The sequence below is a fragment of the Chamaea fasciata genome, unplaced genomic scaffold (genome assembly GCF_029207755.1).
Source record: "Chamaea fasciata isolate MVZ Bird 193981 ecotype frontalis unplaced genomic scaffold, bChaFas1.0.hap1 SCAF_298, whole genome shotgun sequence".
Lineage (NCBI taxonomy): Eukaryota > Metazoa > Chordata > Aves > Passeriformes > Sylviidae > Chamaea > Chamaea fasciata.
This window is the reverse complement of record NW_027094383.1, coordinates 885-71,629: the sequence shown is the minus strand read 5'-3', so window position 1 is coordinate 71,629 and position 70,745 is coordinate 885. Positions and strand designations below refer to the sequence as shown.

General features: G+C 52.3%; 4 long non-coding RNA genes across 8 annotated transcripts; all 4 read right to left on the bottom strand.

Annotated features, from left to right (window-relative positions):
• Positions 1-29,671: 29,671 nt before the first annotated feature.
• LOC136305164 (uncharacterized) lies at positions 29,672-32,922 on the bottom strand. Its single transcript, XR_010725089.1, has 7 exons — positions 32,623-32,922; positions 32,503-32,544; positions 32,243-32,412; positions 32,080-32,158; positions 30,915-32,002; positions 30,077-30,299; positions 29,672-29,915 (listed from the first exon to the last, which is right to left on the bottom strand). It is a non-coding gene; the product is annotated as an uncharacterized lncRNA (long non-coding RNA).
• A 69-nt stretch (positions 32,923-32,991) lies between these two features.
• LOC136305168 (uncharacterized) lies at positions 32,992-37,454 on the bottom strand. 4 transcript variants are annotated; one of them, XR_010725097.1, is made up of 6 exons: positions 37,175-37,454; positions 36,755-36,925; positions 35,182-36,401; positions 35,028-35,082; positions 34,895-34,937; positions 32,992-34,696 (listed from the first exon to the last, which is right to left on the bottom strand). It is a non-coding gene; the product is annotated as an uncharacterized lncRNA (long non-coding RNA). The 4 variants fall into 4 exon arrangements; XR_010725096.1 differs by lacking the exon at positions 37,175-37,454 and having other exon boundaries at positions 36,755-37,134; XR_010725095.1 differs by lacking the exons at positions 36,755-36,925; positions 37,175-37,454 and adding an exon at positions 36,482-36,614.
• Positions 37,455-45,165: 7,711 nt separating this feature from the next.
• Positions 45,166-46,833, bottom strand: LOC136305169 (uncharacterized). Its single transcript, XR_010725100.1, has 3 exons — positions 46,514-46,833; positions 45,632-45,699; positions 45,166-45,355 (listed from the first exon to the last, which is right to left on the bottom strand). It is a non-coding gene; the product is annotated as an uncharacterized lncRNA (long non-coding RNA).
• A 5,700-nt stretch (positions 46,834-52,533) lies between these two features.
• Positions 52,534-57,543, bottom strand: LOC136305165 (uncharacterized). 2 transcript variants are annotated; one of them, XR_010725090.1, is made up of 6 exons: positions 56,891-57,543; positions 55,602-55,706; positions 55,200-55,305; positions 54,521-54,669; positions 53,799-53,909; positions 52,534-53,173 (listed from the first exon to the last, which is right to left on the bottom strand). It is a non-coding gene; the product is annotated as an uncharacterized lncRNA (long non-coding RNA). The 2 variants fall into 2 exon arrangements; XR_010725092.1 differs by lacking the exons at positions 52,534-53,173; positions 53,799-53,909 and adding an exon at positions 54,125-54,223.
• Positions 57,544-70,745: the final 13,202 nt, after the last annotated feature.

Here is a 70,745-nt window from a genome sequence, read left to right as displayed (position 1 = left end):
AACCTGACATTAGGAACTTAGGGGGTGAGTTTAGCTTCCCACAGAAGAGACCCACCGTTCCTGCACAGAGCTCTGTGCCCGGGAGTGGGCTTCTGCCACTTAGAATTCTGAACAGTGTACTTACTCCCACAACCAAGCTGCCATGAAGCTGAAACCCTAGCTGCCCTTAGACTGCCAAACATCCCCTGCAAACTGACATCAGGAACTTGGAGGGGTGACTTTAGGTTTCCACAGAAAAGACCCCCCTTTCCTGCACAGAACTCTCGGCCACGGAGTGGGCTGCTAACTGATAAAAATAAGTTCAGCACAGGACTTCTGCCAGATCCAAGCATCCAGAAGCTGGAACCCTTACTGTCCTTGGAGTGCCAAATGTCTCCTACAGCCTGACATCAGGAACCTGCTGGGGTGAGTTTAGTTTCCCACAGAAAAGACCCACCGTTCCTGCACAGAGCTCTGTGCCCGGGAGTAGGCTTCTGCCACTTAGAATTCTGAACACTGCTGCACTTCTCCCATAGCCAAGCTCCCAGAAGCTGGAACCCTAACTGTCCTGCGAGTGCCCAATTTCTCCTACAACCTGACATTAGGAACTTCGGGGGGTGAGTTTAGCTTCCCACAGAAGAGAGCCACTGTTCCTGCACAGAGCTCTGTGCCCCGGAGTGGGCTTCTGCCACTTAGAATTCTGAACAGTGTACTTACTCCCACAACCAAGCTGCCATGAAGCTGAAACCCTAGCTGCCCTTAGACTGCCAAACATCCCCTGCAAACTGACATCAGGAACTTGGAGGTGTGAGTTTAGCTTTCCACAGAAAAGACCCACCGTTCCTGCACAGAACTCTCGGCCACGGAGTGGGCTGCTAACTGATAAAAATAAGTTCAGCACAGGACTTCTGCCAGATCCAAGCATCCAGAAGCTGGAACCCTTACTGTCCTTGGAGTGGCAAATGTCTCCTACAGCCTGACATCAGGAACCTGCTGGGGTGAGTTTAGTTTCCCACAGAAAAGACCCACAGTTCCTGCACAGAGCTCTGTGCCCGGGAGTGGGCTTCTGCCACTTAGAATTCTGAACAGTGCACATTACTCCCAGAACTAAGCTGTCAGAAGCTGGAACCCTAACTGTCCTTGGAGTGCCCAATGTCTCCGACAACCTGACATTAGGAACTTAGTCGGTGAGTATAGCTTCCCACAGAAGAGAGCCACCGTTCCTGCACAGAGCTCTGTGCCCTGGAGTGGGCTTCTGCCACTTAGAATTCTGAACACTGCTGCACTTCTCCCATAGCCAAGCTCCAAGAAGCTGGAAACCTAACTGTCCTTGGAGTGCCAAATGTCTCCTACAACCTGACATTAGGAACCTGATGCAGTGAATCCAGATTCCCACAGAAAAGGAGCAACGCTTCCTGCACAGAGCCCTCTGACCAAGAGACGGCGACTGCCTGCTAAAAATAAATTCAGCACAGGATATCTGCCAGATCCAAGCTCCCAGAAGCTGGAACCCTAACTGTCCTTGGAGTGCCCAATGTCTCCTACGACCTGACATTAGGAACTTAGGGGGGTGAGTTTAGCTTCCCACAGAAGAGAGCCACTGTTCCTGCACAGAGCTCTGTGCCCGGGAGTGGGCTTCTGCCACTTAGAATTCTGAACAGTGTACTTACTCCCACAACCAAGCTGCCATGAAGCTGAAACCCTAGCTGCCCTTAGACTGCCAAACACCCCCTGCAAACTGACATCAGGAACTTGGAGGGGTGAGTTTAGGTTTCCACAGAAAAGACCCCCCGATCCTGCACAGAGCTCTGTGCCCGGGAGTGGGCTTCTGCCACTTAGAATTCTGAACACTGCCGCACTTCTCCCATATCCAAGCTCCCAGAAGCTGGAACCCTAACTGTCCTGTGAGTGCCAAATGTCTCCTACGACCTGACATTAGGAACTTCGGGGGGTGAGTTTAGCTTCCCACGGAAGAGACCCACAGTTCCTGCACAGAGCTCTGTGCCCCGGAGTAGGCTTCTGCGACTTAGAATTCTGAACAGTGCACATTACTCCCAGAACCAAGCTGTCAGAAGCTGGAACGCTAACTGTCCTTGGAGTGCCCAATGTCTCCTACAACCTGACATTAGGAACTTAGTCGGTGAGTATAGCTTCCCACAGAAAAGACCCACCGTTCCTTCACAGAACTCTCGGCCACGGAGTGGGCTGCTACCTGATAAAAATAAGTTCAGCACAGGACTTCTGCCAGATCCAAGCATCCAGAAGCTGGAACCCTAACTGGCCTTGGAGCGCCAAATGTCTCCTACAGCCTGACATCACGAACTTAGTCGGTGAGTATAGCTTCCCACAGAAGAGAGCCACTGTTCCTGCACAGAGTTCTGTGCCCGGAAGTGGGCTTCTGCCACTTAGAATTCTGAACACTGCTGCACTTCTCCCATAGCCAAGCTCCCAGAAGCTGGAACCCTAACTGTCCTGCGAGTGCCCAATGTCTCCTACAACCTGACATTCGGAACTTCAGGGGGTGAGTTTAGCTTCCCACAGAAGAGAGCCACTGTTCCTGCACAGAGCTCTGTACCCGGGAGTGGGCTTCTGCCACTTAGAATTGTGAACAGTGTACTTACTCCCACAACCAAGCTGCCATGAAGCTGAAACCCTAGCTGCCCTTAGACTGCCAAACACCCCCTGCAAACTGACATCATGAACTTGGAGGGGTGAGTTTTGCTTCCCACAGAAAAGACGCACAGTTCCTGCACAGAACTCTCGGCCACGGAGTGGGCTGCTAACTGATAAAAATAAGTTCAGCACAGGACTTCTGCCAGATCCAAGCATCAAGAAGCTGGAACCCTAACTGTCCTTGGAGTGCCCAATGTCTCCTACAGCCTGACATTAGGAACTTAGTCGGTGAGTATAGCTTCCCACAGAAGAGAGCCACTGTTCCTGCACAGAGCTCTGTGCCCGGGACTGGGCTTCTGCCACTTAGAATTCTGAACAGTGTACTTACTGCCACAACCAAGCTGCCATGAAGCTGAAACCCTAGCTGCCCTTAGACTGCCAAACACCTCCTGCAAACCGACATCAGGAACTTGGAGGAGTGACTTTAACTTCCCACAGAAGAGATCCACCGTTCCTGCACAGAGCTCTGTGCCCCGAAGTGGGCTTCTGCCACTTAGAATTCTGAACAGTGTACTTACTCCCAGAACCAAGCTGCCATGAAGCTGAAACCCTAGCTGCCCTTAGACTGCCAAACATCCCCTGCAAACTGACATCAGGAACTTGGAGGGGTGAGTTTAGCTTCCCACAGAAGAGAGCCAATGTTCCTGCACAGAACTCTCGGCCACGGAGTGCGCTGCTAACTGATAAAAATAAGTTCAGCACAGGACTTCTGCCAGATCCAAGCATCCAGAAGCTGGAACCCTAACTGGCCTTGGAGCGCCAAATGTCTCCTACAGCCTGACATCACGAACTTAGTCGGTGAGTTTAGCTTCCCACAGAAGAGAGCCACTGTTCCTGCACAGAGCTCTGTGCCCGGGAGTGGGCTTCTGCCACTTAGAATTCTGAACAGTGTACTTACTCCCACAACCAAGCTGCCATGAAGCTGAAACCCTAGCTGCCCTTAGACTGCCAAACACCCCCTGCAAACTGACATCATGAACTTGGAGGGGTGAGTTTTGCTTCCCACAGAAAAGACCCACAGTTCCTGCACAGAACTCTCGGCCACGGAGTGGGCTGCTAACTGATAAAAATAAGTTCTGCACAGGACTTCTGCCAGATCCAAGCATCCAGAAGCTGGAACCCTTACTGGCCTTGGAGTGCCAAATGTCTCCTACAGCCTGACATCAGGAACCTGCTGGGGGGAGTTTAGTTTCCCACAGAAAAGACCCACAGTTCCTGCACAGAGCTCTGTGTCCCGGAGTGGGCTTCTGCCACTTAGAATTCTGAACAGTGCACATTACTCCCAGAACCAAGCTGTCAGAAGCTGGAACCCTAACTGTCCTTGGAGTGCCCAATGTCTCCTACAGCCTGACATTAGGAACTTAGTCGGTAAGTATAGCTTCCCACAGAAGAGAGCCACTGTTCCTGCACAGAGCTCTGTGCCCGGGACTGGGCTTCTGCCACTTAGAATTGTGAACAGTGTACTTACTCCCACAACCAAGCTGCCATGAAGCTGAAACCCTAGCTGCCCTTAGACTGCCAAACACCTCCTGCAAACCGACATCAGGAACTTGGAGGAGTGACTTTAACTTCCCGCAGAAGTGATCCACCGTTCCTGCACAGAGCTCTGTGCCCGGGAGGGGGCTTCTGCCACTTAGAATTCTGAACAGTGCACATTACTCCCAGAACCAAGCTGTAAGAAGTTGGAACGCTAACTGTCCTTGGAGTGCCCAATGTCTCCTACAACCTGACATTAGGAACTTAGTCGGTAAGTATAGCTTCCCACAGAAAAGACCCACCGTTCCTGCACAGAACTCTCGGCCACGGAGTGGGCTGCTAACTGATAAAAATAAGTTCAGCACAGGACTTCTGCCAAATCCAAGCATCCAGGAGCTGGAACCCTAACTGTCCTTGGAGTGCCCAATGTCTCCTAAAACCTGACATTAGGAACTTAGTCGGTGAGTATAGCTTCCCACAGAAGAGAGCCACTGTTCCTGCACAGAGTTCTGTGCCCGGAAGTGGGCTTCTGCCACTTAGAATTCTGAACACTGCTGCACTTCCCCCATAGCCAAGCTCCCAGAAGCTGGAACCCTAACTGTCCTGCGAGTGCCCAATGTCTCCTACAACCTGACATTAGGAACTTCAGGGGGTGAGTTTAGCTTCCCACAGAAGAGACCCACAGCTCCTGCACAGAGCTCTGTGTCCCGGAGTGGGCTTCTGCGACTTAGAATTCTGAACAGTGCACATTACTCCCAGAACCAAGCTGTCAGAAGCTGGAACCCTAACTGTCCTTGGAGTGCCCAATGTCTCCTACAACCTGACATTAGGAACGTAGTCGGTGAGTATAGCTTCCCACAGAAAAGACCCACCGTTCCTTCACAGAACTCTCGGCCACGGAGTGGGCTGCTACCTGATAAAAATAAGTTCAGCACAGGACTTCTGCCAGATCCAAGCATCCAGAAGCTGGAACCCTAACTGGCCTTGGAGCGCCAAATGTCTCCTACAGCCTGACATCACGAACTTAGTCGGTGAGTATAGCTTCCCACAGAAGAGAGCCACTGTTCCTGCACAGAGCTCTGTGCCCGGGAGTGGGCTTCTGCCACTTAGAATTCTGAACAGTGTACTTACTCCCACAACCAAGCTGCCATGAAGCTGAAACCCTAGCTGCCCTTAGACTGCCAAACACCCCCTGCAAACTGACATCAGGAATTTGGAGGGGTGAGTTTAGCTTCCCACAGAAAAGACCCACCGTTCCTGCACAGAACTCTCGGCCACGGAGTGGGCTGCGAACTGAAAAAAATAAGTTCTGCACAGGACTTCTGCCAGATCCAAGCATCCAAAAGCTGGAACCCTAACTGTCCTGCGAGTGCCCAATGTCTCCTACAACCTGACATTAGGAACTTAGTCGGTGAGTATAGCTTCCCACAGAAGACAGCCACTGTTCCTGCACAGGGCTCTGTGCCCGGGAGTGGGCTTCTGCCACTTAGAATTCTGAACAGTGTACTTACTCCCACAACCAAGCTGCCATGAAGCTGAAACCCTAGCTGCCCTTAGACTGCCAAGCACCCCCTGCAAACTGACATCAGGAACTTGGAGGGGTGAGTTTAGCTTTCCACAGAAAAGACCCACCGTTCCTGCACAGAACTCTCGGCCACGGAGTGGGCTGCTAACTGATAAAAATAAGTTCAGCACAGGACTTCTGCCAGATCCAAGCATCCAGAAGCTGGAACCCTAACTGGCCTTGGAGCGCCAAATGTCTCCTACAGCCTGACATCACGAACTTAGTCGGTGAGTATAGCTTCCCACAGAAGAGAGCCACTGTTCCTGCACAGAGCTCTGTGCCCGGGAGTGGGCTTCTGCCACTTAGAATTCTGAACAGTGTACTTACTCCCACAACCAAGCTGCCATGAAGCTGAAACCCTAGCTGCCCTTAGACTGCCAAACACCCCCTGCAAACTGACATCATGAACTTGGAGGGGTGAGTTTTGCTTCCCACAGAAAAGACCCACAGTTCCTGCACAGAACTCTCGGCCACGGAGTGGGATGCTAACTGATAAAAATAAGTTCAGCACAGGACTTCTGCCAGATCCAAGCATCCAGAAGCTGGAACCCTAACTGGCCTTGGAGCGCCAAATGTCTCCTACAGCCTGACATCAGGAACCTGCTGGGGGGAGTTTAGTTTCCCACAGAAGAGACCCACAGTTCCTGCACAGAGCTCTGTGCCCGGGAGTGGGCTTCTGCCACTTAGAATTCTGAACAGTGCACATTACTCCCAGAACCAAGCTGTCAGAAGCTGGAACCCTAACTGTCCTTGGAGTGCCCAATGTCTCCTACAACCTGACATTAGGAACTTAGGGGGTGAGTATAGCTTCCCACAGAAGAGAGCCACTGTTCCTGCACAGAGCTCTGTGCCCGGGAGTGGGCTTCTGCCACTTAGAATTCTGAACACTGCTGCACTTCTCCCATAGCCAAGCTCCCAGAAGCTGGAACCCTAACTGTCCTGCGAGTGCCCAATGTCTCCTACGACCTGACATTAGGAACTTCGGGGGGTGAGTTTAGCTTCCCACAGAAGAGAGCCACTGTTCCTGCACAGGGCTCTGTGCCCGGGAGTGGGCTTCTGCCACTTAGAATTCTGAACAGTGCACATTACTCCCAGAACCAAGCTGTAAGAAGTTGGAACGCTAACTGTCCTTGGAGTGCCCAATGTCTCCTACAACCTGACATTAGGAACTTAGTCGGTAAGTATAGCTTCCCACAGAAAAGACCCACCGTTCCTGCACAGAACTCTCGGCCACGGAGTGGGCTGCTAACTGATAAAAATAAGTTCAGCACAGGACTTCTGCCAGATCCAAGCATCCAGGAGCTGGAACCCTAACTGTCCTTGGAGTGCCCAATGTCTCCTAAAACCTGACATTAGGAACTTAGTCGGTGAGTATAGCTTCCCACAGAAGAGAGCCACTGTTCCTGCACAGAGTTCTGTGCCCGGAAGTGGGCTTCTGCCACTTAGAATTCTGAACACTGCTGCACTTCCCCCATAGCCAAGCTCCCAGAAGCTGGAACCCTAACTGTCCTGCGAGTGCCCAATGTCTCCTACAACCTGACATTAGGAACTTCAGGGGGTGAGTTTAGCTTCCCACAGAAGAGACCCACAGCTCCTGCACAGAGCTCTGTGCCCGGGAGTGGGCTTCTGCCACTTAGAATTCTGAACAGTGTACTTACTCCCACAACCAAGCTGCCATGAAGCTGAAACCCTAGCTGCCCTTAGACTGCCAAACACCCCCTGCAAACTGACATCATGAACTTGGAGGGGTGAGTTTAGCTTTCCACAGAAAAGACCCACCGTTCCTGCACAGAACTCTCGGCCACGGAGTGCGCTGCTAACTGATAAAAATAAGTTCAGCACAGGACTTCTGCCAGATCCAAGCATCCAGAAGCTGGAACCCTAACTGGCCTTGGAGCGCCAAATGTCTCCTACAGCCTGACATCACGAACTTAGTCGGTGAGTTTAGCTTCCCACAGAAGAGAGCCACTGTTCCTGCACAGAGCTCTGTGCCCGGGAGTGGGCTTCTGCCACTTAGAATTCTGAACAGTGTACTTACTCCCACAACCAAGCTGCCATGAAGCTGAAACCCTAGCTGCCCTTAGACTGCCAAACACCCCCTGCAAACTGACATCAGGAACTTGGAGGGGTGAGTTTTGCTTCCCACAGAAAAGACCCACAGTTCCTGCACAGAACTCTCGGCCATGGAGTGGGCTGCTAACTGATAAAAATAAGTTCAGCACAGGACTTCTGCCAGATCCAAGCATCCAGAAGCTGGAACCCTTACTGGCTTTGAAGTGCCAAATGTCTCCTACAGCCTGACATCAGGAACCTGCTGGGGGGAGTTTAGTTTCCCACAGAAGAGACCCACAGTTCCTGCACAGAGCTCTGTGCCAGGGAGTGGGCTTCTGCGACTTAGAATTCTGAACAGTGCACATTACTCCCAGAACCAAGCTGTCAGAAGCTGGAACCCTAACTGTCCTTGGAGTGCCCAATGTCTCCTACAACCTGACATTAGGAACTTAGTCGGTGAGTATAGCTTCCCACAGAAGAGAGCCACTGTTCCTGCACAGAGCTCTGTGCCCGGGACTGGGCTTCTGCCACTTAGAATTGTGAACAGTGTACTTACTCCCACAACCAAGCTGCCATGAAGCTGAAACCCTAGCTGCCCTTAGACTGCCAAACACCCCCTGCAAACTGACATCAGGAATTTGGAGGGGTGAGTTTAGCTTTCCACAGAAAAGACCCACCGTTCCTGCACAGAACTCTCGGCCACGGAGGGGGCTGTGAACTGAAAAAAATAAGTTCTGCACAGGACTTCTGCCAGATGCAAGCATCCAAAAGCTGGAATCCTAACTGTCCGGCGAGTGCCCAGTGTCTCCTACAACCTGACATTAGGAACTTAGTCGGTGAGTATAGCTTCCCACAGAAGAGAGCCACTGTTCCTGCACAGAGATCTGTGCCCCGGAGTGGGCTTCTGCCACTTAGAATTCTGAACAGTGTACTTACTCCCACAACCAAGCTGCCATGAAGCTGAAACCCTAGCTGCCCTTAGACTGCAAAACACCCCCTGCAAACTGACATCAGGAACTTGGAGGGGTGAGTTTAGCTTTCCACAGAAAAGACCCACAGTTCCTGCACAGAACTCTCGGCCATGGAGTGCGCTGCTAACTGATAAAAATAAGTTCAGCACAGGACTTCTGCCAGATCCAAGCATCCAGAAGCTGGAACCCTTACTGGCCTTGGAGTGCCAAATGTCTCCTACAGCCTGACATCAGGAACCTGCTGGGGTGAATTTAGTTTCCCACAGAAAAGACCCACAGTTCCTGCACAGAGCTCTGTGTCCCGGAGTGGGCTTCTGCCACTTAGAATTCTGAACAGTGCACATTACTCCCAGAACCAAGCTCCCAGAAGCTGGAACCCTAACTGTCCTTGGAGTGCCCAATGTCTCCTAAAACCTGCCATTAGGAACTTAGGGGGTGAGTATAGCTTCCCACAGAAGAGAACCACTGTTCCTGCACAGAGTTCTTTGCCCGGAAGTGGGCTTCTGCCACTTAGAATTCTGAACACTGCTGCACTTCCCCCATAGCCAAGCTCCCAGAAGCTGGAACCCTAACTGTCCTGCGAGTGCCCAATGTCTCCTACAACCTGACATTAGGAACTTCAGGGGGTGAGTTTAGCTACCCACAGAAGAGACCCACAGTTCCTGCACAGAACTCTCGGCAACGGAGTGGGCTGCTAACTGATAATAATAAGTTCAGCACAGGACTTCTGCCAGATCCAATCATCCAGAAGCTGGAACCCTAACTGGCCTTGGAGCGCCAAATGTCTCCTACAACCTGACATTAGGAACTTAGTCGGTGAGTATAGCTTCCCACAGAAAAGACCCACCGTTCCTGCATAGAATTCTCGGCCACGGAGTGGGCTGCTAACTGATAAAAATAAGTTCAGCACAGGACTTCTGCCAGATCCAAGCATCCAGAAGCTGGAACCGTTACTAGCCTTGGAGCGCCAAATGTCTCCTACAGCCTGACATCAGGAACCTGCTGGGGTGAGTTTAGTTTCCCACACAAAAGACCCACAGTTCCTGCACAGAGCTCTGTGTCCCAAAGTGGGCTTCTGCCACTTAGAATTCTGAACAGTGCACATTACTCCCAGAACCAAGCTGTCAGAAGCTGGAACCCTAACTGTCCTTGGAGTGCCCAATGTCTCCTACAACCTGACATCAGGAACTTAGTCGGTGAGTATAGCTTCCCACAGAAGAGAGCCGCTGTTCCTGCACAGAGTTCTGTGCCCGGAAGTGGGCTTCTGCCACTTAGAATTCTGAACACTGCTGCACTTCTCCCATAGCCAAGCTCCCAGAAGCTGGAACCCTAACTGTCCTGCGAGTGCCCAATGTCTCCTACAACCTGACATTAGGAACTTCAGGGGGTGAGTTTAGCTTCCCACAGAAGAGACCCACAGTTCCTGCACAGAGCTCTGTGTCCCGGAGTGGATTTCTGCCACTTAGAATTCTGAACAGTGTACTTACTCCCACAACCAAGCTGCCATGAAGCTGAAACCCTAGCTGCCCTTAGACTGCCAAACACCCCCTGCAAACTGACATCATGAACTTGGAGGGGTGAATTTAGCTTTCCACAGAAAAGACCCACCGTTCCTGCACAGAACTCTAGGCCACGGAGTGGGCTGCGAACTGAAAAAAATAAGTTCTGCACAGGACTTCTACCAGATCCAAGCATCCAAAAGCTGGAACCCTAACTGTCCTGCGAGTGCCCAATGTCTCCTACAACCTGACATTAGGAACTTAGTCGGTGAGTATAGCTTCCCACAGAAGAGAGCCACTGTTCCTGCACAGAGCTCTGTACCCGGGAGTGGGCTTCTGCCACTTAGAATTCTGAACAGTGTACTCACTCCCACAACCAAGCTGCCATGAAGCTGAAACCCTAGCTGCCCTTAGACTGCCAAACACCCCCTGCAAACTGACATCAGGAACTTGGAGGGGTGAGTTTAGCTTTCCACAGAAAAGACCCACCGTTCCTGCACAGAACTCTCGGCCACGGAGTGCGCTGCTAACTGATAAAAATAAGTTCAGCACAGGACTTCTGCCAGATCCAAGCATCCAGAAGCTGGAACCCTTACTGGCCTTGGAGTGCCAAATGTCTCCTACAGCCTGACATCAGGAACCTGCTGGGGTGAGTTTAGTTTCCCAGAGAAAAGACCCACAGTTCCTGCACAGAGCTCGGTGTCCCGGAGTGGGCTTCTGCGACTTAGAATTCTGAACAGTGCACATTACTCCCAGAACCAAGCTGTCAGAAGCTGGAACCCTAACTGTCCTTGGAGTGCCCAATGTCTCCTACAACCTGACATTAGAAACGTAGTCGGTGAGTATAGCTTCCCACAGAAAAGACCCACCGTTCCTTCACAGAACTCTCGGCCACGGAGTGGGCTGCTACCTGATAAAAATAAGTTCAGCACAGGACTTCTGCCAGATCCAAGCATCCAGAAGCTGGAACCCTAACTGGCCTTGGAGCGCCAAATGTCTCCTACAGCCTGACATCACGAACTTAGTCGGTGAGTTTAGCTTCCCACAGAAGAGAGCCACTGTTCCTGCACAGAGCTCTGTGCCCGGGAGTGGGCTTCTGCCACTTAGAATTCTGAACAGTGTACTTACTCCCACAACCAAGCTGCCATGAAGCTGAAACCCTAGCTGCCCTTAGACTGCCAAACACCCCCTGCAAACTGACATCATGAACTTGGAGGGGTGAGTTTTGCTTCCCACAGAAAAGACCCACAGTTCCTGCACAGAACTCTCGGCCACGGAGTGGGCTGCTAACTGATAAAAATAAGTTCTGCACAGGACTTCTGCCAGATCCAAGCATCCAGAAGCTGGAACCCTTACTGGCCTTGGAGTGCCAAATGTCTCCTACAGCCTGACATCAGGAACCTGCTGGGGGGAGTTTAGTTTCCTACAGAAGAGACCCACAGTTCCTGCACAGAGCTCTGTGCCCGGGAGTGGGCTTCTGCCACTTAGAATTCTGAACAGTGCACATTACTCCCAGAACCAAGCTGTCAGAAGCTGGAACCCTAACTGTCCTTGGAGTGCCCAATGTCTCCTACAGCCTGACATTAGGAACTTAGTCGGTAAGTATAGCTTCCCACAGAAGAGAGCCACTGTTCCTGCACAGAGCTCTGTGCCCGGGACTGGGCTTCTGCCACTTAGAATTGTGAACAGTGTACTTACTCCCACAACCAAGCTGCCATGAAGCTGAAACCCTAGCTGCCCTTAGACTGCCAAACACCTCCTGCAAACCGACATCAGGAACTTGGAGGAGTGACTTTAACTTCCCGCAGAAGTGATCCACCGTTCCTGCACAGAGCTCTGTGCCCGGGAGGGGGCTTCTGCCACTTAGAATTCTGAACAGTGCACATTACTCCCAGAACCAAGCTGTAAGAAGTTGGAACGCTAACTGTCCTTGGAGTGCCCAATGTCTCCTACAACCTGACATTAGGAACTTAGTCGGTAAGTATAGCTTCCCACAGAAAAGACCCACCGTTCCTGCACAGAACTCTCGGCCACGGAGTGGGCTGCTAACTGATAAAAATAAGTTCAGCACAGGACTTCTGCCAAATCCAAGCATCCAGGAGCTGGAACCCTAACTGTCCTTGGAGCGCCCAATGTCTCCTAAAACCTGACATTAGGAACTTAGTCGGTGAGTATAGCTTCCCACAGAAGAGAGCCACTGTTCCTGCACAGAGTTCTGTGCCCGGAAGTGGGCTTCTGCCACTTAGAATTCTGAACACTGCTGCACTTCCCCCATAGCCAAGCTCCCAGAAGCTGGAACCCTAACTGTCCTGCGAGTGCCCAATGTCTCCTACAACCTGACATAAGGAACTTCAGGGGGTGAGTTTAGCTTCCCACAGAAGAGACCCACAGCTCCTGCACAGAGCTCTGTGTCCCGGAGTGGGCTTCTGCCACTTAGAATTCTGAACAGTGTACTTACTCCCACAACCAAGCTGCCATGAAGCTGAAACCCTAGCTGCCCTTAGACTGCCAAACACCCCCTGCAAACTGACATCATGAACTTGGAGGGGTGAGTTTAGCTTTCCACAGAAAAGACCCACCGTTCCTGCACAGAACTCTCGGCCACGGAGTGGGCTGCGAACTGCTAAAAATAAGTTCTGCACAGGACTTCTGCCAGATCCAAGCATCCAAAAGCTGGAACCCTAACTGTCCTGCGAGTGCCCAATGTCTCCTACAACCTGACATTAGGAACTTAGTCGGTGAGCATAGCTTCCCACAGAAGAGAGCCACAGTTCCTGCACAGAGCTCTGTACCCGGGAGTGGGCTTCTGCCACTTAGAATTCTGAACAGTGTACTCACTCCCACAACCAAGCTGCCATGAAGCTGAAACCCTAGCTGCCCTTAGACTGCCAAACACCCCCTGCAAACTGACATCAGGAACTTGGAGGGGTGAGTTTAGCTTTCCACAGAAAAGACCCCCCGTTCCTGCACAGAACTCTCAGCCACGGAGTGCGCTGCTAACTGATAAAAATAAGTTCAGCACAGGACTTCTGCCAGATCCAAGCATCCAGAAGCTGGAACCCTTACTGGCCTTGGAGTGCCAAATGTCTCCTACAGCCTGACATCAGGAACCTGCTGGGGTGAATTTAGTTTCCCACAGAAAAGACCCACAGTTCCTGCACAGAGCTCTGTGTCCCGGAGTGGGCTTCTGCCACTTAGAATTCTGAACAGTGCACATTACTCCCAGAACCAAGCTCCCAGAAGCTGGAACCCTAACTGTCCTTGGAGTGCCCAATGTCTCCTAAAACCTGCCATTAGGAACTTAGGGGGTGAGTATAGCTTCCCACAGAAGAGAACCACTGTTCCTGCACAGAGTTCTTTGCCCGGAAGTGGGCTTCTGCCACTTAGAATTCTGAACACTGCTGCACTTCCCCCATAGCCAAGCTCCCAGAAGCTGGAACCCTAACTGTCCTGCGAGTGCCCAATGTCTCCTACAACCTGACATTAGGAACTTCAGGGGGTGAGTTTAGCTACCCACAGAAGAGACCCACAGTTCCTGCACAGAACTCTCGGCAACGGAGTGGGCTGCTAACTGATAATAATAAGTTCAGCACAGGACTTCTGCCAGATCCAATCATCCAGAAGCTGGAACCCTAACTGGCCTTGGAGCGCCAAATGTCTCCTACAACCTGACATTAGGAACTTAGTCGGTGAGTATAGCTTCCCACAGAAAAGACCCACCGTTCCTGCATAGAATTCTCGGCCACGGAGTGGGCTGCTAACTGATAAAAATAAGTTCAGCACAGGACTTCTGCCAGATCCAAGCATCCAGAAGCTGGAACCGTTACTAGCCTTGGAGCGCCAAATGTCTCCTACAGCCTGACATCAGGAACCTGCTGGGGTGAGTTTAGTTTCCCACACAAAAGACCCACAGTTCCTGCACAGAGCTCTGTGTCCCAAAGTGGGCTTCTGCCACTTAGAATTCTGAACAGTGCACATTACTCCCAGAACCAAGCTGTCAGAAGCTGGAACCCTAACTGTCCTTGGAGTGCCCAATGTCTCCTACAACCTGACATCAGGAACTTAGTCGGTGAGTATAGCTTCCCACAGAAGAGAGCCGCTGTTCCTGCACAGAGCTCTGTGCCCCGGAGTGGGCTTCTGCCACTTAGAATTCTGAACACTGCTGCACTTCTCCCATAGCCAAGCTCCCAGAAGCTGGAACCCTAACTGTCCTGCGAGTGCCCAATGTCTCCTACGACCTGACATTAGGAACTTAGGGGGGTGAGTTTAGCTTCCCACAGAAGAGAGCCACTGTTCCTGCACAGAGCTCTGTACCCGGGAGTGGGCTTCTGCCACTTAGAATTCTGAACAGTGTACTTACTCCCACAACCAAGCTGCCATGAAGCTGAAACCCTAGCTGCCCTTAGACTGCCAAACACCCCCTGCAAACTGACATCAGGAACTTGGAGGGGTGAGTTTAGCTTCCCACAGAAGAGAGCCAATGTTCCTGCACAGAACTCTCGGCCACGGAGTGCGCTGCTAACTGATAAAAATAAGTTCAGCACAGGACTTCTGCCAGATCCAAGCATCCAGAAGCTGGAACCCTAACTGGCCTTGGAGCGCCAAATGTCTCCTACAGCCTGACATCACGAACTTAGTCGGTGAGTTTAGCTTCCCACAGAAGAGAGCCACTGTTCCTGCACAGAGCTCTGTGCCCGGGAGTGGGCTTCTGCCACTTAGAATTCTGAACAGTGTACTTACTCCCACAACCAAGCTGCCATGAAGCTGAAACCCTAGCTGCCCTTAGACTGCCAAACACCCCCTGCAAACTGACATCATGAACTTGGAGGGGTGAGTTTTGCTTCCCACAGAAAAGACCCACAGTTCCTGCACAGAACTCTCGGCCACGGAGTGGGCTGCTAACTGATAAAAATAAGTTCTGCACAGGACTTCTGCCAGATCCAAGCATCCAGAAGCTGGAACCCTTACTGGCCTTGGAGTGCCAAATGTCTCCTACAGCCTGACATCAGGAACCTGCTGGGGGGAGTTTAGTTTCCTACAGAAGAGACCCACAGTTCCTGCACAGAGCTCTGTGCCCGGGAGTGGGCTTCTGCCACTTAGAATTCTGAACAGTGCACATTACTCCCAGAACCAAGCTGTCAGAAGCTGGAACCCTAACTGTCCTTGGAGTGCCCAATGTCTCCTACAGCCTGACATTAGGAACTTAGTCGGTAAGTATAGCTTCCCACAGAAGAGAGCCACTGTTCCTGCACAGAGCTCTGTGCCCGGGACTGGGCTTCTGCCACTTAGAATTGTGAACAGTGTGCTTACTCCCACAACCAAGCTGCCATGAAGCTGAAACCCTAGCTGCCCTTAGACTGCCAAACACCTCCTGCAAACCGACATCAGGAACTTGGAGGAGTGACTTTAACTTCCCACAGAAGAGATCCACCGTTCCTGCACAGAGCTCTGTGCCCGGGAGTGGGCTTCTGCCACTTAGAATTCTGAACAGTGCACATTACTCCCAGAACCAAGCTGTAAGAAGTTGGAACGCTAACTGTCCTTGGAGTGCCCAATGTCTCCTACAACCTGACATTAGGAACTTAGTCGGTAAGTATAGCTTCCCACAGAAAAGACCCACCGTTCCTGCACAGAACTCTCGGCCACGGAGTGGGCTGCTAACTGATAAAAATAAGTTCAGCACAGGACTTCTGCCAGATCCAAGCATCCAGGAGCTGGAACCCTAACTGTCCCTGGAGTGCCCAATGTCTCCTACAACCTGACATTAGGAACTTAGGGGGTGAGTATAGCTTCCCACAGAAGAGAGCCACTGTTCCTGCACAGAGCTCTGTGCCCGGGAGTGGGCTTCTGCCACTTACAATTCTGAACACTGCTGCACTTCTCCCATATCCAAGCTCCCAGAAGCTGGAACGCTAAGTGTCCTGCGAGTGCCCAATGTCTCCTACAACCTGACATTAGGAACTTAGTCGGTGAGAATAGCTTCCCACAGAAGAGAGCCACAGTTCCTGCACAGAGCTCTGTGTCCAGGAGTGGGCTTCTGCCACTTAGAATTCTGAACAGTGTACTTACTCCCACAACCAAGCTGCCATGAAGCTGAAACCCTAGCTGCCCTTAGACTGCCAAACATCCCCTGCAAACTGACATCAGGAACGTGGAGGGGTGAGTTTAGCTTTCCACAGAAAAGACCCACCGTTCCTGCACAGAACTCTCGGCCACAGAGTGGGCTGCGAACTGATAAAAATAAGTTCAGCACAGGACTTCTGCAAAATCCAAGCATCCAGGAGCTGGAACCCTAACTGTCCCTGGAGTGCCCAATGTCTCCTACAACCTGACATTAGGAACTTAGGGGGTGAGTATAGCTTCCCACAGAAGAGAGCCACTGTTCCAGCACAGAGCTCTGTGCCCGGGAGTGGGCTTCTGCCACTTAGAATTCTGAACACTGCTGCACTTCTCCCATAGCCAAGCTCCCAGAAGCTGGAACCCTAACTGTCCTGCGAGTGCCCAATGTCTCCTACAACCTGACATTAGGAACTTAGTCGGTGAGTATAGCTTCCCACAGAAGAGAGCCGCTGTTCCTGCACAGAGCTCTGTGCCCGGGAGTGGGCTTCTGCCACTTAGAATTCTGAACAGTGTACTTACTCCCACAACCAAGCTCCCAGAAGCTGGAACCCTAACTGTCCTTGGAGTGCCCAATGTCTCCTACAACCTGACATTAGGAACTTCAGGGGGTGAGTTTAGCTACCCACAGAAGAGACCCACAGTTCCTGCACAGAACTCTCGGCAACGGAGTGGGCTGCTAACTGATAATAATAAGTTCAGCACAGGACTTCTGCCAGATCCAATCATCCAGAAGCTGGAACCCTAACTGGCCTTGGAGCGCCAAATGTCTCCTACAACCTGACATTAGGAACTTAGTCGGTGAGTATAGCTTCCCACAGAAAAGACCCACCGTTCCTGCATAGAACTCTCGGCCACGGAGTGGGCTGCTAACTGATAAAAATAAGTTCAGCACAGGACTTCTGCCAGATCCAAGCATCCAGAAGCTGGAACCCTTACTAGCCTTGGAGCGCCAAATGTCTCCTACAGCCTGACATCAGGAACTTGGAGGGGTGAGTTTTGCTTCCCACAGAAAAGCCCTACAGTTCCTGCACAGAGCTCTGTGTCCCAAAGTGGGCTTCTGCCACTTAGAATTCTGAACAGTGCACATTACTCCCAGAACCAAGCTGTCAGAAGCTGGAACCCTAACTGTCCTTGGAGTACCCAATGTCTCCTACAACCTGACATCAGGAACTTAGTCGGTGAGTATAGCTTCCCACAGAAGAGAGCCGCTGTTCCTGCACAGAGCTCTGTGCCCCGGAGTGGGCTTCTGCCACTTAGAATTCTGAACACTGCTGCACTTCTCCCATAGCCAAGCTCCCAGAAGCTGGAACCCTAACTGTCCTGCGAGTGCCCAATGTCTCCTACGACCTGACATTAGGAACTTAGGGGGGTGAGTTTAGCTTCCCACAGAAGAGAGCCACTGTTCCTGCACAGAGCTCTGTACCCGGGAGTGGGCTTCTGCCACTTAGAATTCTGAACAGTGTACTTACTCCCACAACCAAGCTGCCATGAAGCTGAAACCCTAGCTGCCCTTAGACTGCCAAACACCCCCTGCAAACTGACATCAGGAACTTGGAGGGGTGAGTTTAGCTTTCCACAGAAAAGAACCACCGTTCCTGCATAGAACTCTCGGCCACGGAGTGGGCTGCGAACTGATAAAAATAAGTTCAGCACAGGACTTCTGCCAGATCCAAGCATCCAAAAGCTGGAACCCTTACTGTCCTTGGAGCGCCAAATGTCTCCTACAGCCTGACATCAGGAACCTGCTGGGGTGAGTTTAGTTTCCCACAGAAAAGACCCACAGTTCCTGCACAGAGCTCTGTGCCCGGGAGTGGGCTTCTGCCACTTACAATTCTGAACACTGCTGCACTTCTCCCATATCCAAGCTCCCAGAAGCTGGAACGCTAAGTGTCCTGCGAGTGCCCAATGTCTCCTACAACCTGACATTAGGAACTTAGTCGGTGAGAATAGCTTCCCACAGAAGAGAGCCACAGTTCCTGCACAGAGCTCTGTGTCCAGGAGTGCGCTTCTGCCACTTAGAATTCTGAACAGTGTACTTACTCCCACAACCAAGCTGCCATGAAGCTGAAACCCTAGCTGCCCTTAGACTGCCAAACACCCCCTGCAAACTGACATCAGGAACGTGGAGGGGTGAGTTTAGCTTTCCACAGAAAAGACCCACCGTTCCTGCACAGAACTCTCGGCCACAGAGTGGGCTGCGAACTGATAAAAATAAGTTCAGCACAGGACTTCTGCCAGATCCAAGCATCCAGAAGCTGGAACCCTAACTGTCCCTGGAGTGCCCAATGTCTCCTACAACCTGACATTAGGAACTTAGGGGGTGAGTATAGCTTCCCACAGAAGAGAGCCACTGTTCCTGCACAGAGCTCTGTGCCCGGGAGTGGGCTTCTGCCACTTACAATTCTGAACACTGCTGCACTTCTCCCATATCCAAGCTCCCAGAAGCTGGAACGCTAAGTGTCCTGCGAGTGCCCAATGTCTCCTACAACCTGACATTAGGAACTTAGTCGGTGAGAATAGCTTCCCACAGAAGAGAGCCACAGTTCCTGCACAGAGCTCTGTGTCCAGGAGTGGGCTTCTGCCACTTAGAATTCTGAACAGTGTACTTACTCCCACAACCAAGCTGCCATGAAGCTGAAACCCTAGCTGCCCTTAGACTGCCAAACATCCCCTGCAAACTGACATCAGGAACTTGGAGGGGTGAGTTTAGCTTTCCACAGAAAAGACCCACCGTTCCTGCATAGAACTCTCGGCCACGGAGTGGGCTGCGAACTGCTAAAAATAAGTTCAGCACAGGACTTCTGCCAGATCCAAGCATCCAAAAGCTGGAACCCTTACTGTCCTTGGAGTGCCAAATGTCTCCTACAGCCTGACATCAGGAACCTGCTGGGGTGAGTTTAGTTTCCCACAGAAAAGACCCACAGTTCCTGCACAGAGCTCTGTGTCCCGGAGTGGGCTTCTGCCACTTAGAATTCTGAACAGTGCACATTACTCCCACAACCAAGCGGTCAGAAGCTGGAACCCTAACTGTCCTTGGAGTGCCCAATGTCTCCTACAGCCTGACATTAGGAACTTAGTCGGTGAGTATAGCTTCCCACAGAAAAGACCCACCGTTCCTGCACAGAACTCTCGGCCACGGAGTGGGCTGCTAACTGATAAAAATAAGTTCAGCACAGGACTTCTGCCAAATCCAAGCATCCAGGAGCTGGAACCCTAACTGTCCTTGGAGTGCCCAATGTCTCCTAAAACCTGACATTAGGAACTTAGTCGGTGAGTATAGCTTCCCACAGAAGAGAGCCACTGTTCCTGCACAGAGTTCTGTGCCCGGAAGTGGGCTTCTGCCACTTAGAATTCTGAACACTGCTGCACTTCCCCCATAGCCAAGCTCCCAGAAGCTGGAACCCTAACTGTCCTGCGAGTGCCCAATGTCTCCTACAACCTGACATTAGGAACTTAGTCGGTGAGTATAGCTTCCCACAGAGGAGAGCCACCGTTCCTGCACAGAGCTCTGTACCCGGGAGTGGGCTTCTGCCACTTAGAATTCTGAACAGTGTACTCACCCCCACAACCAAGCTGCCATGAAGCTGAAACCCTAGCTGCCCTTAGACTGCCAAACACCCCCTGCAAACTGACATCAGGAACTTGGAGGGGTGAGTTTAGCTTTCCACAGAAAAGACCCACCGTTCCTGCACAGAACTCTCAGCCACGGAGTGCGCTGCTAACTGATAAAAATAAGTTCAGCACAGGACTTCTGCCAGATCCAAGCATCCAGAAGCTGGAACCCTTACTGGCCTTGGAGTGCCAAATGTCTCCTACAGCCTGACATCAGGAACCTGCTGGGGTGAGTTTAGTTTCCCACAGAAAAGACCCACAGTTCCTGCACAGAGCTCTGTGCCCGGGAGTGGGCTTCTGCCACTTAGAATTCTGAACAGTGCACATTACTCCCAGAACCAAGCTGTCAGAAGCTGGAACCCTAACTGTCCTGCGAGTGCCCAATGTCTCCTACAACCTGACATTAGGAATGTAGTCGGTGAGTATAGCTTTCCACAGAAAAGACCCACCGTTCCTGCACAGAACTCTCGGCCACGGAGTGGGCTGCTAACTGATAAAAATAAGTTCAGCACAGGACTTCTGCCAGATCCAAGCATCCAGAAGCTGGAACCCTAACTGTCCTTGGAGTGCCCAATGTCTCCTACAGCCTGACATTAGGAACTTAGTCGGTGAGTATAGCTTCCCACAGAGGAGAGCCACTGTTCCTGCACAGAGCTCTGTGCCCGGGACTGGGCTTCTGCCACTTAGAATTCTGAACAGTGTACTTACTGCCACAACCAAGCTGCCATGAAGCTGAAACCCTAGCTGCCCTTAGACTGCCAATCACCTCCTGCAAACCGACATCAGGAACTTGGAGGAGTGACTTTAACTTCCCACAGAAGAGATCCACCGTTCCTGCACAGAGCTCTGTGCCCGGGACTGGGCTTCTGCCACTTAGAATTCTGAACAGTGTACTTACTCCCACAACCAAGCTGCCATGAAGCTGAAACCCTAGCTGCCCTTAGACTGCCAAACACCCCCTTCAAACTGACATCAGGAACTTGGAGGGGTGAGTTTAGCTTTCCACAGAAAAGACCCACCGTTCCTGCACAGAACTCTCGGCCACGGAGTGCGCTGCTAACTGATAAAAATAAGTTCAGCACAGGACTTCTCCTAGATCCAAGCATCCAAAAGCTGGAACCCTTACTGGCCTTGGAGCGCCAAATGTCTCCTACAACCTGACATCAAGAACCTGCTGGGGGGAGTTTAGTTTCCCACAGAAGAGACCCACAGTTCCTGCACAGAGCTCTGTGCCCGGGAGTGGGCTTCTGCCACTTAGAATTCTGAACACTGCTGCACTTCCCCCATAGCCAAGCTCCCAGAAGCTGGAACCCTAACTGTCCTGCGAGTGCCCAATGTCTCCTACAACCTGACATTAGGAACTTAGTCGGTGAGCATAGCTTCCCACAGAAGAGATCCACCGTTCCTGCACAGAGCTCTGTACCCGGGAGTGGGCTTCTGCCACTTAGAATTCTGAACAGTGTACTCACCCCCACAACCAAGCTGCCATGAAGCTGAAACCCTAGCTGCCCTTAGACTGCCAAACACCCCCTGCAAACTGACATCAGGAACTTGGAGGGGTGAGTTTAGCTTTCCACAGAAAAGACCCACCGTTCCTGCACAGAACTCTCAGCCACGGAGTGCGCTGCTAACTGATAAAAATAAGTTCAGCACAGGACTTCTGCCAGATCCAAGCATCCAGAAGCTGGAACCCTTACTGGCCTTGGAGTGCCAAATGTCTCCTACAGCCTGACATCAGGAACCTGCTGGGGTGAGTTTAGTTTCCCACAGAAAAGACCCACAGTTCCTGCACAGAGCTCTGTGCCCGGGAGTGGGCTTCTGCCACTTAGAATTCTGAACAGTGCACATTACTCCCAGAACCAAGCTGTCAGAAGCTGGAACCCTAACTGTCCTGCGAGTGCCCAATGTCTCCTACAACCTGACATTAGGAATGTAGTCGGTGAGTATAGCTTTCCACAGAAAAGACCCACCGTTCCTGCACAGAACTCTCGGCCACGGAGTGGGCTGCTAACTGATAAAAATAAGTTCAGCACAGGACTTCTGCCAGATCCAAGCATCCAGAAGCTGGAACCCTAACTGTCCTTGGAGTGCCCAATGTCTCCTACAGCCTGACATTAGGAACTTAGTCGGTGAGTATAGCTTCCCACAGAGGAGAGCCACTGTTCCTGCACAGAGCTCTGTGCCCGGGACTGGGCTTCTGCCACTTAGAATTCTGAACAGTGTACTTACTGCCACAACCAAGCTGCCATGAAGCTGAAACCCTAGCTGCCCTTAGACTGCCAATCACCTCCTGCAAACCGACATCAGGAACTTGGAGGAGTGACTTTAACTTCCCACAGAAGAGATCCACCGTTCCTGCACAGAGCTCTGTGCCCGGGACTGGGCTTCTGCCACTTAGAATTCTGAACAGTGTACTTACTCCCACAACCAAGCTGCCATGAAGCTGAAACCCTAGCTGCCCTTAGACTGCCAAACACCCCCTTCAAACTGACATCAGGAACTTGGAGGGGTGAGTTTAGCTTTCCACAGAAAAGACCCACCGTTCCTGCACAGAACTCTCGGCCACGGAGTGCGCTGCTAACTGATAAAAATAAGTTCAGCACAGGACTTCTCCTAGATCCAAGCATCCAAAAGCTGGAACCCTTACTGGCCTTGGAGCGCCAAATGTCTCCTACAACCTGACATCAAGAACCTGCTGGGGGGAGTTTAGTTTCCCACAGAAGAGACCCACAGTTCCTGCACAGAGCTCTGTGCCCGGGAGTGGGCTTCTGCCACTTAGAATTCTGAACACTGCTGCACTTCCCCCATAGCCAAGCTCCCAGAAGCTGGAACCCTAACTGTCCTGCGAGTGCCCAATGTCTCCTACAACCTGACATTAGGAACATCAGTGGGTGAGTTTAGCTTCCCACAGAAGAGACCCACAGTTCCTGCACAGAACTCTCGGCAACGGAGTGGGCTGCTAACTGATAATAATAAGTTCAGCACAGGACTTCTGCCAGATCCAATCATCCAGAAGCTGGAACCCTAACTGGCCTTGGAGCGCCAAATGTCTCCTACAACCTGACATTAGGAACTTAGTCGGTGAGTATAGCTTCCCACAGAAAAGACCCACCGTTCCTGCATAGAACTCTCGGCCACGGAGTGGGCTGCTAACTGATAAAAATAAGTTCAGCACAGGACTTCTGCCAGATCCAAGCATCCAGAAGCTGGAACCCTTACTAGCCTTGGAGCGCCAAATGTCTCCTACAGCCTGACATCAGGAACCTGCTGGGGGGAGTTTAGTTTCCCACAGAAAAGACCCACAGTTCCTGCACAGAGCTCTGTGTCCCAAAGTGGGCTTCTGCCACTTAGAATTCTGAACAGTGCACATTACTCCCAGAACCAAGCTGTCAGAAGCTGGAACCCTAACTGTCCTTGGAGTGCCCAATGTCTCCTACAACCTGACATCAGGAACTTAGTCGGTGAGTATAGCTTCCCACAGAAGAGAGCCGCTGTTCCTGCACAGAGCTCTGTGGCCCGGAGTGGGCTTCTGCCACTTAGAATTCTGAACACTGCTGCACTTCTCCCATAGCCAAGCTCCCAGAAGCTGGAACCCTAAGTGTCCTGCGAGTGCCCAATGTCTCCTACGACCTGACATTAGGAACTTAGGGGGGTGAGTTTAGCTTCCCACAGAAGAGAGCCACTGTTCCTGCACAGAGCTCTGTACCCGGGAGTGGGCTTCTGCCACTTAGAATTCTGAACAGTGTACTTACACCCACAACCAAGCTGCCATGAAGCTGAAACCCTAGCTGCCCTTAGACTGCCAAGCACCCCATGCAAACTGACATCAGGAACTTGGAGGGGTGAGTTTAGTTTCCCACAGAAAAGACCCACCGTTCCTGCACAGAGCTCTGTGCCCGGGAGTGGGCTTCTGCCACTTAGAATTCTGAACAGTGCACATTACTCCCAGAACCAAGCTGTCAGAAGCTGGAACCCTAACTGTCCCTGGAGTGCCCAATGTCTCCTACAACCTGCCATTAGGAACTTAGGGGGTGAGTATAGCTTCCCACAGAAGAGAGCCACTGTTCCTGCACAGAGCTCTGTGCCCGGGAGTGGGCTTCTGCCACTTACAATTCTGAACACTGCTGCACTTCTCCCATATCCAAGCTCCCAGAAGCTGGAACGCTAAGTGTCCTGCGAGTGCCCAATGTCTCCTACAACCTGACATTAGGAACTTAGTCGGTGAGAATAGCTTCCCACAGAAGAGAGCCACAGTTCCTGCACAGAGCTCTGTGTCCAGGAGTGGGCTTCTGCCACTTAGAATTCTGAACAGTGTACTTACTCCCACAACCAAGCTGCCATGAAGCTGAAACCCCAGCTGCCCTTAGACTGCCAAACACCCCCTGCAAACTGACATCAGGAACGTGGAGGGGTGAGTTTAGCTTTCCACAGAAAAGACCCACCGTTCCTGCACAGAACTCTCGGCCACAGAGTGGGCTGCGAACTGATAAAAATAAGTTCAGCACAGGACTTCTGCCAGATCCAAGCATCCAGAAGCTGGAACCCTAACTGTCCCTGGAGTGCCCAATGTCTCCTACAACCTGACATCAGGAACTTAGGGGGTGAGTTTAGCTTCCCACAGAAGAGAGGCACTGTTCCTGCACAGAGCTCTGTGCCCGGGAGTGGGCTTCTGCCACTTAGAATTCTGAACAGTGCACATTACTCCCACAACAAAGCTGTCAGAAGCTGGAACCCTAACTGTCCTTGGAGTGCCCAATGTCTCCTACAACCTGACATTAGGAACTTAGTCGGTGAGTATAGCTTCCCACAGAAGAGAGCCGCTGTTCCTGCACAGAGCTCTGTGCCCGGGAGTGGGCTTCTGCCACTTAGAATTCTGAACAGTGTACTTACTCCCACAACCAAGCTGCCATGAAGCTGAAACCCTAGCTGCCCTTAGACTGCCAAACATCCCCTGCAAACTGACATCAGGAACTTGGAGGGGTGAGTTTAGCTTTCCACAGAAAAGACCCACCGTTCCTGCATAGAACTCTCGGCCACGGAGTGGGCTGCGAACTGCTAAAAATAAGTTCAGCACAGGACTTCTGCCAGATCCAAGCATCCAAAAGCTGGAACCCTTACTGTCCTTGGAGTGCCAAATGTCTCCTACAGCCTGACATCAGGAACCTGCTGGGGTGAGTTTAGTTTCCCACAGAAAAGACCCACAGTTCCTGCACAGAGCTCTGTGTCCCGGAGTGGGCTTCTGCCACTTAGAATTCTGAACAGTGCACATTACTCCCACAACCAAGCGGTCAGAAGCTGGAACCCTAACTGTCCTTGGAGTGCCCAATGTCTCCTACAACCTGACATTAGGAACTTAGTCGGTGAGTATAGCTTCCCACAGAAGAGAGCCACTGTTCCTGCACAGAGCTCTGTGTCCAGGAGTGGGCTTCTGCCACTTAGAATTCTGAACAGTGTACTTACTCCCACAACCAAGCTGCCATGAAGCTGAAACGCTAGCTGCCCTTAGACTGCCAAACACCCCCTGCAAACTGACATCAGGAACTTGGAGGGGTGAGTTTAGCTTTCCACAGAAAAGACCCACCGTTCCTGCACAGAACTCTCGGCCACGGAGTGGGCTTCTGCCACTTAGAATTCTGAACACTGCTGCACTTCTCCCATATCCAAGCTCCCAGAAGCTGGAACCCTAACTGTCCTTGGAGTGCCCAATGTCTCCTACAACCTGACATTAGGAACTTAGTCGGTGAGTTTAGCTTCCCACAGAAGAGAGCCAATGTTCCTGCACAGAACTCTGTGCCCGGGAGTGGGCTTCTGCCACTTAGAATTCTGAACAGTGTACTTACTCCCACAACCAAGCTGCCATGAAGCTGAAACCCTAGCTGCCCTTAGACTGCCAAACACCCCCTGCAAACTGACATCAGGAACTTGGAGGGGTGAGTTTAGCTTTCCACAGAAAAGACCCACCGTTCCTGCACAGAGCACTCTGCCCCGGAGTGGGCTTCTGCCACTTGCAATTCTGAACACTGCTGCACTTTACTCCCAGGTCCAAGCTGTCTGTAGCTGCAACCTTGGCTCCCCTTAGACTGCCAAATGACTGCAACCGAGTTGCACATAGTGAACAGCACAGAAAAAAGAAACAACACGGATGTGAACGTCCAGAAAATCTAACTGTTAAGTAAGAACCATCTGTAAGCATCACTGTTTATTAACTATCGCTACCATTGTCTGTATACAGCTGTATGTTGCTTCTATAAAGACATAAGTGTGTGGAATATATGTCTTCCTAGAGTTAGAATTCAATTTGTTTTGATAAGTTTATGATATGGGGATAAGACATAGAATGCCCTAGGGTGAGTTTATGCCGCTTGTATCCCCAGTCGCTTGTTCTGGACCTTTAAGACTGATTTTGAGAGCTAAGCAAGGAAAGAAAATGGTTGCAGTTTGTTTTAAGAAAATGACTTTCACTCCTCTGAATACCCTCTCTCGTATATTCAGCTCAAGCACAGACAGACTGCAGCACAAAGATGTGCTTTGCTCTTGGTTTCAGCTAGTTAGGGCAGAGAAGTTCCCTCGCTATTTGTTTTCCTTTTTCTTAGGACTGTTTAAACCTGCTGCAGACTGAAAAACCCAGAGCAGCGCCGAGAGCTGGCACCTGCAGCCCACGGGGCCTGCACCTGAGCATTTTATCAACACCAGAACAGCTGATAAGAGACCAAAAGAGCTCAGCTACAGCCCACAGCAAAGACTTTCTGAAGTTACCATCTCGCTTCAAAACAACAAAAAGTTTTATTATTTCATATTATTCATTCTTTATGCTTGTGACCACTTTGTTTGTTAAATAAATAGGTTTTCCCACTTTTCTCCAAAGAAGTTCTTTGCAAAAGCAGTTTAAAAGAATGAGACTGTTTAGGTTTACTTTCCAGAAGAACCCCATTCAAAGGTTTCCTCCCAAATTTACCCTAAACCTCGACAGCAACAAACAAATCAAACTACACAACAAAGAAGTCACAAATAAATTTCAATTAAAAACACCAAAACAAATAATTCCTAACTCAAGAAACCCATAAACCTCAAACCATCAAAACAAAAATACCACTTATAAATACACACAAAACCAAAAAAATCAATGTAACTATAAACAATACCTTTCAAATGATCCATAAGTATAAAACATATACTGCAATCAAACAAGCCAAATAAATTAACCCCTATACTATAATAAACAATAGTCCAATTACAAATATTAGGAAACACAAAAAAATTACCTACATTCCACTACCTCAACCCACCAAAACAAACACTACATACTCACCATGATAAAAGCCACCGCTAAATAAATAACCTCCCCTATACCTCACACTACAGCCACTTCCACCATTGTAAACCTTAGAAAACATTTCCTTTAAAAATACAATATCTCACCAAAAAAAAATATTTCAACAATAAAACTCAGTTCTAAAACAATCTGATCGACATGTAAACTAAGAAACCTACCATGAAATAAATAGACCGTATCCCTTAGCATACACCATCTACAAACAAAATAAAACTACACAAAAAATTATTGAAAACCACCTTAAAACAACTAAACAGAAAAAAACTTTTAAAAATATTAAAATTGCATCTAACAAAACCTCCACCGGCCAGGCTGGCCCTAGGTAATCTGAATCCCTACATACAATAAACAAAAACAAAACCCCAATCGCACGTATCAGAAGCCTATTTAAAAAAAAAAAAAAAAAAAAAAAAAGCTACTTAAATTAATTCTACCTCAAATACAAACAAACCCATCCATACAGTTACCTTCCCTCAAAAACCAAATTACAGGCAATAAATAATACCAAAAAATAACATGAAACACTATGTACCACCAAAGAATGCAATATTGAATAAAAGCACCATATAAGTAATAAAGTAATAAAAGCACCGCATAGAAGTACCACTATTTATTAAAATCCCAGGTGAAGGGGGATTCCCCCAGTTTGAACACAGACAATAAAAGGAGTTTCTTTCCTCAATTTAAACTCTTTTGTCCTCAAAACCCCCTTTTTTTTTTTTCTAGGGACGCCAGGGAAGGATTGGGAAGACAAAATTGAAAGGGAAAAGGAGAAAAGTCCCCCCTACAAATCCACACCGGCTCACCTGCTCCTGCTGCCCGGCACAAAGGTTTGTCCCTCGGCATCTCCTGAAGCAATACTCCATGTCCGAGGGTTCCCCCAAACTCTGTAAGACGAGCTCGCCATCATCCCGTAAGACACTCCAGAGAGCCTCGCAGAAGCTGCTCCCTCCGGCAGCTCCACGCTAGACTGAGCTGAGGCTCCCCGCGTAAGCAGCTCGGGCAGGAGCCACCTGCCCCTCATTATCCTTTACAGCTCACGCCTGCGGCTGCTCTGTCCCCTCGTTATCCTAACAGCTCACACGTGCAGCTGCTGCCAGCCCGAGGGTGAGGGCGGGGCAGAGGGAACTTGCTGCAGACATTTCACTGTTTGCACCGACACACTGGGGCACCGGGCTTTGCTTGCTAGGGATAAGCAAAAATTAAAGAGTTGACTTTTCTTGTTGTCATCATCCTTGAAGAAAGGAAAAATATATCAGGACTCGTGTGACTTCTCTGTGAACACAAAGTGCAAGGAACTTGGGAGGGGGAGGTCTTAAAACAACACCGGTTTCCTATAGCAGCAGCTGCTTTTGGTGCACACTGAAGCTTCTCTAGGCTTGTTTCAACGCTCTGCAGCAGTTAAGAGAGTACCACCTATTTAGGGGATACTGTAAAAGCTTTAGCTTTTCTAGAGATTTTCTCACCCCTTAAAACTGTATTTTATATTTCTATTTTTGTTACTTATATTTTTCTATTTTTGTATTTATTTAATTTGTGTTGACTTGTTTATTTTTTAAACTATATGAAATCATTTACCTAACACATCAGAACCACAATGAATTAAAATTAAATTAGCCTCGTTTTCTAAGGGGTAAAGATTTAATTTTTATTTAATAATGTTGGTATGTTTTCTCTGTCATTGTTTTTTCTTGGGGGGCAGTGTTTGTAGGGGCTTTTGTTTTGGTTTTTGTTTTTCTGTTTGCTTTGTTTTGGAGTTCTTTGTTAATAAACAAAGAGGTTCAGAGAGGCACAAAATAAAATGTCAACTTTGTTTTATTGCTACCTCTGAAATACAACTCGACACCAAGTTATTGCTGGTAATACTGTGTATGGGTAGAATGAGACCTGTTAAGGGGTTGAAAGGAAAAAAGTGGCAGCGTGGTGCTGAATAGCTCCTGCTTTACCAACATGAATTTGGAAAATTTCCTTGGAAATGTGCCCTACAATGTACAAAAACTCCAATTAGGATGGAAAACTGGAAAAAAAAATATATTCTCTTACTAGAATCAGAGAGAGAAAAAACATCAAATAAAAGGAAGAAATAACATCTAAATCCCAGCTTGCCTGGAAAACAAGCTTAGGCATTTCTAATACTGCAAACTTTTGGAACAGTCATCAAGTTGGTGGAAGTTCATGGAACAACAAATTTAAATCTGCTTCCTCTGCTCTAAGTTTAAAGGGAAGTGGAAATTCAACAGGTCCAGCTACTCCTATCCAAGAATGATCTGTGTTTTGTGGGAGTAACAATGCAAAGAAACTCGAATCTTACTTGTATTTGACATCGGAAACTCTCAGCAGAGTTGGGAAGTTTCAGTGGAACAAAAGCACCACACTTCCTGCAATAACAAAATTGGACTCGGCAAGTCAGGAATTTTATTTACACATCCACGGACGAGGAGGGGGATGACACCAGGAATACACTCCAGCTGAAAGCAAGGATTTATTGGAAAAGGCAGGAAATCAAACTGACAGTCTCTGTCCAGTTATGGCCAGGCAATTATCCAGGAGTCAGAAAGAAAAGTGGGAACCTTGGACTGGGATAAGGCCTTCCAGTGGCTTCACTTCCTACTGGCTCTCTCCTTTTTGCCCACAACCTGCAAGAGGAAAAACAACAGGAATAAAGTCTCAAACAGGATGGCCTTGGTCCAGGCAGACTGAAATGCAGCTCCCAGGGAGGGAGGCCAGGCTGTGCCTCGGGGAGCTCCGGGAATCTGGGATTGCCCGTGGGATTCAAGGGCTGGAAAAGCACACCCACCTGCCAGGTTCAGTGCTGGGACAGAGCAAGGCCAGGGCTCAGGGGCAGCAGTTAGAGCTGGGACTGCAGGAGAACACCCCAAACCCGGGTTAAACATCCGGCATGACACGCAGCACGCTCCGGGAGAAACTCGGGCGGGAGAAGCCCCGGGATGCTCCACGTTCCTTGCCCTTGGCAGCTGTGCCAGGGCCTCCCTCAGAATGCTGACCTCACCGTGCAGCTCCTACAAAACAGGAGAACTTATGGGAATCGCCCAGAATCCCTGGACTTCCAGTTATTAAGAACCACAGCTGCAGCGAAAGGTGTACAAACTCTACTGCAAACCAGTAGGTCTGAGGAGACACAGGACTTTATTCCAGAGGTGGCATGTTGGTGTTACTACTTTAAGCTCCTGCCGCTAGAACATATTTGTACCATAAATTCATTATTGAGGCAGCTAAATTGAAATTAGATTTTTTACAGTAAAGTCAGCCAAAAAAGAGAGTCTCAAAAATAGGATATAGGCCGCACAGTTATTCAAAAAAAAAGTTCTCATTCATGAGCATAACCTGCCAGCCTCTCATGTTTTCAGTCCTTACCATTTATTTTTACCAAGGTGATGATTAAAACCTTGTCAAAAGCTCAAAAAAAAAAAAAAAAATCCAGGACAAGGCAGGTGTTTTCCCAAGTACCCTCAGTGTGGAGCTGTGTCAGCCACAAGTGTTTGCTCCCTCAGCCCAGCCCGGAGCAGGCTCCAGCTGCTGCCCAGGGGGGTTACCAAGGGACTCACCTGTTTGAAGCTGTAAACGCAGGTGGCCTGCACTGGAGTGCCAATAAATGTGAAATGTGTGACTCTCACCTTGAATAGCGATCGATCTTCTCAGGGGAGCCCCTCACCCAGGATGGGGGGCTCTGCCACGGATTTCATCCCTCTGCATCTGAAACAAAGTCAGGACAACAGTCAGAGTGCTGCAGGATACCTTGACAGCTCCACACATCTTGTGGCAATCTAGGAATACCCTCTACAGTCTAACCACACCCCACATCACAAATTTCAAGCCCCCGGCACTATTACCCTCGTACCCCTACACCCAGACTGAGCAGCAAGGCAGAGCAGCTCCCGGCCAAACACACACCAACACCCGTGACACAGCACAGGACAAACGAGGGGACGCAACAGGGACAGAAAACTCTGGGCAAGAAGAATGACCCTGAGGGTCCAGAGAACTTGGAATGAGATGACCGAGGTGAGACGGAAGGTGAGCTGGCCAGGCTCAGAGAACCCTGCAGGAACAAGATGCCATCGGGATGACTTATCCCAAGAAACACAGAGATGGATGCCCGAGAATCCTACGGTCAGAATCCTCCACCTGTCTTTGCATTCTCACAAGACCTAACCCGCCGGAATGGATCAGGGCGGTGCACGGCTGTCAATACAGCTCAGAACAAGTCCTGAAAAGGCATTGGACTGGATGCTTGTGAAGAGAGATGGATTCTGATGAGTGTCCGAGCAGCTGAGGCAAAGGCACCCGGCTGAGGAGCACAGAGATCAGAAATGCTAAGACTGATGCCAGGGGTTTTGACAGGCCCCTGAAAGGACTAAAGGAAAAGACAAGACACCAAACAGACAGAGTGCACAACAGACAAGTGACACAACACACACCAGGACTGCTCTGCCCTGCACACCTCAGCACTGACATGAAAAATGAGACTTTCCCTTCATGTAGCCTAAGGGGTCACATCTTGGTGCCCCCAACTCCAAATCTGACTTAAAAAACCCCTCCCGGTGATCCCTGCCCTGGCATCCTGCTTTCATCCCCTCTGTGAGCCATCACCCTCCACTTATCTCTCAGGCATCCAGGGAGGCAAATCCCTGCCAGGTCCAAAGAAGGCCGCCTCTGCCTCAGGAAAATTCCTGCTGTCGCTGGGCTGTTGTCTCTTAGTCAGCTACAACAAAGAAAACCAAACATGAATGCGTGATCTTAGCAGCCCATCACCCAAACCCCGACAATTCTGCTACTCACTGTCTCCTAAGCTTGCCTGTGTCCTCGGCCCCGCGCTTCAGCTGCGCTCAGAGGCCAACGCCGGCGTCGCAGGGTCTGCCTGGGTAAAGAGCAGACAAGGTGACGTGGCAGCGCTGGAACTTGAGGGGACCCTCCCTCCTCCTCCTTCTCCTCCCTGACTCACCTCAACTCCTCGGCCGTTATCCAAGCCTACCTGGATGGGGCCTTCACAAGGAGAAGATCAAGGCTCCATCACAGACTCCTGGAATGCTCCCGGAGGGCTCACGGGTGAGGTGACGCGGGTCTGTCGTCCCGTTGGTGAGAGGGGAGCTCGGCCTCCTGCGAGTGGACTCCCTAAAACACACAATAACGGAGGCTTAGAGTTGCACCAGCGAGTGAGGCTTGAACAATAGCAACGGCTTCTGTCCACGAGTCACTGCTCACCTCGCCCACGTCAGCTTGACTGCTGAGATCCGGCTTCACCACCTAAAAATAAAGACAAAGAACAGAGCTGTAACACAGCCATCATTTACACCTCCCCTGCAAACAGAAACAGGGACTGACCTTCTCAGGGGAGCCCCTCACCCAGGATGGGGGGCTCTGCCACAGATTTCATCTCTCTGCATCTGAAAGAAAGTTCGGACAAAAGTCAGAGTGCTGCAGGATACCTTGACAGCTCCAGACATCTTGTGGCAATCTAGGAATACCCTCTACAGGCCTACTACACCCCACATCACAAATTTCAAGCCCCCAGGACTATTACCCTCGTACCCCTACACCCAGACTGAGCAGCAAGGCAGAGCAGCTCCGGGCCAAACACACACCAACACCCGTGACACAGCACAGGACAAACGAGGGGACACAACAGGGACAGAAAACTCTGGCAAGAAGAACGACCCTGAGGGTCCAGAGAACTCGGAATGAGATGACCGAGGTGAGACGGAAGGTGAGCTGGCCAGGCTCAGAGAACCCTGCAGGAACAAGATGCCATCGGGATGACTTATCCCAAGAAACACAGAGATGGATGCCCGAGAATCCTACGGTCAGAATCCTCCACCTGTCTTTGCATTCTCACAAGACCTAACCCGCCGGAATGGATCAGGGCGGTGCACGGCTGTCAGTACAGCTCAGAACAAGACCTGAAAAGGCATCGGACTGGATGCTTGTGAAGAGAGATGGATTCTGATGAGTGTCCGAGCAGCTGAGACAAAGGCACCTGGCTGAGGAGCACAGAGATCAGAAATGCTAAGACTGATGCCAGGGGTTTTGATAGGCCCCTGAAAGGACTAAAGGAAAAGACAAGACACCAAACAGACAGAGTGCACAACAGACAAGTGACACAACACACACCAGGACTGCTCTGCCCTGCACACCTCAGCACCGACATGAAAAATGAGACTTTCCCTTCATGTAGCCTAAGGGGTCACATCTGGGACATCCCCAGCTCCAAACCCGACTCAAAAAATCCCTCCCAGTGATCCCTGCCCTGGTACCCCACTTTCATCCCCTCCCTAGTTCCGAGCCCTCCACTTATCTCTCAGACGTCTGGGGAGGTGAATCCACGCTGGGCCCCAAAGAGGGCCGCCTCTCCTTCAGGGAAATTCCTCCTGTCACTGGGCTGCTGTCTCCTAGTCAGCTACAATAAAGAAAACCAAATATCAAAGCATAATCTTAGCTGCACATCAGCCAAAACCCAGCAGCTCTGCTACTCACCGTCTCTTAAGCAGCACCGGGTCCTCGGGCCCCGTGCGTGCTTCAGCTGAGCTCGGAGGCCGACGCTCGCAGCGCCAAAGCCTTAGAGGCGTTACTGGCACCGAGCCCACCCACCGTGGCCTCCATTAGGGCTGTGAGCATCCCCGGTTAGAGCAGGACAGGAACGCAGGGTGGACATCCCCGGTGAACCTCAACCCTGTGGACTCTGCCCCACCACTGTCACTTCCTGCCTGGCCCTAGCTTAGGGTTACTGCCTGCACCTCTCAGGACTTCTGGCCTTGTCTTGCGTTAGGATTGCTGCCGGCAGCTGCTCTCAGGGAAACAGTGTTGGCAGCAGCGCTGTGAGGGCTGGTATACCTGTACTCTGACTTGTATCCTAGGCTGTACCCCCGATTTTCACTGTGTGTTCTCTAGACCTCGAGTCCTTTACTTCTCAAGCCCTCCTTCAGCCTCTGTGTGCCACTGTAAACTCCCCCTGCTGAACCCTACTAACCCTACGCCTTGCAACTGGCATTGCTCCTAATCAGGACACTCCTGGGCCAGGAATCCCCTGCTGCAGCCTAACCCTGTGGACTCTAAAAGAAGGCCAATAATGTGAAGCTCCCTAGAACATGGAGATGGGTCAGAACTGCCCCGCCCAGCAAAGGCTCTGGTGATGCTGAGGAGAAACCCTCACCCTTTACTTTTGAAGGGACCACCCCACTAGGGCCTTCTCTTCTAAGGTAACTTTAAATCACCTCCCGGGACTGAAAAGGTTTTTTCCCTTCTCCTGACCACCAGCCCCAACACTTAGCTTTTGGAACACGAGTGGAACGTCCGTCCTCGACAGAAATGAACATGTCGGCACCGCAGACGTCGACGTGTTCTCAGCATCCGCTTTGGGGCTGCCATATCCAGACTTTGTCTCCGCACCTCCTCGCGCTACCTAGGATCACAAAACAGGAAATGTGACTATCCCCCTCCAGAAGAGTAATCCCCAGGGCTCCTCTGCACCGCTGCCCCAGCTCCCCCTCAGATCTTCACTCCGCTCCAGAGGCTGACAGGAGTGGACCCAGCAAAAGGAAAAAGTAAATGCTGAGCACATCGCTCACCTATGGGTCACCCTGCCTAAAGGGCAACTCACCGGCTCTCTCTATTCCTTAGCACGCCTGGGACAGCAGTGGCACCTGCAAAGAAACAAAAGAAGCAAAAAATCATGCTGAGTTACTGTGAAACAGCAACCTCCCCAGTCTGACTGAAGCATGCCACAAGTATACCTTAATGCTGCACCCATCTGGCCTCTGGGGCCAGCACACCTGGCAAGGGGACAACCTAAAGTAAAAAAAAAAAAGAACAGTGAATGCTTAGAGTTGCACCAGCAAGTGAGACTTGAACAATAGCAACTGCTTCTGTCCACCAGTCACTGCTCACCTTGCCCACGTCAGCTTGACTGCTGAGATCCAGCTCCACCTCTGGGAATTCCTTGCTGTCACCAGACTGCTGTCTCTTAGTCAGGTACCATAGAGAAAACCAAATGCTGATGTACAATCTCAGCAGATCTGTTGGCCGGTCAGTGAGGGGGTCTCCCTGTAATACCAGTGGACCACCTAAAACACACAAACAATAATGGAGGCTTACAGCTGCACCAGAAACACCACTACCCTGACCACACAAATACATGAATACTAGAAAAGAAAAAAACAAAAAATAATGCAGCAAAAAAAGCCAACTCTTATTACTATAAGTCCAACTACCAAATATAATAAAAATAACCCCCATGTCCAATCCCCTCAAAAAACCTTCAAAATATATACCTGCAACCCCCTCAATCCTAAAACTAAAAGATCCATTCAACTATAAACAGCATCTCCCAAATTTTCCATAATTATAGAACACACACTAAAACCAAACAAGCTAAATAAATAAATCCCTGTAATACAATAAACAATAATTGAATTATAAATATTAGAAAACCCTAATAAATTAGCTACATCACACTACCCCAAACCCATCAAAACAAATACTACACACTCACCATAATAAAAACCACCACCAAATAAATAAAAACCTCCTTTACATCTCACACTACAGCCAATTACACCATTGTAAACCTTAGAAAACACACCCTCAAAAAACACTGTATCTCACCAAAAACAATTCAACAAAACTCAGTTCAAAAATACTCTGACCGACATGTAAACTACAAAACCTAACACGAAAAAGAAACCATATCTCTCACCATACACCATCTACAAACAAGATAAAGCTACACAATAAATCATTCAAAGCCACTAAACAGAAAAAATAGCCCTACCCAACTTGAATCCCTACATATCACACACAAAACCCCAATACCACGTATCAGAAGTCTAGCAAAAAAAGCTACTTAAATTAATTCTACCTCAAATACAAACAACCCCTCCAACAAAGTTATCCTCACTCAAAAACCAAATTACACATAACATCAAAAATCAGACAAAACACTACACGCCACCCAAGAGCATAATACTTAATAAAAACCACATAGAAATACCACAACTCATTAAAAATCCAGGTGGAAAGTTTTCTTCAGTTTGAATACTGACAACCACAGAAGAAGAGTTTCTTCACTGAATTTGAACTCCTTTTCTCTCCATAACTCCTTTTATTTCCTGGGAGCACCACAGAGAAATTAGCAAGACAAAGCTGCAAAGAAAAAAAAAATCTCCCCTACAAACCCATGCTGGCTTACCTGCTACTGCTGTCCGGCACAAAGAAACCCCCCACACCCACGTGCTCCTGCAGGCGCTGTAAGAAGCTTTCCCACCACCGCAGAAACCACGCTGAGCTCCTCACGGCCCGATGCCAAAGTGAACTCGGGCTCCTCTATTAAGCCGCCCCCGGCTAGAACCGGCCCCTCATTATCCTTTACAGCTTACACTTGTGGCGGCTCTGCTGCCCTCCTCATCCTGACGGTCACACCTGGGGCTGCTCTGTCCCCTCACCATCCTGTGACAGCTCTCACCTGCAGCTGCTGCCAGTCCGAGTGTCGGGGCAGGGGAAGAGGGGACTTGTGCTCATCCCCGGAGAATTCGTTGTCCGCACCTGGCGCGCTGGGGCACCGGGCTTTCCTTGATAGGGATAACGACCCCTCTTCTCCTGCACGTGCCCAAGGCTGAAACTGGGATTCCACCTCCTAAATTCCGTATGTGTGAGGGTCATAATCCCCAAGGAAATCCCCCCGCAATCGTTACCCTCCATTTACAATTTTTCCTTTGGAATCGTTGCTAACTTGTCTTTCTGTGCAAGGGTTCCAAACGTTCATTGGGAGTTCAGTAGCCGGGTTGGTTTGTTTATAACTTAGCTGACAATCCCAGGCTAAATCCAAACACCCAGAGATACAGGGAAATATGGAGACAGTTTATAAATATTGCCCAACCCTTACCCTGAATTCTTCATCACACATCCTCGGAGCAGATTTACTCCATCCTTTCTTCCCAGCAGCAGCTCTCCAGCACAAATCTCACTTCTCACAACTGTTTCTTCCCACAAACCAAACAGAAATCTACTACGAGGCGAGGCGGGGAGGGGCGAGGCCGGTCTCGGGGCAGAGCCCCCGGGCCCTCAGGGCGGGCCGGGGGGACCGGAGCAGAGCCCGGGCCGGGTTGGAGCCGGAGCCGGTCTGAGGGCGGAGGCCCCGGGCCCTCAGCGCGGGCCGGGGGGCGGGGGCGGTTCCCAGGGCCCGCTGTCCAATCAGCACTGCCGATGCCTCAGCGAGCCCGCCAATCGCGGGGATTCAAAAGGGTGGCGGAAGTAGCTGCTGCTCTATGGGCTCGGTGTGGAACGCCCCGGTGGGGTCCCGGCGCCGTGCACTTGGGACCCGCCCCGCGCCCCTGAAGCCGCGCCCCCGGTACTGCCCGGCCCCGGCTGCCTCCGGGCCCCGCCTCACAGAGCCCCGGCTCCGCCCCGGCTCCGCCCCGAGCCCGCCCCGGCTCCGCCCCTGCTCCACCCCGAGCCCGCCCCGGCTCCGCCCCGAGCCCGCCCCGGCTCCGCCCCGAGCCCGCCCCGGCTCCGCCCCGAGCCCGCCCCGGCTCCGCCCCTGCTCCGCCCCGAGCCCGCCCCGGCTCCGCCCCGAGCCCGCCCCGGCTCCGCCCCGAGCCCGCCCCGGCTCCGCCCCGAGCCCGCCCCGGCTCCGCCCCGAGCCCGCCCCGGCTCCGCCCCGGCTCCGCCCAAAGCCCGCCCCGGCTCTGTCCCGAGCCCGCCCCGGCTCCGCCCCGAGCCCGCCCCGGCTCCACCCCGGCTCCGCCCCGAGCCCACCCCGCCTCCGCCCCGAGCCCGCCCCGGCGCCCCGCGCTGCCCGGGATGGGGGCGGGACCATCGCCCGCGGCCCCGCCCCGCCCCTCACAGCTGAGCCGAGCCGAGGTTGCTCGCGGCCCTGCGCGGAGCCAGGCGGGGCCGGGAATGGGACCGGCCGTTCTGGTTCGGGTCCTGTCAGTGTCGGCTGCGGCTCCCGAGCGGTGCGGCCCCCCTCGGCGGGCGGGCTCTGGGTCTCGGGGCCTGAGGACCGGGCTGGCGTTGCGGTCGGGATCGGGACCGGGATCGCTGCGGGCGGCAGGAGCCGCTCCTGCTCCGCCTGCAGCCGGAGCTGCGCTGGAGTCCTGGCGGGGCTCTGGGCACGGGAGGACGGCGGCGGCGATTGCCTCTCATAACCTCTGATATCGACCCCCCCACAGCATCATTGATCCCCACCCGAGTGTCACTGACCCCCCTCAATGTCATTGATGCCACCCCAATATTCCATTGATCTTCCCTCAGCGTCGCTGACCCCCCCCAAAATTCCATTGATCCCCTCCACTTGATCCCGCCCTTTTTCTCCCCTCACGTTTCCCGCCCTTTTTCGTGGGGAACCACCCCTGAGGGGTCCTGTGGAAGGATTCTGGAGGTCCGAGGGGTGAATTTGGGGTTTGGAGGGAGGTTTTGGGGGGTCCCAGGGATGGATTTGGGGGTTTTTGGGGGTCCAAGGGATGGATTTGGGGGTCCCGGGGTGGATCTGGGGTCCTGGGGAGGTTTTGGGGGGTCCCAGGGGTGGATTTGGGGTTCATGGGGAGGGGTTTGGGGGTTTTTTGGGGCCTCAGGGGTGAATTTGGGGTCCGGGGAGAGGTTTTGGGGGTTTTTTGGGGACCCAGGGGTGAATTTGGGGTCTGGGGAGGGGTTTTTGGGGGTCCCTCACCTGCAGGGCGTCGCAGGGGTGGCAGGGGGAGGGGGCAGCGGGGGGGGCCCAGCGCCCACCCCCCGTTGGGCTTCAGGAGGGCGTCGATGAGACCGAAACAGCTCGGGGGGGGGGTCAAAAACCGGGGGGGGTCACGGGCTGGAACCCCCCAGTGCCCCCCAAACCACCCCCAGGGCCCCCCCCGACCTCCAGGAGCCCGCAAAACCCTCCTCAGGTTCCTTTGATGCCTCAAATGGGCCGCCCAAACCTCCCGAAGATCCCCCAAAAACACCCAAAGCAGCCCCCAGGACTCCCCCCAGGCCCCCCAAAACCCCCCAAACCCCTCCAGGACAACTCGGGACCCCCAGGATCCCCCCAAAATCCGCCCCCCCCCTCCCCCTGAGGCCTCATTTGACCCGCTCCACGTTGCAGACAGGCAGCAGCTGATCAAGCCACAAGCACCAGCACCTGCGGGACTGGGATGGACTGGGAGCACTGGGAGGGTGATCAGAGAGAACTGGGATGGACGGGGAGTGGACTGGGATGAACTGGCAGGTGTGTGGGGGTCGATGGTGGGCACAAGGTGCCTTACTGGTCTATACTGGGATGGGTCTATTGGCCCCAGGGGAGGGGGTGTGGCCACACTGGTCCAGACTGGGAGGGGTGTCACCATGGCGCCAGAGGCGGAGTCGAGGATCCGGGCGAGGCAGGGACACCTAGGGGACAGCCAGGGCACCCCAGAGACACCTAAGGGACAGCCAGGGCACCCCCAGGGACACCTAAGGGACAGCCATGGCACCCCCAGTGACACCTAGGGGTCAGCCAGGGCATCCCCAGGGACACCTATGGGACAGCCAGGGGACCCCCAGAAACACCCAGGGCACCCCCACGGACACCTAGGGGACAGCCAGGGCACCCCCAGATACAGCCAGGGCCCCCCAGAGGACAGCCAGGGCATCCCAGTGACACCAGAGCACCCCCAGGGACACCTATGGGACAGCCAGGGGACCCCAGAGACACCTAAGGGACAGCCAGGGCACCCCCAGGGACACCTAAGGGACAGCCATGGCACCCCCAGTGACACCTAGGGGTCAGCCAGGGCATCCCCAGGGACACCTATGGGACAGCCAGGGGACCCCCAGAAACACCCAGGGCACCCCCACGGACACCTAGGGGACAGCCAGGGCACCCCCAGATACAGCCAGGGCCCCCCAGAGGACAGCCAGGGCATCCCAGTGACACCAGAGCACCCCCAGGGACACCTATGAGACAGCCAGGGCACCCCAGGGACAGCCAGGGCCCCCACAGGGACACCTATGGGACAGCCAGAGCCCCCGCAGGGACACCCAGGGAACCCCCAGGGACACCTAGGGGACAGCCACGGCCTCCCCAGGGACAGCCAGGGCACCCCCAGGGATACCTAGGGGACAGCCAGGGCACCACCACGGACACTTAAAGGACAGCCAGGGCCCCCACAGGGACAGCCAGGGACCCCCAAGGGACAGAGAAGGCACCCCCAGGGACACGTAGGGTACAGCCAGGGCACCCCAGGGACAGCCACGGCCACACCAGGGGCAGCCAGGGCCGCCCCAGGGAGAGCCAGAGCATCCCCAGGGCACCGCCACGGACACCAAGGAAACCCCCAGGGACAGATAGAGGACACCCAGGTAACCCCAGGGACACCTAGGGGATAGCCAGGGCACCCTAGGGACTCCCTGGCCACGCCAGGGACCGCCAGGGCACCCCCAGAGACACCAGGGCTCCCCCAGGGACACCTAGAGGACAGCCAGGGCACCCCCAGGGACACCCAGGGCACCCCAAGGGACACCTAGGAGGCAGCCAGGGCACCCCCAGGGACACCCAGGGCACCCCCAGGGCACCGCCAGGGACATCCAGGGCACCCCCAGGGACATCTAGGGGACAGCCAGGGCCCCCCAAGGGACAGCCAGGGCACCCCCAGGGAGACCTAAGGGACAGCCAGGGCACCCCAGGGTCAGCCAGGGCCCCCACAGGGACACCTAGGGGACAGCCAGGGCCCCCGATGGGACACCCAGGGAACCCCCAGGGACACCGAGGGGACAGCCACGGCCCCCCCAGGGACAGCCAGGGAACCCCCAGGGACACCGAGGGGACAGCCAGGGCCCCGACAGGGACACCCAGGGCACCCGCAGGGACACCTAGGGGACACCCAGGGCACCCCCAGGGACACCTAGGGGACAGCCAGGGCACCCCCAGGGACACCTAAAGGACAGCCAGGGCACCCCCAGGGACAGCCAGGGCCCCCCAAGGGACAAACAAGGCACCCCCAGGGACACGTAGGGTACAGCCAGGGCACCCCCAGGGACACCAAGTGGACAGCTACGGCGCCCCAAGGGACAGCCAGCACACCCCCAGGGACACCTAGGGGACAGCCAGGGCAGCCCTGGGACACCTAGGGGACAGCCAGGGCCCCCCAAGGGACAGCCAGGGCACCCCCAGGGAGACCTAAGGGACAGCCAGGGCACCCCAGGGTCAGCCAGGGCCCCCACAGGGACACCTAGGGGACAGCCAGGGCCCCCGATGGGACACCCAGGGAACCCCCAGGGACACCGAGGGGACAGCCACGGCCCCCCCAGGGACAGCCAGGGCACCCCCAGGGACACCTAGGGGACAGCCAGGGCCCCGACAGGGACACCCAGGGCACCCCCAGGGACACCTAGGGGACAGCCAGGGTACCCCCAGGGACACCTAAAGGACAGCCAGAGCACCCCCAGGGACAGCCAGGGCCCCCCAAGGGACAGACAAGGCACCCCCAGAGACACGTAGGGTACAGCCAGGGCACCCCCAGGGACAGACAAGGCACCCCTACGGACACCTAAGGGACAGCCAGGGCACCCCCAGGGACACCTAGGGTATAGCCAGGGCCCCCCAGGGACAGCCAGGGCCCCCCAAGGGACAGCCGGGGCACCCCCAGGGAGACCTAAGGGACAGCCAGGGCACCCCAGTGACTCCAGAGCACCCCCAGTGACACCTATGGAACAGCCAGGGTACCCCAGGGACAGCCAGAGCCCCCACAGGGACACCCAGGGAACCCCCAGGGACAACTAGGGGACAGCCTCGGCCCCCTCAGGGACAGCCAGGGCACCCCCAGGGACACCTAGGGGACAGCCAGGGCACCCTAGGGATACCTAGGGGACAGCAAGGCACCCCAGGGACAGTCAGGGCCCCCACAGGGACACCCAGGGAACCCCCAGGGTCACCTAGGGGACAGCCACGGCCCCCCCAGGGACAGACAAGGCACCCCCAAGGACAGACAAGGCACACCCAGGGACACCTAGGGGACAGCCAGGGTGTCCCTGGGACAGCCAGGGCCCCCCAAGGGAAAGGCAGGGCACCCCCAGGGAGACCTAAGGGACAGCCAGGGCATCCCCAGTGACACCAGAGCACCCCCAGGGACACTTAGGGGACAGCCAGGGCCCTCCCAGGGACACCAGGGTACCCCCAGGGCCCTCCCAGGGACAGACAAGGCACCCCTAGGGACACCTATGGGACAGCCAGGGACCCCCAGGGACGCCTTGGGGACAGCAAGGCACCCCAAGGACACCTAGGGGACAGCCAGGGCACCCCAGGGACACCTAGGGGACAGCCAGGGACCCCCAGGGACAGCCAGGGCCCCTCCAGAGGTTGAAGGGGCCCCCCCGCTCCAAACCCAGCACGGCCGCCTGCGTTGCGGCCCCCCAAAAACCCATGGCCTCCCCCCGAGCTGATATCGACCCCCCCACAGCATCATTGATCCCCACCCGAGTGTCACTGACCCCCCCAATGTCATTGATGCCCCCCCAATATTCCATTGATCCTTCCTCAGCGTCGCTGACCCCCCCCAAAATTCCATTGATCCCCCCCACTTGATCCTGCCCTTTTTCTCCCCTCACGTTTCCCGCCCTTTTTCGTGGGGAACGACCCCTGAGGGGGCCTGTGGAAGGATTCTGGAGGTCCGAGGGGTGAATTTGGGGTTTGGAGGGAGGTTTTGGGGGGTCCCAGGGATGGATTTTGGGGTTTTTGGGGGTCCAAGGGATGGATTCGAGGGTCCCGGGGTAGATCTGGGGTCCTAGGGAGGTTTTGGGGGGTCCCAGGGATGGATTTGGGGTTCATGGGGAGGGGTTTGGGGGTTTTATGGCGCCTCAGGGGTGAATTTGGGGTCCGGGGAGAGGTTTTGGGGGTTTTTTGGGGTCCCAGGGGTGAATTTGGGGACCGGGGAGGGGTTTTTGGGGGTCCCTCACCTGCAGGGCGTCGTGGGGGTGGCAGGGGAGGGGGCAGCGGGGGGGGCCCAGCGCCCACCCCCCCTTGGGCTTCAGGAGGGCGTCGATGAGACCGAAACAGCTCGGGGGGGGGTCAAAAACGGGGGGGGGTCACGGGCTGGAACCCCCCAGTGCCCCCCAAACCACCCCCAGGGCCCCCCCCGACCTCCAGGAGCCCGCAAAACCCTCCTCAGGTTCCTTTGATGCCGCAAATGGGCCGCCCAAACCTCCCGAAGCCCCCCCAAAAACACCCACAGCAGCCCCTTGAGACTCCCCGCAGACCCCCCACAACCCCCCAAACCCCTCCAGGACAACTCGGGACCCCCAGGACCCCCAAAATCCGCCCCCCCCTCCCCCTGAGGCCTCATTTGACCCGCTCCACGTTGCGGACAGGCACCAGATGATCAAGCCACAAGCACCAGCACCTGCGGGACTGGGATGGACTGGGAGCACTGGGAGGGTGATCAGAGAGAACTGGGATGGACGGGGAGTGGACTGGGCCGAACTGGCAGGCGTGTGGGGGTCCGTGGTGGGCACACGGTGCCTTACTGGTCTATACTGGGAGGGGTCTAATGGCCCCAGGGGAGGGGGTGTGGCCACACTGGTCCAGACTGGGAGGGGTGTCACCATGGCGCCGGAGGCGGAGTCGAGGATACGAGCGAGGCAGGGACACCTAGGGGACAGCCAGGGCACCCCCAGGGACACCTAGGGGACACCAGGGCACCCCAGGGACACCTAGGGGACAGCCAGGGCACCCCCAGGGACACCTAGGGGACAGCCAGGGCACCCCCAGGGACACCTAAGGGACAGCCAGGGCACCCCCAGGGACGCCTAAGGAACAGCCAGGGCACCCCCAGGGACACCTATAGGAAAGCCTGGGCACCCCAGGGACAGCCAGGGAACCCCAGGGACACCTAGGGGACAGCCAGGGCCCCCCAAGGGACAGCAAGGGCACCTCCAGGGACACCAAAGGGACAGCCAGGGCACCCCAGGGACAACTACGGGAAAGCCAGGGCACCCCTACGGACACCTAAAGGAAAGCCTGGGTACCCCAGGGACAGCCAGGGCACCCCCAGGGACACCTAGGGGACAGCCAGGACACCCCAAGGGACACCCAGAGGACAGGCAGGGCACCCCCAGGGACACCTAGGGGACAGCAAGGCACCCCAGGGACACCCTGGGCACCCCCAGGGACACATAAGGGACAGCCAGGGCACCCCAAGGAGAGCCAGGGCACCCCCAGGGACATCTAAGGGACAGCTAGGGCACCCCCAGGGACACCTAGGGGACAGCCAGAGCACCCCAGGGACACCCAGGGCACCCCCAGGGACACCAAGGGGACAGCCAGGGCACCTCCAGGGACACCTATGGGACAGCAAGGGCACCCCCAGGGACACCAAGGGGACAGCCAGGGCACCCCCAGGGACACATAGGGGACAGCCAGGGTACCCCCAGGGACCCCTAGGGGCCAGCCAGGGCCCCCCCAGGGACAGACAAGGTACCCCTAGGGGACAGTCAGGGCACCCCCAGGGAGACCTAAAAGACAGCCAGGGCAGCCCTGGGACACCTAGGGGACAGCCAGGGCACCCCCAGGGACACCTAAGAGACAGCCAGGGCACCCCAGGGACAACTAGGGGACAGCCAGGGCACCCCCAGGGACACCTAGGGGACAGCCAGGGCATCCCAGGGACAGTCAGGTCCCCCCAAGGGACACCTAGTGGACAGCCCGTGGACCCCAAGGGACACCTAGGGGACAGCCAGGGCACTCCAGGGACACCTAGGGGACAGCCAAGGCAACCCCAGGGACACCTAGGGGACAGCCAGGGCGCCCCCAGGGCCACCTAGGGGAAAGCCAGAGCACCAAGAGCTCCAAGTGCTCTCCAAGGCAGGCTCAAAACCCTTACCAACGATTGGCTTTAATAAAGCAACTCACACAAAGTCACCAGCACCACACGGTTGGTCTGTAACGGCTGCAACAAAATATGCCCTCCTGGAAGCAGTTCAGCACTTACTGATCACTTCTTTGTTTTGGCACTTCCCAGCCAGGGCCTGCGGGGCCTCCTGCAGATGCAGGTCTTCGCTGACAAGGCTCCACTTGTGCAGCAGCAGCAGGATTAGGGGCAGGAGCAGGAGCAGCTCCCTGAAATTTTAGAAAATATTAGAAAAATACAGGCAAAAATCTCACCTCTGTCCTCCCCTAAGAACATCCCTAGGACATCATCCCAGTTTTTCCCAGCTAGGAGCTGCAAGGAATTCAGGCAGGGGAATTGACATCAGGGAACAGCTTTGTAAAGTCAAAGGCAGAAAAAGAAGATCCACCAGCAAAGGGCAGGAAAGGGGAAAGGTTTCTGAAAACATTTCTGCAGTCTAATTAATAATTATTTCTGCTTCCCCAGCGAGAAGAACACAAACTCACAGCCATTCAGGCCTGACAGTCCCCTGCAGCCAGAGCTCAGCACACATCCACAGAAGCAAGTCCAGCATCTGAAAGAAAAAAAAAAAAAAAAACAAAAACCAAACACAACAATCAAACCAGTAGGAAAAGGTGATTTCTTTGGCTTCAAAGTTATTTCAAGTTCTTAAAGCCCAACACAGCTGATAGGAGAAACAGAGTCAGGGCTCCTGGCAGACAGAGGGTGTTTTCCCCCCCAGGGGACTGCAGAGGAATTGTCTGGGACTTGGACTGTCCCTCGGGGTGACACCAGTTGCTGTGACTTCTATCATTCCATATGTTTGACTCCCAAAACTTCCCAGCCCAGGGGCTTGAGCTGACAGGGCAGCACAAAGATTGTTCTCTGTGTGGTGCCCAGATTTGGGGTTCACTGTCACCTTTGCTAGTTTAGATGAATTATACCCACGGCCCCGAATTCCCTGCTCAGTTCCCGCTGCAATAACCTCACAGTGCCTCACGGAGCACGGATATTCCCACGCAGAGCTGCTGCTTGAATGCCAGACGTGTCAGGAACCAGCAGAGCTTCCAAGGAAGCTCAGCAGGATGGGGACAGGATAGGTTTCTATTCCATAGATTTGGTTAATTATAACCCTCACCCCCTGGGGGTCACCTGTCAGATTTCCCTGGAATTCAGCCACCCCCTGAGCTCGGGCTCCAGGTGATGTTTCAGAGCAGGAGAAGGCACTGGCCGGCCTGTGCTGAGGCAGCCCCTGTGCCCTCGGGAGGACACAGCTCCCTGCAGGAGCTCAGCTCCTTTCCGAGCCCCAGCAGTGGCCTCTGCAAGTGCCTTTCCCTCAGGCAAGGGACGCCCATCCCTGCCTTCAGCACACCTCCAGTGGGACCCACCTGCAAAAGCTTTCCATCACTGCTGCACTCCGGCTGGCTCCCTGGAAAAGTCCAGACTTCATCCAAACGAAACTCCATCCCACTCAAACCTTTGATTTTGAGGCATCTCCGAGGGCCGTTGCTCCGGATTTAATTTCTGTGAGGGAGGAGCGCCTTGGCTTTAATGCTGCCGACGGGTGATGTCCTCAGGCTGAAAGGGAGGGGATTTGGGGTGGCCAGGACATCCCTGGCAACTGTGTGGGAGCTCCGGGAGGTGGGAATTGCTGTCTGAGCCCCTCTGCAGACAGCCCGAGCCGCCGTTCCCAGGCAATGCCAGCTGTTCCCTGGGGAGCTCTTGGGCTGTGGGTGCCTCTGTCCGGGCTGCAGCATCTCCCCGTGCCAGGCGGGAGCAGCCCCTGGCCGAGGAGCCGCGGCAGCCCCGGGGCCGTGTCCGTGCCAGCCCCGAGCCCGGCCCCGGGCCCTGCGTTTGGCCGCCGCTGCCACGGGCGGGGCCCCGCAGGCACAGCTCCTCCCTGCACATCATCCCAGGGCTGCTGGCCCCGCTGGGGCTGCCGGCCTCCTTCCTCCCTGCGCCTCCGGGCACCCGGGACACCTGCAGGAAACCCCGAGGGACACTGCAGGCGGCACGGGGGGGCACCGAGGCCTCCGGCCAGAAAAGCAGCCCCGGCCTCAGCAGCTGCCATCATTTTGGCCCGGCAACACTCACCTGCAGGAAACGCCCCTGTGCGGGTGGGACCGGCCCTGCCTCTCTGCAGAGCTTTGGCCGTGGAAGAAGGGAAGCCTCAGGACTTGTCCTGCTCCTTTCCGCCCGGAAAGAGACTTTGTGTGAGTACTTTTACGGCAGCTGCTGGGTAAATCCTGGAAAGGACAGGAAATCAGCGTCACTGGAAGAGCTTTGTGCTGTCGTGAGCTGCCAGCCACTTCTGCCCTCGAGCCATTCCAGGGGCTGGTGTGTGAAGCAGCTTTGGCAGAGAAGGCGGCACTGCACTTACCTTAGTGGGGCCAAGCGTTGCCATCCTATGGAGGTCCATCCCCATAATGCAGAGATTGGTTCAGCTGCTTGGAGCAGAGTCCGGGTAATGCCAAGGTGCTGAGTTCGATTCTCAAACGGTCCGTCCGCTTGAGAGTCAGATTTTAGGATCCCTCTCAGCCTCAGTATATCCTGTGACCTGGAAATAAGAGGAAAATTCTCGGCTGAGTTTTAATAAAACAGCTTTTGCCATTGCAGGGTGTGAGCTGCACTCGGCGATTTTCGGCCGCGACGAGCCCCACGAGCCTTCCGCCCTTCCTTGCCGCCATCTTGGTTGCGTCTGAGGCCACTTCCGGTCCCGCCGGCATCTTTTTTGCGGCTCGACATAGGCCCCGGCAGGTGTTTACACAGACGCCTGACTAAATCCACGAATTTAAAAGCAAACGCGGCGCGGCTGAGCACACGGTCGGTGTCCCCACACCTGGAGACGCCGCGGAAAATTGCGCCCGGGCGGCGCCGTAGTCGGGGTTTTTGTGCAGGCATCTGGGTAAACGCCTACAGGGTCCTTATTTTTCCCGCCCTTTTGGCCGCCCTTTTTGGAAGGTCGGGCGCCTCGCGCCTGGGCGCCATTTTGTGAGGGGCGTCGCGTGACTTCCGCTTTTCATTGCCGCCATCTTTGTTGTGGCTGAGGCCACTTCCGTCCCGGTCGCCATGTTCTTTGCGGCTCGGCATAGGCCCCCGGCAGGTGTTTACACAGACGCCTGACTAAATCCACGAATCCGAACGCGGACGCGGCGCGACTGAGCACACGGCCGGTGTCCGCACACCTGGAAACGCCGCGGAAAATTGCGCCCGGGCGGCGCCGTAGTCGGGGTTTTTGTGCAGGCATCTGACTAAACGCCTATAGGGTCCTTATTTTTCCCCGCCCTTTTGGCCGCCTTTTTTAGAAGGTCAGGCGCCTCGCTTCTTGCCGCCATCTTGGTAGTGGAACCCACTAAAATGCCCCCTCGGCTCCTCCCACAAGCGCCTGACTCAATGGACTGCCGCCCGCGGCGCCGCTGCGCCCCCATCCCGTGTCCGCACACCCGCAAACGCCGCGGAAAATCGCGCCCGGACGGCTCCGGGGTCCGGGTGGCGCGCGCAGGCAGCCGGCTGCCACGCGCCCGGGCTCCTTGCCTTTTTCCCTCCCTTTCGGCCCCGAGCTGCGGGCGGGCGGGCGGCAGCGCCGCCCCCGAGCTCACAGTGCGGGGCTGCCACGCGCGTCGGGGACGGGCGGGGGGGACAGCTGCACTACCGCTCTTTGCCCACACGGTGGCAGCATTGCCGCACAGATCAGGCGGGACGGGCACGGGGGACAGCTGCACTACCGCTCTTTGCCCACAGGGTGGCAGCATTGCCGCACAGATCAGGCGGGACGGGCGGGACGGGACAGCTGCACTACCGCTCTTTGCCCACAGGGTGGCAGCATTGCCGCACAGATCAGGCGGGACGGGCGGGGGGGGGGACAGCTGCACTACCGCTCTTTGCCCACAGGGTGGCAGCATTGCCGCACGGCTCCCCATAAATCCTCCCAAAAAATCCCCCCAAAAATCCTCCAAAAAATCCCCCAAATATCCTCCTAAAAATCCCCAAAAACTTCCCCAAAATCCCCCCCAAAATTCCCCAAAATTTCCTCCCAAAAATCCACCACAAAATCCACGAAATCCCCACAAAAATCTCCTCAAAAATCCTCCCAAATATTCCTGCAAAATTCCCCAAATATCCAGAAAAATCCTCTCAAAAATCCCCAAAAATCGCCCCAAAAATCCCCGAAAATATCCTCCCAAAAATCCCCCCCAAAATCCCCCAAAAATCCCCCCCAAAATTCTCCAAACATGCTGCAAAATATCATCCAAAAATTAAAAAAAAATCCCCCCCCCAAATTCCCCCTAAATCCCCCAAGAATCCCCCCAAAATCCTCCCTAAAAATCCACAGAAAGATCCTCGAAAAACACCCCCCGGGAATCCCCAAAAATATCCCCAAATTCGCCCCAAAAATCCAATCAAAATCCCCCAAAAATCCTCCCCAAAAAATTCCTAAAAATCCCCCTAAAAATCTCCCCTAAAATTCCCCAAAATTCCCCCCCAAAACACCTCCAAAAATCCCCCCCAAAAATCCTCCAAAAAATCCCGCCAGGTTCCCCCAAAAATCCTCCCAAAAACCTCCCAAAATTACACCAAAAATGCCCCGAAAAATCCCCCCAAAATCCTGCCAAAACTCCCCCAAAAATCCCCGACAAATCCCCCTAAAATCCATAAAAATCCCCCCAAAAATCCCCAAAAAAATCCTCCCAAAATTCCTGCAAAATTCCCCAAATATCCACAAAAAATCATCCCAAAAATTGCCCCTAAAATCATCAAAAAATCTCGCAAAATTCCCCAAAAATCCTCCCAAAAATCCCGCAAAACCCCCCCAACATCTCCCCAAAAAAGCCTCCAAAAATCCACAAATATACCTCCACACTCCCACAAACTCCCCCCAAAAATCCCCAAAGAAATTCCCCTATAATCCAGAAAAATGCCCCCAAATCCTGTCGTTTTCTTCAATCCGTGTTTATTTGGTCACATTTGAAATGATGGTTCAAACCAGACGAATTCCTTCCCCTAACACATCACAAACACAGGTCATTAGAATTCAAGGCGCCTGGTTTCCTAAGGGGTCCAATTCCCATCTCCATTCCAATCCCATTGGCGTATTTTCTCTTTCTCCCTGTCTGCTGTATGTCTGCTGGGGGGGCCGGGGGGTCGTGGGGGCTTTATTTGGGGGGGTTTTTCCGTTCGCTTCCCCTAAGCCCAACCCAAAATTGAACAAAAGCAGCTCTGCCCTCGGCAAGGCAGGAAAGAACCAGCCCCGTGTGTCCAAGGAACAGCAATCAGGCCGGCATTCAGCTTTTAATGGCATTCATGGAACTGAAAACGCAGCGCATTGAACTTGACAAAGAGATGAATCCCGGCAATTAAACAAACACTTGGCAAGTTTTCCTGGGAATTCCCAAAACTCTGTGGACACGGTGCTGAACAATTCCTCATTTACTAACGTGAATTGGGTCCCTTTCCTTGGAAATGTGCCCCACCACGTCCAAAACTTCCAGTTCGGATGGAAAATTGGCACTGGCTAGAAACGTTCCCTTCCTAAAATCAGAGAGAGGAAAACCATCAAATAAAAGGAAGGAATAACACCTACATCCCAGCTTGCCTGAGAGACAAGCTCAGCAATTTCTAACGTGGAAAACTTTCCCGACAGCCAGGAAACCGGTGGGGTTCGTGGAACGACGATTTCAAATCTGCTGCCTCTGCTCTGATTTTCAAGGGAAGGGAGAATTAAAAAGGTCAAGCCACTCCTATCCCATAGGAATGGACCGAATAATCCCTCTATTTTGTGGGAGTAACAATGCAAAGAAACTCCAATCGCACTTGGATTTGACACCGGAAACCCTCAGCAGAGTTGGCAAGTTTCAGTGGAACAAAAGAGCCACAATTCCTGCAATAACCAAAATTCACCTTGGCAAAAAGAGGAGGAGGAGGAGGAGGAGGAGGAGGAGGATGAGGAGGAGGAGACCAGGAACACACTCCGGCTGACAGCAAGGATTTCTTGGAAAAGGCAGGAAATCAAAGGGACAGTCTGTGTCCAGTTCTGGCCAGGTAATTACCCAGGAGTCAGAGAGAAAAGTGGGAACCTTGGACTGGGATGAGGCCTTCCAGGGGCTTCACTTCCTACTGGCTCTCTCCTCTTTTTGCCAACTACCTGCAAGAGGAAAAACAACAGGAGTCAAGTTCAAACACGGACAGGATGTGCTGGCTTCAGGCAGACTGCAGTGCACCTCGCAGGAATCACTGAAAGGCGTGAAAGGAACCAAGGGAAATTAAAGAAGAGCTGCCACCTCCAAGGGCTCTCCAAGGCAGGCTCAGAACCCTTACCAACGATTGGCTTTAATACAGCAACTCACACAAAGTCACCAACACCACACGGACACAGCACCGTTCTTTTGGAGTGGAGTTCTAGAGAAATGCGGAAGAACGGAAAAGCCTTCCTAAACCCGGAAACTCCTTGAAGAGATAGACAGGGCACAGCTGCTGACAGAGCCTTGGGATTCAGGGGGAAAACCCCAAGTTTTCAGTCTTTAGCATCTTCCACTCTGCCATCGTTGACAGCAAACACGGCTTCAGCCTCAGGGAGACGCGGAGAACTCCGAGATTTTGCAGATCCTGCTCTCACCTCTCGCCCCATATTTTTCCTTTCTTCCAAAACGATGACAACAAGAAAAGTCAACTATTGCAGTTTTGCTTGCTTGATGTGTTTTTTGGTTTTACTTACACGTGACTTTCAGATCCCCATCCACACTCAGAATCATTCAAACCTTCGAGCACAGAGCCTCCAGGCACCGCTTATTTCTTCTGAGATTTGATTCAAGAAGACCATTTTTCAGAACCTGACATGAGATTGGCAACTAAGTTTCATTTTACAGCTCTTCCCCTTTTTAAACTGTGTTTCCTCAAAGCTTCCCAATTGTGCTAAGCTTAGAATTCACCCCAAGGAAGACCTGAAAAATGCCTTGTCATTTCCTTTCCTCCTCCCTCAAGCTCCATCAGACTGGCAGAAGGCATTAGTACTGTTTCCAGAGCAGTTGGCCTCACTTGTACTGTTGGTCTGTAACGGCTGCAACAAAATACGCCCTCCTGGAAGCAGTTCAGCACTTACTGATCACTTCTTTGTTTTGGCACTTCCCAGCCAGGGCCTGCGGGGCCTCCTGCAGATGCAGGTCTTCGCTGACAAGGCTCCACTTGTGCAGCAGCAGCAGGAGCAGCAGGAGCAGCAGCAGGAGCAGCAGGAGCAGCAGCAGGATCAGCAGGATCAGCAGGAGCAGCAGGAGCAGCAGGAGCAGCAGGAGCAGCAGCAGGAGCAGCAGCAGGAGCAGCAGCAGGAGCAGGAGCAGCAGCAGGAGCAGCAGCAGGATCAGCAGGAGCAGCAGGAGCAGCAGGAGCAGCAGGAGCAGCAGGAGCAGCAGCTCCCTGCTGGAGAGGACGCTGTCGTTCACCTCATCCCCCTAAAAGCCTCAGCAGCAACAGCACGGTGTTCCTGCACAGAGCTGAGGGGGCCGAAGAACTCGGTCAGCCTGGCCAGATCTACGTTAGTCCTGCCAAGAGGAAACACAAGTGCCACGTGTTTTCCTGCGTGCTAATTAATGAGTACAGTTTCTAAGCCTTACTGTGGCAAGGGCCAGAAATGAAGGACCTAGGACTTGACAGCAGCTGTGCATCACACTTTACTTTCTTTCCCCATGTCTTCAAACACCTAAATCCTCCTGTCAGAGAAATCTCGTCCAAATTCACTACTCGACATGCAAACTGAAGGCGAAAAAAGCCATTCATCAACCAGAGACAAAGAAATCCTCCTGGCCTTAATAAAGGTCAAACTGGACAGAGGATGAAATGCAAACTGACCAAAACAAAAAACAAAACAAAGACTTACCCAATATGTTTGATGAAGGGGGCCAAAACATACAGAAACTCATTTACAAGCTGAATAGGTAGGAGGGATTGATTCTTGTTTTGTCTCTTCTCCTGGGATTGATTCTTGTTTTGTCTCTTTTCTTAGCCACAGAGTATGGAGTAAGGAAGTCATCTGACTGATCCCCTTGCTTTTCAGAAACCTGAGAAACAAAACAAAACAAAACGAAATTAACAAGCCCAACGAAACCAACCAACCAACAAGAAAACAAAACAGAGAACCACTTTGGGAAGGCAGATCCTCGCCGGCAGCTGGTCCATCACCTACACAGGGGACCCTATTCCAGGGCACTTTTGGGGCACCTGCCTGAGCCTGTCAGGGCGCTCTGCGCAGAAGAGATTTCTGCCGGATGCAAACGTACCTGAGGGAGAGGCAAGGGGGGAGGAATGTTCTAGACAACTCAAAGCCATTGCTGTGCCACTTCCCGTGCGGCAGGTCCCGTGACAGGACGGGATCTGAGGCTGTTTGAAACTCAAAAGGTAGAGACACCGATTCCAGGTGCCAGTTGGCTTTCTCAGTTTTTCCAGCAAGTGTTTTCCAAACCACGAAGCCCCCCCAGCATCATCCCCCTCCTATCACAACCTGAAAGCATCTCGATTCTGTTTTCGAAACCCCAAGGGACACCTCAGAGTTCAGCGAGTTCTGCCCGTCCGGCCCTCGGTGCCCCCGCCTCCCGGCCTGTCGCCCTTGTTTTCATACTCACTCACACAGTTATTCTACCGTGGGCAGCAAAATTGTTCCCGTTTCTCCTGTACTTCTCTGCTCACCTTTGCTCTCAGCTGTGCGGGACCCACCGGGAGGAGGCCGTGATCCCGGATCAGCTCACAGGCAGCTTTGCTGGCACGGGCAGCGCTTTGGAATATCTCCAGAATACCGCTCTGAAACAGAAAATAGGACCTGTTCTTCTACGGTCAAGATCGAACGATCGAACTCAGAATTAGCAATCGGACCGGCATCTGATCAGCTTCAAGGTGACACGAACACCAGCTGCTCTCAGCGACTCCAGGGAAGGAAAGACGCTCTCCGTTCAAAGCTACTCTCACGAGGAGTCTTCAGGCAGTGAGAGGATTTTGTCCTTTTGTCCAAGGCTTCGATACCCGAACCGCTCAGGGCGGACGCTGCCGAAGCCGAGAGCTCCCGGCACGTGAGCTTCCCTCCCGCTGAAGCGCAGTTCAGGTAACAAACGTGCTGCCTGTGGATGGAGACCCCCGAAAGAGAAAAGGCCCTGACAGCAGGCACAAAGGCACGGTGCCCACGTGAGGCTCCGTGATGGCAGCAACCTGTTCCAGTTTCAGGGGACAAGGCTGCGACCGGTTTGGACACAAGCAATTATCTCCCCCTCCACACGGACACAAAATCAACAAGGAACAGGTTTTCAAGAAGGCAAAGGCAGAGTCAGCTGCTCCTTTTTGCTTTGGCCTTGAGATCTCAAAGCCATGCAGACTTCTGTACTTTGGGGTTTTTTGGTGCTTTCTTTCCAAATTCTTACCTGGGAGCGAGCCCTCATCACACAAGAGACTGTTGAAAAGGAGAGAATGACCTGGAAAATCCTCTGGCAGTCATAAAGCCCACAGCAACGTTTGCCACGAAGCCCTTCCCCAGGACATCTGAGGATCCACTCGCAGGCTCTGCTTTGTACTGGAAGGCACAGAAATACCATCATCAGACATTTAGACGTTGCCAAAGAATACCTGCTCCTAAGAGCACAAAACTCTGGTTCCCTGGGAGTGCCAGCTCAGGCCTGACCACAGCTTCTTCTGGACTTCTCCATTTCCATTCCTATCGAATTTCATCCCTAACATCCATCAGGAACAGTCAGCCTGCAGCCCAAACATGCAGTGCAAATGGAATCGTAGAGGTTGCCGTTCCCAAGACACTTCAGTGCGACTCTAACATTACTAATCGAAACTCAGAGATGAATGTCAGCTCGCTGGGGCAGAACATTCTGTTTGTCGTGCTCGCAGAGCAATACGCAGCGCAAGTCGTTGCGCCTTAGCACTAAAAACCAACGCAGTCCCCACAGACATGGCAGTTCTAACCCCAAGAGGAAACAAAAGAAAGATGCCTCTAATTAACCACCCATGGGAGAATGAGAGTTCATTGTATTTTTATGGCTTTTTTCTATACATTTCTCAAGAATTCCTGGATCGAGAAAGCGGGACTCTTACCTCCAAATCAATACTGAAGAAAAGCTGGAAAAAACTGGTACTTTCCTCAGGTCCGAGTACTGATGTGACGGAAGGAATCTGTCTCCCTTGAGGTACATGTGCTCCTCTGTGAAGAGAAAAAGGTGGGGCATCGTGGAGGAGGACAACCTTCCCAATCCACAAGCACGGACAATAATGAATGGAAGCTGTACTGTGCAGTGTTCCAAGCTGGGAGAACAGCGCAGGAACTGCAGAAGGCCTTTGCTCTGAGGCTCAGCGTGTTGCTGGCCACCCCTCCCCTTCTCTTCCCCAGAATGAAAAGCTCAGTCAAGAGTGTCTGAGCACAAAGCAGGTGGGGAGATCACCATTCTCCAGGGCTCTGCTTTTCACCCCAGCAGTGACACACGCAGGAAGTTCCAGTACCTGGCTTCAGGATCTGCTGTGCCACACGAGCAGGGTCAGGGAGAAGGTGAACCTGAGGTGTGGCCGCCTGATTCCATTCTGCACCGCATCCCAGAGACACAGCAACTGCGAGAGCCCAGGGAGAAAAGCCTGAACTACAGCCCAGATGAACACAACAGGAGCATGGATACATGAACCAGCTTCTGGGACATTTCATAGGCCAGGCAGGTCAAATATCAGTTCTCTCAGGATTTCCGTTCCTACAAGCAAAATTCCCAAGAATTTCTAAAACACATTTCCCACTTTCTCTGTCCATGGATTGTAACAGGTGGCAACACAAAGCAGTAGAGGAGAAACAAGGGAGAGAGGATGGAAATCTTCTTTTAGCTGTCTCACCACGTGCATGCAGGTGGATGAGCGAGGCAACACCTCTCCCAGACACGTCCATGAGCTACAAGCTCTCACCTGCCAAACTGGCAACCGAGCTGAGCCTTACCTGGCTCATCTCTCGAAAGCAAGCCCCTTCCAGATGGGGTCATAAGGAAGCCAGCCGCTCTCATGTTGGAATCATGGCTGCTTAGGGCAGCTACTGTAAGACCCAGGGCGAGGAAACGGCCTCCTGTGATCCCAGGGCAAATCAGGCCAAATATTGGGAAGTCTGATGGTGGGAGGGCTGTCCAGCCCTGGCACAGCTGCCCAGGGCAGTGGTGGAGGCCCCGTCTCTGGAGGGATCAAAAGCTGTGCGGACGTGGCACCTGGGGACATGGGACAGGGTGGCACCGGGGGAATGGTTGGCACTGCCATCTCAGAGGGCTCCTCCGACCTGAAGGTTGCCTGGCAAGCCCAGGATGCCAGGAGCCAGCAGCCATTTCTCTTGGATTTCCTGCCTACAGGCATTTTAAGCCTGCTTGGCTTCACAGGTGGTTTTATGCCAAGGGCATTGCCATCATTTCTGATCTTAATTCAAGGTTTGGAAAGCTGATTTTTATGAGAACTGGTCCATTTCTTTTGATAAGCCTTAACTTGAGAGTTTCTCTGCGCACCAAAATCAGGGGGTGAACCCAACGTGGCCCCTAAGGGCCGTGAGATCCCAGCTATCCAAGGCCCAATTCTCTTGGGATTGGTTTCTTGAACCTTTTCAGGGTTCATTTAGCGAACTTAAGGGTTTGGTATAATTTCATGATGAAAACAACCAGAAACCTGTGAAAAAGAAACTGAACGAAAGCCGGCTAAAAGCATCCCCTGCTGATGACTCATTAAAACAACTCGTTCAAAAGGAGGCAGGATTGATTCAATCCTCACCAACCCACCTGGCTAAGGTCAGAGTTCTCTGCCCACCGAGGACACAGCATGCAGCAGGGACCTTTCTCCCGCTCTCCAGCACAGGCTGCCTCCCTCCACGGGCAGGGAACTGCAGCCACTCAGGGAACACCGACTTAGTCCTGGGCTGGCAACAGGAGAGGCACAAGGAATATTGTGAAGTCATTCCGATCTCAGCACTGTCCACGCCTGGGAGAAAGTGCTTCCCACACCATTCTTGGAATTGTCTTGTCTGTCCCTTCCAGCTTCGGAAGGTTTTCTGTGGGAGCTGGGATTCTCGGTGCGCTTCAGGAGCCGCAGGTGCCTAAAGCATTCCCCGGGGAACGTGCAGCTTCCCTTGTGCCTTTCAGTTCTTTATCCCAAACAGTCTCCCCAGTGCTCTACAACCCAGAAAGAAAAAAGCCAAAAGAAGGAAAACCAATTCATTCTGACACGACGGAGGCTTGCTTATACCAACACACTTCCAGGCAAAAAACCATTTCTGCCACTCTAACAAATCGACTTGATCTACTGCCTCAACTCGACGGTAAACTATTTAAACATTGCTTTGAAGGTAAACTATTTAAACATTGTTTCAAGAATTCCAGGCTTGGAAATCTCAGCCAGTGCTCAGCTTGGCTACTTCAAGGACATCCCCACCCAGGGCACCCAGCGCTCCCGGTCCCAAACACCACATTCGCCACAAAGCCCATGAAAACCTTGCACGCACAGACGGCACAAGGTTGCTGCGCGTCCTCTCCGGCGGCGGCAGCGGCTCCCGGGGACGTGACCAGCAGAGCCCGCTCCCAGCTGGCTCAGCCCGGACTCGGTGCAGCCCTCAGCCAGAGCTGCGGGGAGCTGACACCGTCCCCGGGAAGCCCTGCCCGGACAACCGGGGCGTCCTCCCCGCCGCCCCCGCCGAAAGCCCCGCGCTTACCTCCGCCGCGCTGAGCTTTGAGTCAGAGAGCAGCCGCCTCCTGCTGCCGGCTGCGGGACGGGCACGGCTCGGGCCGGCTCGGCCGACTTCTTCTGCCCTAAGGCTTTTGTATTTCCCTCCATTTCCCCGGGCCGGAGGGCCGCGGGGGTGGCGTGTGGGCGCGGCGGAGAGCGGCGGGAACGTGCGGAGCGAGACGGGCGGCCGGCACGGCGGGCGCGGCGGGACCTCGGCAGAGAGAGGCGCCGCCGCCGCTGCCTGCCGGCGCGGGCCCGGCTCCCGCCCGCCCGCCCGCGGCGCCGCCGTCGAGCCCACAGCCCGTGGCCGCGCACCCGGACACGCCGCGGAAAATCGCGGCCGGGCGGCGCCGTGGTCAGGGCAGGGCGAAGGCAGCCGGGCAGGCGCCCCCGCCCACCCCGTCCTTGCCGTTTTCCCGCTCTTTTTGCCGCCGTCTTTGGAAGGTCAAGCGCGTCGCGCCGAGCCGCCAGCTTGGGAGGGGACGGACGCGACTTCCGCCCTTCCTCGCCGCCATGTTGGTTGAGGGTGAAGCCACTTCCGGTCAGTCCGCCATCTTTCGTGTTGGCACTGGTCAGGCCCCCCGCGCCGGCTGCTCACCCAGTCACCTGAGTGAATAAAAAACCCGAACCCGCCCGCGGCGCCGCTGCGCCCCCATCCCGCGTCCGCACACCCGCAAACGCCGCGGAAAATCGCGCCCGGACGGCTCCGGGGTCCGGGTGGCGCGCGCAGGCAGCCGGCTGCCACGCGCCCGGGCTCCTTGCCTTTTTCCCTCCCTTTTGGCCCCGAGCTGCGGGCGGGCGGCAGCGCCGCCCCCGAGCTCACAGTGCGGGGCTGCCACGCGCCTCGGGGACGGGCACGGGGGACAGCTGCACTACCGCTCTTTGCCCACAGGGTGGCAGCATTGCCACACAGATCAGGCGGGACGGGCGGAGGGGGACAGCTGCACTACCGCTCTCTGCCCACAGGGTGGCAGCACTGCCGCGCGGCGGCGCGGAGCGGAGCCATAAACGAACGTGCCCAGGAATGCCCTGGCGAACAGCCTCCGGAATAAATGGCCCAAAAGACCCCCGAGCACACCTGCGAGAGCCCTGCCAGCAACCAGACCGAAACAAAAAAGCCTTTCATTCAGGCTCTATTCCAAAAATCCCCCCGAATCCCCCCAAATTTACACAAATATCCCCCAAAATTCCCCCTAAAATCCCCCCAAACTCCCCCAAATACCAACAATTCCCCCCCAACTCCCCCCGATTCCCCCCCAAAAATCCTCCCAAAAATCCCCCAAAATCCCCCCAACATTGCCCCAAAATCCACCCAAAATTCCCCAGAAATGCCCCAAAATCCCCCCCCAAAATTCCTGCAAATTTCCCCAAATATCCTCCAAACATCCTCCTAAAAATCCCCCCAAAAATGCCACCAAAACTTCCCCAAATACGCCTTCCAAAATCCACAAAAAATCCCGCAAAAATCTCCCAAAATCCCCCCCCCCAAACTCCCCTAAGTTCCTCCCCGAAATCCCCTAAAAATCCACAAAAAATCCCAAAAAAATCCCCGAAAAACTCCTCACAAAAATCCCAAAAAAATCCTCACAAAAATCCCGCCAAAAATCCAATCAAACCCCCACAAAATCCCCCCAAAATCCTGAAAAAATATATCCGAAAATCGCCCCCAAAATCCAGTCAAAATCCCCCCCAAAATCCCGACAAAAATCCCCACATAAAACCCCAAACACTCCCCAAAAATATCCCCAAAAATCGCCCAAAAAATCCCATCAAAATCCCCTTAAAACTCCACGGAAAAATCCCCGAAAAAATCGCCCCCAAATAACCCCAAATTTCCCCTGAAAATCCCCCCCCAAATGCCCCCATAATCACCCTAATAATTACATAAAAATACACCCCAAATATCCTCCAAAACCCCCAAAAAGTCCCCGCAAAAATCCGCCCAAAAATCTCCCAAAATTATTAAAAAATCCACAAAAAATCTCGCAAAATCCCCCCAAAAATCCTCCAAAAAATTCCCCAAAATTCCCCCCAAAACAGCCCTCAAAATCCCCCCAAAAATCCTCTCAAAAATCCCTCAAAATTTCCTCCCAAAAATCCACCCCAAAATCCACGAAATCCCCATAAAGGTCCTCCCAAAAATACCCAAAAATCGCCCCAAAAATTCTCCCCAAAATTCCCCCAAAATCAAAAAAAAATCCCTCCAAAAATCCACGAAAATATCCTCCCAAAAATCCCCTCCAAAATCCCCAAAAAATCCCCCCCCAAATTCCCCAAACATGCCGCAAAATATCCTCCAAAAATAAAAAAAAATCCCCTCCAAAATTCCCCCTGAATCCCCCAAAAATCCCCCCAAAATCCTCCCCAAAAATCCACGGGAAAATCCCCGAAAAACACCCCCCCGGAACCGCCAAAAATATCCTCAAATTCGCCCCAAAAATCCAATCAAAACCCCCCAAAAATCCTCCCAAAAAATTCCTGAAAATCCCCCTCAAAATCTCCCCCCAAATTCCCCAAAATTCCCCCAAAACACCTCTAAAAATCCTCCCAAAAATCCCCGAAAAAATCCCCCCCCAAAATCCCCCCAAAAATCCATTCAAATTCCCCCCAAAAATCCCCCCAAATATGCCCCCAAAATCCCCCCAAAAATCATCAAAAAATCCACAAAAAATCTCGCAAAATACCCCCAAATGTCGTTCAAAAAATCCCCCAAAATCCCCAAAAATATCCCCAAAAATCGCCCCAAAAAACCCACCAAAAATCCTTTCAAATTCCCCAAAAAAATCCCCCCAAGTATGTCCCCAAAATCCCGCCAAATCCCCCCAAAAATTCCTGCAAAATTCCCCACATATCCTCCAAAAAATCCCCCCAAAATAATAAAAAAATCCACAAAAAATCTCGCAAAATCCCCCCAAAAAATCGTCCCAAAAATTCCCCAAAATCCCCAAAAATATCCCCAAAAATCGCCCCAAAAATCCCTCTGAAAATTCATCCAAATATACCCCCCAAATCCCCCCCAAAATTCCCCCAAAAAATCCACCCCAAAATCCACGAAATCCCCACAAAAAATCCGCCCAAAAATCCTCCCAAAAAATCCCTAAAAATCTCCCTAAAAATCTCCCCCAAAATTCCCCAAAATTCCCCAAAAACACCTCTAAAAATCCTCCCATAAATCCCCGAAAAAATCCCCCCCCAAATTTTCACCAAAAATCCCCCCAAATTCCCCCAACCCCCCCTAATTATGGCCCCAAAATCCCCCCAAAAATCCCCCCAAATCCCCCCAAATATTCCTGAAAAATTCCCCAAATATCCTCCAAAAAATCCCCCCAAAATCATCAAAAAATCCACAAAAAATCTCGCAAAATCTCCCCCAAATATCCCCCAAAAAATCCCCCCAAAATATCCCCCAAAATATCCCCCTAAATCGCCCCAAAAATCCCTCTAAAAATTGATCCAAAAATACCCCCAAAATCCCCCCCCAAATTCCCCCCAAAAATCCCATCAAAAAACCCGCAAAATCCAACCAAAAATCCCCCAAAACATCCCCAAAAATCGCCCCAAAAATCCAATCCAAATCCCCCCAAAATCCTCCTAAAAAATCCCCCCAAAAATCCTCCCAAAAATCCACAAAATCCCCGCAAAAATCCAATCAAAAACCCCCCAAAAATCCTCCCAAAATCCCCCCAAAATCAGCAAAAAAACCACAAAAAATCCCGCAAAATCCCCCAAAAATCCTCCAAACATTTCCCCAAAATTCCCCATAAATCCCAAAAGAATCCCCCTCAAAATTCCCCCCCCAAACACCTCCAAAAATCCCCCCTAAAACTCCCCAAAATCTCCCCAAATCCCCCAAATATTCCACAAAAATGCCCCCAAAAAACCCGCAAAAATCCCTCCCAAAAATACCCGAAAAACTCCCCCTAAAGTCCATGAAATTCCCCCCAACAATCCCGCCAAAATGCCCCCCAAAATTTATTCAAACATCTCCCAAAATCCCCCAAAAATTCCTGCAAAATCCCCCAGATATCCTCCAAAAATCCTCCCAAAAATCCCCAAAAAATCTCCCCAAAAACACCTCTAAAATTCCCCGAAAATTCCCCAAAATCTCCCCAAATCCCCCCAATATTCCACAAAAATCCCCCCCAAAATCCCGCAAAACCCCATCAAAAATCTCCCCGAAAAATCCATCCAAAATTCCACAATGGTACCTCCACAACCCCACAACATCTCCCCAAAAATCCACCCAAATCCCCCCAACCCCCCCGAAAAATCCCCCTAAAATCCATAAAGATCTCCCCAAAATGCCACCAAAATGCCCCCAAAATTCCCTAAAAATCCCCCAAAATCCCCCCAAGTCCTCCCCAAAATTCCCCATAAATCCCCCAAAATCCTCCAAAAAATCCCCCAAATCTCCTCCAAAAATCCTCCCAAAAATATCCCCGAAAATCGCCCCAAAAATCCTCCCAAATATTCTTCAAAATCCCCCCCCCAAATTCCCCAAAATTTCCTCCCAGAAATCCACCCCAAAATCCACGAAATCCCCACAAAAATCATCCCAAAAATGCCCCCAAAAATTCCTGCAAAATTCCCCAAATATCCACAAAAAATCCTCCCAAAAATCCCCCAAAATCGCCCCAAAAATGCTCCCAAAAATTCCCCCAAAATAAAAAAAAAATCCCTCCAAAAATCCCCGAAAATATCCTCCCAAAAATCCCCTCAAACATCCCCAAAAAATCCCCCCCAAAATTCCCCAAACATGCCGCAAAATATCCTCCAAAAATAAAAAAAAAATCCCCCCCAAAATTCCCCCTGAATCCCCCAAAAATCCCCCCAAAATCCTCCCCAAAATCCACGGGAAAATCCCCGAAAAACACCCCCCCCCGGAATCCCCAAAAATATCCTCAAATTCGCCCCAAAACTCCAATCAAAATCCTCCAAAAATCCTCCCCAAAAATTCCTAAAAATCCTCCCAAAAATCCCCCCCCAAAAATCCCCCCAAAAATCCATTCAAAATCCCCCAAAAAATCCCCCCAAATCCCCCCAAAAATTACTGCAAAATTCCCCAAATATCCTCCAAAAAACTCCCCCAAAATCATCAAAAAATCCACAAAAAATATCGCAAAATCCCCCCGAAAATCCTCCAAGAAATCCCCCCAAATCCCCAAGAATATCCCCAAAAATCCTCCCCAAAACTCCACGGAAAGTTCTCCGAAAAACTTCCTCCCGGAATCCCCAAAAATATCCCCAAATTCGCCCCAAAAATCCAATCAATATCCCCCAAAAATCCTCCCAAAAAATTCCTAAAAATCCCCCTCAAAATTCCCCCCCAAAACACCTCCAAAAATTACAGCAAAAATCCCCCCCTAAAATCCCGCCAGATTCCCCAAAAAATCCTCCCAAACCCCCCCCCAAAATTACACCAAAAATGCCCCCGAAATTCCCCCCAAAATCCCCCAAAAAAGTCCTGCAAAATCCCCCAGATACCCTCCAAAAATCCTCTTAAAAATCCTCAAAAAATCTCCCCAAAAACGCCTCTAAAATCCCCCCCAAATTCCCCAAAATCTCCCCAAATCCCCCCTAAATTCCACAAAAATCCCCGCAAAAGTCCAGCAAAACCCCACCAAAACCTCCCCGAAAAATCCATCCAAAATTCCACAAATGTACCTCCACAATCCCACAAAATCCCCCCAATAATCCCCCAAAATTCCCCCCAAAAAACCCGAAAAATCCCCCTAAAAGCCATAAAGACCCCCCAAAATGCCACTAAAATACCCCAAAAAATGCCCCCCAAAATCCCAAAGAACTCCCAGATTTTTTAGGGACCTCTGCACACCCTCTGACTCATTCCATCCCCGAAAAATCCCCCTAAAATCCATAAAAATCCCCCCCAAAATGCCACCAAAATACCCCAAAAAATGCCCCCCAAAATCCCAAAGAACTCCCAGATTTTTTAGGGACCTCTGCCACACCCTCTGACTCATTCCCAGACGCTGAAATCCAAAAGAAAGTTCAAAGCCTCCAAAGAAAATTCAAGAGCGCCACCGAAAAAATCCAACCCACTGCCCCGAGCTCCCCAAGGATTGTTTCCATCCCCGCGCTCCCCCCCGGGCGCTCCTCTGCGCCCCCAGGGGAGGTGAGTTCGCTGCGGAGCCCTCCCGAGGCGCCGAGCGCCGCCTCCACCCGCAGCAGGAGCCCAGGTCCCCGCTTCTTTCCCCCCAAGGCGGCTCCTCGCCTTTCGCCCTCCCTTTGGCCCCGAGCTGCGGGGCGGGCGGGCGGGCGGGCGGGCGGGCGGCAGCGCCGGCCCCGAGCTCACGGCCCGGGGGACAGCTGCGCTACCGCTCTCTGCCCACAGGGTGGCAGCACTGCCGCGCGGCGGCGCGGAGCGGAGGCATAAACGAACGTGCCCAGGAATGCCCTGGCGAACAGCCTCCGGAATAAATGGCCCAAAAGACCCCCCGAGCACACCTGCGAGAGCCCTGCCAGCAACCAGACCGAAACAAAAAAGCCTTTCGTTCAGGCTCTGCTCCAAAATCCTCCCAAATCCCCCCCAAATTCCACAAATCTCCCCCAAAATTCCCCCTAAAATCCCCCAAAACTCCCCCAAAATCCCAACAATTCCCCCCCAAATCCCCCCGATTCCCCCCCAAAAATCCCCCCAAAAATCCCTCCAAATCCCCCCAACATTCCCCCAAAATCCCCCCCAAACTTCCCAAACCCTCCCCAAATCCCCCAAATATTCTGCAAAAATCCCCCCAAAAATCCCCAAAAAATCTCCCCGAAAAGTCCACCCAAAATCAACAAATGTACCTGCACAATCCCCCATATCCCCCCCAAAATCCCTCCCAAAATCCCCGAAAAACTCCCCCCGAAAGTCCATAAAATTCCCCCCCAAAATCCCGCCAAAATGCCCCCCAAAATTCTTTCAAACATCCCCCAAAATCCCCCAAAAATTCCTGCAAAATCCCCCAAATGTCCTCCAAAAATTCTCCCAAAAATTCCTGCAAAATCCCCCAAATGTCCTCCAAAAATCCCCCAAAAATTCCTGCAAAATCGCCCCAAAAATGCTTCCCAAAATTCCCCCAAAATCCAAAAAAATCCCTCCAAAAATCCCCCGAAAATATCCTCCCAAAAATACTCCCAAAACTTCCTGCAAAATTCCCCCAAATATCCTCCAAAAAATCCCCCCAAAATAATCAAAAACTCCACAAAAAATATCGCAAAATCCCCCCAAAAATCCCCCAAATATCCTCCAAAAATCCTCCTAAAAATCCCCCAAAAAATCTCCCCAAAAACGCCTCTAAAATCCGCCCAAAATTCCCCAAAATCTCCCAAAATCCCCCTAAAATTCCACAAAAATCTCCCCGAAAAATCCACCCAAAATTCCACAATTGTACCTCCAGAACCCCACAAAATCACCCCAAAAACCCCCCGAATAATCCCCCTAAAATCCATAAAGATCCCCCCCAAAAATGCCACCAAAATGCCCCAAAATTCCCTAAACATCCCCCAAAATCCCCCCAAAAATGCTCCAAAAAATCCCCCAAATATCCGCCCAAAAATCCTCCCAAAAATCCCCAAAAATATCCCGCAAAATCGCCCCAAAAATCCTCTCAAAAATTCCCCAAAAACTCCCCCCAAAATTCCCCAAAATTTCCTCCCAGAAATCCACCCCAAAATCCAGGAAATCCCCACAAAAACCTCCTCAAAAATCCTCCCAAAAATTCCTGCAAAATTCCCCAAATATCCACAAAAAATCCTTCCAAAAAACCCCTAAAAACACCCCAAAAATGCTCCCAAAAATTCCCCCCAAATCCAAAAAAAATCCCTCCAAAAATCCCCGAAAATATCCTCCCAAAAATCCCCTCCAAAATCCCCAAAAAAATCCCCCCCCAAATTCCCCAAACATGCCGCAAAATATCCTCCAAAAATAAAAAAAAAATCCCACCCAAAATTCCCCCTGAATCCCCCAAAAATCCCCCCAAAATCCTCCCCAAAATCCACGGGAAAATCCCCGAAAAACACCCCCCCGGAACCGCCAAAAACATCCTCAAATTCGCCCAAAAAATCCAATCAAAACCCCCCAAAAATCCTTCCAAAAAATTCCTGAAAATCCCCCTAAAAATCTCCCCCCAAATTCCCCAAAATTCCCCCAAAACACCTCTAAGAATCCTCCCAAAAATCCCCGAATAAATCCTCCCAAAAATCCCTCCAAATCCTCCCAACATTCCCCCCAAATTCCCCAAAACTCCCCCAAAATGCCCCCAAAAATTCCTGCAAATTTCCCCAAATATCCTCCAAACATCCTCCTAAAAATCCCCCCCAAAAATGCCACCAAAATCCCCCCAAAATCTCCCCAAATCCCCCAAATATTCTGCAAAAATGCCCCCCAAAATCCCCAAAAAAATCTCCCCGAAAAGTCCACCCAAAATGAACAAATGTACCTCCACAATCCCCCCAAATCCCCCCCAAAATCCCCCCCAAAATCCCCGAAAAACTCCCCCGAAAGTCCATAAAATTCCCCCCCAAAATCCCGCCAAAATGCCCCCCAAAATTCTTTCAAACATCCCCCAAAATCCCCCAAAAATTCCTGCAAAATCCCCCAAATGTCCTCCAAAAATTCTCCCAAAAATTCCTGCAAAATCCCCCAAATGTCCTCCAAAAATCCCCCCAAAATTCCTGCAAAATCCCCCAAATGTCCTCCAAAAATCCTCCCAAAAATCCCCAGAAATCGCCCCAAAAATGCTCCCCCAAATTCCCCCAAAATCCAAAAAAATCCCTCCAAAAATCCCCGAAAATATCCTCCCAAAAATACTCCCAAAACTTCCTGCACAATTCCCCAAATATCCTCCAAAAAATCCCCCCAAAATAATCAAAAACTCCACAAAAAAATATCGCAAAATCCCCCCAAAAATCCCCCAAATATCCTCCAAAAATCCTCCTAAAAATCCCCCCAAAAATCTCCCCAAAAACGCCTCTAAAATCCGCCCAAAATTCCCCAAAATCTCCCCAAATCCCCCCCAAAATTCCACAAAAAATCTCCCCGAAAAATCCACCCAAAATTCCACAATTGTACCTCCAGAACCCCACAAAATCACCCCCAAAAACCCCCCGAATAATCCCCCTAAAATCCATAAAGATCCCCCCCAAAAATGCCACCAAAATGCCCCCAAAATTCCCTAAACATCCCCCAAAATCCCCCCAAAAATGCTCCAAAAAATCCCCCAAATATCCGCCCAAAAATCCTCCCAAAAATCCCCAAAAATATCCCGCAAAATCGCCCCAAAAATCCTCTCAAAAATTCCCCAAAAACCCCCCCCGAAATTCCCCAAAATTTCCTCCCAGAAATCCACCCCAAAATCCAGGAAATCCGCACAAAAACCTCCTCAAAAATCCTCCCAAAAATTCCTGCAAAATTCCCCAAATATCCACAAAAAATCCTTCCAAAAAACCCCTAAAAACACCCCAAAAATGCTCCCAAAAATTCCCCCCAAATCCAAAAAAAATCCCTCCAAAAATCCCCGAAAATATCCTCCCAAAAATCCCCTCAAACATCCCCAAAAAATCCCCCCCAAATTCCCCAAACATGCCGCAAAATATCCTCCAAAAATAAAAAAAAATCCCACCCAAAATTCCCCCTGAATCCCCCAAAAATCCCCCCAAAATCCTCCCCAAAATCCACGGGAAAATCCCCGAAAAACACCCCCCCCGGAACCGCCAAAAACATCCTCAAATTCGCCCCAAAAATCCAATCAAAACCCCCCAAAAATCCTTCCAAAAAATTCCTGAAAATCCCCCTAAAAATCTCCCCCCAAATTCCCCAAAATTCCCCCAAAACACCCCTAAGAATCCTCCCAAAAATCCCTCCAAATCCCCCCAACATTCCCCCCAAATTCCCCAAAACTCCCCCAAAATGCCCCCAAAAATTCCTGCAAATTTCCCCAAATATCCTCCAAACATCCTCCTAAAAATCCCCCCAAAAATGCCACCAAAATCCCCCCAAAATCTCCCCAAATCCCCCAAATATTCTGCAAAAATGCCCCCCAAAAATCCCCAAAAAATCTCCCCGAAAAGTCCACCCAAAATCAACAAATGTACCTCCACAATCCCCCAAATCCCCCCCAAAATCCCCCCCAAAATCCCCGAAAAACTCCCCCCGAAAGTCCATAAAATTCCCCCCCCAAAATCCCCGCCAAAATGCCCCCCAAAATTCTTTCAAACATCCCCCAAAATCCCCCAAAAATTCCTGCAAAATCCCCCAAATGTCCTCCAAAAATTCTCCAAAAATTCCTGCAAAATCCCCCAAATGTCCTCCAAAAATCCTCCCAAAAATCCCCATAAATCGCCCCAAAAATGCTCCCCCAAATTCCCCCAAAATCCAAAAAAATCCCTCCAAAAATCCCCCAAAATATCCTCCCAAAAATACTCCCAAAACTTCCTGCAAAATCCCCCAAATATCCTCCAAAAAATCCCCCCAAAATAATCAAAACATCCACAAAAAAAATCGCAAAATCCCCCCAAAAATCCACCAAATATCCTCCAAAAATCCTCCTAAAAATCCCCCAAAAAATCTCCCCAAAAACGCCTCTAAAATCCGCCCAAAATTCCCCAAAATCTCCCAAAATCCCCCAAAATTCCACAAAAATCTCCCCGAAAAATCCACCCAAAATTCCACAATTGTACCTCCACAATCCCACAAAATCACCCCCAAAAACCCCCCGAATAATCCCCCCTAAAATCCATAAAGATCCCCCCCAAAAATGCCACCAAAATGCCCCCAAAATTCCCTAAACATCCCCCCAAATCCCCCCAAAAATGCTCCAAAAAAATCCCCCAAATATCCGCCCAAAAATCCTCCCAAAAATCCCCCGCAAAATCGCCCCAAAAATCCTCTCAAAAATTCCCCAAAAACTCCCCCAAAATTCCCCAAAATTTCCTCCCAGAAATCCACCCCAAAATCCAGGAAATGCCCACAAAAACCTCCTCAAAAATCCTCCCAAAAATTCCTGCAAAATTCCCCAAATATCCACAAAAAATCCTTCCAAAAAACCCTAAAAACACCCCAAAAATGCTCCCAAAAATTCCCCCCAAATCCAAAAAAAATCCCTCCAAAAATCCCCGAAAATATCCTCCCAAAAATCCCCTCCAAAATCCCCAAAAAATCCCCCCCCAAATTCCCCAAACATGCCGCAAAATATCCTCCAAAAATAAAAAAAAAAAATCCCCCCTAAAATTCCCCCTGAATCCCCCAAAAATCCCCCCAAAATCCTCCCCAAAATCCACGGGAAAATCCCCGAAAAACACCCCCCCCGGAACCCGCCAAAAATATCCTCAAATTCGCCCCAAAAATCCAATCAAAACCCCCCAAAAATCCTCCCAAAAATTCCTGAAAATCCCCCTCAAAATCTCCCCCCAAATTCCCCAAAATTCCCCCAAAACACCTCTAAAAATCCTCCCAAAAATCCCCGAATAAATCCTCCCAAAAATCCCTCCAAATCCCCCCAACATTCCCCCAAATTCCCCAAAACTCCTCCAAAATGCCCCCAAAAATTCCTCCAAATTTCCCCAAATATCCTCCAAACATCCTCCTAAAAATCCCCCCAAAAATGCCACCAAAATCCCCCCAAAATCTCCCCAAATCCCCCAAATATTCTGCAAAAATGCCCCCCAAAAATCCCCAAAAAATCTCCCCGAAAAGTCCACCCAAAATCAACAAATGTACCTCCACAATCCCCCAAATCCCCCCCAAAATCCCCCCAAAAATCCCCGAAAAACTCCCCCGAAAGTCCATAAAATTCCCCCCCAAAATCCCACCAAAATGCCCCCAAAATTCTTTCAAACATCCCCCAAAATCCCCCAAAAATTCCTGCAAAAATCCCCCAAATGTCCTCCAAAAATTCTCCCAAAAGTTCCTGCAAAATCCCCCAAATGTCCTCCAAAAATTTTCTTTTCCCAAAAATTCCTGCAAAATCGCCCCAAAAATGCTTCCCAAAATTCCCCAAAAAATCAAAAAAAATCCCTCCAAAAATCCCCGAAAATATCCTCCCAAAAATACTCCCAAAAAATTCCTGCAAAATTCCCCAAATATCCTCCAAAAAATCCCCCCAAAATAATCAAAAAATCCACAAAAAATATCGCAAAATCCCCCCAAAAATCCCCCAAATATCCTCCAAAAATCCTCCTAAAAATCCCCCCAAAAATCTCCCAAAAAACGCCTCTAAAATCCGCCCAAAATTCCCCCAAAATCTCCCAAAATCCCCCAAAATTCCACAAAAATCTCCCCGAAAAATCCACCCAAAATTCCACAATTGTACCTCCACAACCCCACAAAATCACCCCCAAAAACCCCCCCGAATAATCCCCCTAAAATCCATAAAGATCCCCCCCAAAAATGCCACCAAAATGCCCCCAAAATTCAGTAAAAATCCCCCAAAATCCCCCCAAAAATTCCTGCAAATTTCCCCAAATATCCTCCAAACATCCTCCTAAAAATCCCCCTCAAAAATGCCACCAAAATCCCCCCAAAATCTCCACAAATCCCCCAAATATTCTGCAAAAATGCCCCCCAAAATCCCCAAAAACTCTCCCCCGAAAAGTCCACCCAAAATCAACAAATGTACCTCCACAATCCCCCAAATCCCCCCCAAAATCCCCCCCCAAATCCCCCCCCAAATCCCCGAAAAACTCCCCCGAAAGTCCGTAAAATTCCCCCCCAAAATCCCGCCAAAATGCCCCCCAAAATTCTTTCAAACATCCCCCAAAATCCCCCAAAAATTCCTGCAAAATCCCCCAAATGTCCTCCAAAAATCCTCCCAAAAATCCCCATAAATCGCCCCAAAAATGCTCCCCAAAATTCCCCCCAAAATCCAGAAAAAATCCCTCCAAAAATCCCCGAAAATATCCTCCCAAAAATACTCC